Source organism: Castanea sativa, chromosome 6 (genome assembly GCF_040712315.1).
Source record: "Castanea sativa cultivar Marrone di Chiusa Pesio chromosome 6, ASM4071231v1".
Lineage (NCBI taxonomy): Eukaryota > Viridiplantae > Streptophyta > Magnoliopsida > Fagales > Fagaceae > Castanea > Castanea sativa.
In genome coordinates this window covers 30,073,690-30,145,778 of record NC_134018.1, presented here as the reverse complement: position 1 = coordinate 30,145,778, position 72,089 = coordinate 30,073,690, and the positions used below count along the sequence as shown (strand labels likewise).

Below are 72,089 nucleotides of genomic sequence, written 5' to 3'. Positions count from 1 at the left end.
AAGGTCAAATTAGAGAACTATCACAACTCTAGAGTGCCAAAATTAGGGTGAATTATGCATACCTTGGTTTGTGAGGGTTTGGGGGGTTTTTATAGTAGCATAGAGCTGACATTCGTTTCTTGGCGGAAATGGTATTTCCTTGTAGGGAAGATCCTCATTAATACACGTATATTGTGGGATCCTTTCTATGCGGGAATCCTCTTGATTAAGGTTAACCGTGGGGCACAAGTTATTTCCATATATTCACATTCGTGGAGGCCAAGCAAGGCCGCGTTGGACCTGTCATAGGTTTCCTTCTCCCCGTCAGCTTCCTTCCGTAAGCCTCTTATCTCGTCTAGGCGTTCCCGTCATCTCACATAGATGTCGTGGAGTCGTCAGCTCATGATGTCGTCACTTTCATCTCTTATGAATGGACAGTTCAAGGGGAGGATATGTTGATTTGGTCGGGAGCTAATCAGGGGGACTTTGATCTTAAGCATTCTTATGCTTTAGCTATGGGGAGTGATTCGGATGCAGGTTCTTTTAATGGGAAGTGGGTTTGGAAATTGGACACCATTCCTCGAGTCAAAGCCTTTATTTGGCAATGCTTACACAATGCCATTGGTGTGGGAGAATGCCTTGTTAAAAGGTGCATTAGTGAAACTGATACCTGCCATTTGTGTCAAAATAAGCCTGAAACAATTCCCCATAGGCTAAGGGATTGTGGGACCTCAAGACAGACTTGGGAAAGATTGGGAGTCAGCCTAAATAGCAATTTCTATGAGGGAAATCTGGTTGAATGGCTGGAAAACAACTGTAAGAATAACATTTGCAGGTTAGGAGTGCAACCCCCTTGGAGAATCGTTTACCCTTTCACCATTTGGCAGTTGTGGAAGCACAGAAATGCAACTTTCTTTAGGAACCTGTATGCTCAACCATATGTCCACAAGGAGGCTCTTTTCCGTGCTTTCGAATTTTAGCATTGTGGTTTAAACGCCAAGAAGTTGGGCAACAAGAGATTGGTGCAAGCTAGGTGGGAAAGACCTCAAGCCGAGTAGGCATGCTTGAACACTAATGGAGCAGCTATAGGAAATCCAGGCCGGGCTGGGTGTGGCGGCCTTATCAGGAATGAGCACGGGGAATGGCTGGGTGGCTTTTCTAGGAGTATTGGATGCTTTAACAGCTTCATGGCAGAACTTTAGGGGCTTAGAGATGGTCTCAATCTTTGTAATGAAATGTAGTTGAGTGTCGTGGGTGTCCAGCTTGATGCGAAGGCCGTTCAGCTTCTCTCTAATTCTTCTAGTGCTAACATTTGTGCATTGCCAAGGGTAGAGCAAATTTCCAATGGAAAAGAAGTTGTTGGATTAAAAAAAAAAAAAAATACTTGCACGGCTTTACTAGGAAAATAAACTTGCTTCAAAGCTCTAATACCAATGAAGAAAAATTGAAATAGAAATCTTATTTAACTAAAACAATGAATATCTAAAACGTATATTTAAATGGAGAAATAAGAGTGAAATAGTTTTTCACTTTACAGGAATTCTGTATGGTTATCTTATTTGGAGAGCTCAAGTGGATATTTAAAGACCCACAAAAGTGGCCAATGTTCATTTTAGTTCCTACAAATTAGGAAATGAACATTAAAATCCCTAACATTTATTTAAATTTTGAAATCAGGTGTCTTATCCACCTCACTGCCCCCACTCACAACTCATTATTCCTGAGAAATCTGAACTGCATGTTTGACCATGTCAAATTCTACAGAGCCAATCATGGCCAAAACATGCAATTTCATTATTCAAATAATTTTATTAATAATAGTTATTTCATGTACAATATTGTGTAAAGTAATTTCTTTTGAGAATTTCACTCATTCATATTGTGGGTTATTTGACCACACAATTCAACATCCATATTGTGGGCTATTTGGCCACAAACCAACAACTCTCAGCCTCTTACTTATCTCTTATTAGTCAATTTTAAATTTTGTTAGTTGATAGGCCAAAAACGTATTGACCCCTTGTGATAGATTAAGTTGATTAATTAGCCAAGTTTAATTAATTAATCAATTTAACATACAAACGTGTGGTAGCACAATCAAATCACTAATAAACTAAAGTACAACGGAAAATAAATTGACACGGTGATTTGTTTACAAATGGGAAAAACCTCCAAGGCAAAAACCCCATCGGGTGATTTTAAGGTCACCACTCCCGAGAATCCACTATTATTAAAACAAGCGGTTACAAGTAAAGGAATCCCAGTACCTTTTACCAACCTACAGTTGAACCCTTACCCCAATACCTAATTGGACTCGTTTTGTACCGACAATCTCTCCTTTTGATGCATGGCTCCCAGTACGTGACTAACTAATTGCGCGGATCCCAGTACGTGACTTCAATCACCAACTTGAGAAAGATGTTGGCTGCAAAGTTTTTCAGTTCATCCACACGATGAAGATCAAGAAGATGCTCAGTTACAAAACCCTATGGTGCACAAGCACAGTAACTTCTTCACAATAGAGATGAACTAGGGCAAACTTTGTCTCTGGTCACAAATTGCTTGAACAAACTTTGCTTAATGCTTGTGCAACTTGTGTTCTGTTTGACGGCTCTTAAAATAATCATTTTATATGTCTAGGATTATGAGAAAAGAAGGTCCAAAGACATATCCACGGATTGGAAGAAAATAGATCAGAAATTCTGCTTTTCTTAAACCTCGATAGATAGCATCTGTCAAGATGCTGTCGAGCAGCTGTCGAGCCACAGGACTGGAACAGCTTCTTAAGCTCGATAGATGCTAGCTGTCGAGCTTTAATGACAGGCACTTCTTAGCTTGTTTCTTGGATAGACTTGCATGGTTTTAACACTTGATCTTAAAACTTTGTTTCTTGAAGTATTAAAAATATCCTAGATCTATCCAAATACAAGTAAAGTGCGTTTTGTTAAAGGATTAACCAATTACATAAAATAACGACATATGTTCCTAACAAGTAAAACACATATATCCTAACATTAGTAGAACGAAATTTTAAAACTTCATGTATTGCATTTTTTTTTTGGTAATGTCTATATATTCAAGTTTTTCTATTTAATTTTATATAATTTAATGGCATGTTTGGAAGTTTAGAGAGGGATGAAAGTAGAGGGGAGTAGAGAGGAGGAGAGTAATGGGGAGGAGAGTAGAGGGGAATAGTTATCCTTCACCTTGTTTTGATGTTTTTAAAATTAAGTCATGGAGAGGGGAGTAATTAACCTTTCCTCTTGTTTGGATGTTTTAAAAATTAGGATAGAAATAAGAGGAAATGATTAAATATTTTTAAATAGAAAAATTTACCACTATTTGAAAATGGACTTGCAACATTGATCTATGATTAATTTTGTTAATATAGTAAAAGTAAGTTGGGCAATTCATTTGGTCAATAATTTATGTACTTTACTCTCCCTCCAAATCTCTCCAATTTGAGGGAATTAAAAATGAGGGGTTAGAAGTAGTTAAAACCCCTCCTCCTCATTCCTTAAAAAACTTTGAAATAAGGTAATTTAATTACTTTTCCTCCCTCTACTCTACTTCCCTTCTTTTTTTAACATCCAAACGGAACATAAATTTCTTAATAACGACTGATGAGGGATGAAGACACTCAGACCGTCCCTGGACGGTCTTCACCTCGGCAGCCGTCCAGGAGTTAGCATCAAGATGGCTAACGCGCAAGGCCGTCCTTGGGTGATAGCAAAGCTACATCCCTTGTCCAAAGGATGCGCGCAGCCCACCCCGAGAGGACTCGTCCACATAAAGACTCATGGACGAGGCTTTTACACTTGGAACTATTAAGCACATTTTACCATTCCGTAATACACGCATAACCTCCAATGACCGTTGTGTGAGAAAATGCAACGGTCAGGTGGTTATGGGAGTTATCCAAGAACCCTGGACCTCCTGAAGTCCGGGGGAGGTTACAATTTCAATAACTGCCCCCAGGACACTATATAAACAGCCATTCAGACCAATAGAAGGTACATTGAACATTTTCCCAAGAAATTGGAACTCAAAAGATATAGAGAGAAAACTGACTTTACCATCGGAGGGTTCTTAGCCGGCGATCCCGGTCACCTTTGATCGTTTTCCTTTGTTTTTCAGGCCATTAGAGAGCGAGTGGTCCTTTCAAATCCGGAACATCTAGCCTACTGATTTTCCTTGCATCATCAGTTGGCGCCGTCTGTGGGTATTAATATAAAGAAGAAAAAAAAACAAACGAGCACTGTTCACTGTTCTTTTCATTCAACTGTGTTTTCGTTGTCAAGGATTAGTCTTTCCTAGACAAAAGGCTGAATGCATCGAACAATATCAAGGGCTACAAGCCCAGGCCACCAGGAGAGTAGGGATGCTTCTAGCAACCCCCTTCGCGATCGCAGGAGTTGAATAGGGAGATCAACCTCAGGAGGCAGCGCCAAGATGGGCACGTGGATAGACGAGCACCGAGTCAGGAAGGTGGAGGAGAAAACGTCGAGTCCGAAGATCAAACAAGGGGTACCGCTTCAAGAAGGGTGCCACACTTGGAAGAAGAGATGGACCAGATGAGAAAAGCCATGGATGAAATGAGGGAAAACATGAGGCGAGCGAACCCAGTGGATGATATGGTTCATCGAACGGACTCCCCTTTCACGGCTTCCATCAGCAGTCACCCCCTACCTCCAAAATTCAAAATGCCTTCTCTGGACTCGTATAATGGAAATCGAGACCCTTGCGATCATATTGCAACTTTCAAGACGACCATGCACCTACAAGGAGTCCCGGACGAGATTATGTGCAGAGCTTTTCCCACCACACTTAAGGGACCAGCGTGAGTGTGGTTCGGTAAGATACCCCCAAACTTGGTGGGATCATTTGAAGAGGTGAGTAAGTTGTTTGTCAACAATTTCATTGTAGGACAGCGTCACAAGCGTTCCTCCTCTAGTCTACTGACCATTGAGCAAGTTTGCGATCCTTTATCACCCGGTTTAATAGGGAGGCCTTGACGGTGGACGAGATGAATGACAAGTTATTACTGGCCGCTTTCCACAATGGGGTCAATTCTGACTTGTTCATTCATAAGCTTTACGAGCAGGAACCACAAACCATGGCCGATCTCGTCCATTCGGCCCAGAATTTTATGAATGCTGAGGACGCTATCATAGCCAAGAAAAGAAAAAAGGGCAGAACGCTCGGAAGCAGGTCTCCATTGTTATTCGGATCAAGGACCTCGTCCAAAGAAAGCTCAGGCAGACGAGCGGAAAGATAAGGATGGTAAGAAGTCCAGTTCCTCCGCGAGCAATCAGCAATACACATCCCTGACTATGCCACTAGAGCAAGTTCTTATGCAGATCAAGGATGATCCGTCATTGAAGTGGCTGAATAAAATGAAGGGAGACCTCAACAAGCGTAATAGGAGCAAGTACTGCCGCTTTCACAGGGACCATGGGCATGATACGGACGAGTGTTTTGGACTTGAAGCAGCAGATAGAAAATCTCATTAGACAAGGAAAACTGAGGAGTTTCCTTGGACGAGACTAAAGAGATGAGAAAATGAAGGCCAAGGTGGAAGAATCATCACGTCCCCCACTAGGAGAAATAAGGGTAATTATAGGAGGAAACTCGACAGCGCAGTCATCCAAGTCAAGGAAGACGTACCTGAAGGTGGTGCAGAACATCCAACTATCTGGACGACCTCCTAGGACGAGGGAAGTAGACCAGCAAGTTGTTACGTTCACGGTCGAGGAAGCAGGACGACTTCACCACCCACACGATGACGCGATAGTCATCACCCTACTCATCTCTGACTACATGACCAGGAGGGTGTTGATAGACAATGGCAGCTCTGCAGACATTCTCTACTACCTCGCATTCCAGCAAATGAGGCTAGGACGAGATCAGCTTCGACCAGTGAACTCGCCGTTGGTAGGATTCGGAGGAATAAGGGTGCAACCTGTGGGCACCATCACATTACCAGTGGTCGTTGGAACATATGCACAGCAGATAACCAAGGAGGTAAGTTTCCTCGTTGTTGATTGTGCATCGTCATATAATGCAATCATTGGAAGGCCAACTTTGAATAGCTGGAAGGCGGTAACCTCTACCTACCACTTGTCCATCAAATTTCCAACCGAGCACGGCGTAGGCCAAGTACAAGGAGATCATCTGGCCGCTAGAGAATGCTACTTAGCTATGTTGGCCATGGACGAGCACATGCAGGCAATGAGTATAGACGGGAGAAGGATTGCGGCGGAGCCCACTGAAGCATTAGAAGATGTCCCTTTGGACGATAACCAGCCTGTGAAGTCTACTAGAATTGGGGCGAGCATGGAAGAGGGGGCAAAGCACGCTTTGATTCGGTTTCTGAAGAAAAGCCTAGATGACTTTGCATGGAGTCATGAGGACATGCCTGACATTGATCTGAGCGTCATTACCCATAGCCTGAACGTGTGTCCCTACTCAAAACCAGTGCGTCAGAAGAAAAGGATTTTCGCACCTGAGCGAGACAATGCCATTAAGGAAGAAGTACAGAAGTTGGTCGCCGCGGAGTTCATCCGAGAAGTTTATTATCTAGATTGGTTGGCGAACGTGGTCGTGGTCATGGTCAAGAAAGCTAACGGCAAGTGGCAAATGTGCGTGGACTTCACTGATTTAAACAAAGCTTGCCCCAAGGATAGTTACCCATTGCCACGCATTGACCAGTTGGTTGACTCGACGGCAGGTTACAGAGTGCTTAGCTTCATGGACGCTTTCTCAGGGTACAACCAGATACAGATGGATGAAGCGGATCAGGAGAAGACCTCATTCATTACGAGCCAAGGGTTGTATTGTTGCAAGGTAATGCCCTTTGGTTTGAAGAACGCAGGGGCAACTTACCAAAGGCTGGTTAACCATATGTTCCGTCCTTAAATCGGGCGAAATGTGGAGGTTTATGTAGACGACATGCTGGTAAAGAGCCAGGATGAGGGCAAACATCTAGACGACCTTCAAGAGAGTTTTGATACATTACGGCGGTACAACATGAAATTAAATCCAAGCAATTGCGCTTTCGGAGTTTCGTCAGGAAAATTTTTGGGGTTCATGGTGTCGCACAGAGGAATTGAAGCAAATCCGGACAAAATCTAGGCGATACTGAACATGGAACCACAAAAAAATATCAAGGAAGTCCAGTCTCTTACCGGACGGGTCGCTGCCCTTAACAGGTTTGTCTCGAAAGCTACTGATAAGTGCTTGCCTTTCTTTAAAGTCCTAAGGAAGGCATTTGAATGGACGGACAAGTGTCAAAGGGCCTTCAAAGACTTGAAGATGTATCTCATGACAGCGCTGCTATTGAGCCCGTCTGTACCTGGGGAAGTGTTGTATTTGTATTTGGCAGTGTCCCTACATGCAGTAAGTTCATCGTTGGTTAGAGAAGAAGGGAGAATCCAGAAACCGATTTATTATACGAGCCGTGCAATGAGAGGAGTAGAAGGACGATACCCGATGATGGAGAAGCTAGCCTTTGCACTGATCATGGCTTCCAAGAAGCTGAGACATTATTTTCAGGCTCACATCATCAACGTCCTAACAGACCATCCCATAAAGAAGGCAATGAACAAGTTGGAAGCTGCTGGACGGCTAGTACAGTGGGCTGTTGAGCTTAGCGAGTTTGATATCAGATACCTCCCGAGGAGTGCGGTAAAGGCCCAGGCATTGGCAGATTTCATCGCAGAGTTCACCCCCAGCCAGGATGAGCTGGACAAGGACGAAAGTGTTGAGAAATGGGTGATCAATGTCGATAGGTCATCCATATTGTATGCAGGAGGAATTGGGGTTATACTGAAGTCCCCTGAGGATGACAGGCTGGAGTATGCAGCCCGTTTGCAGTATCAAACTACCAATAACGAGGCTGAGTACGAGGCTCTACTCAAGGGATTGGAATTGGCTATGTCCTTAGGGGTGGAGTCGGTAACAATCAGAGGAGATTCTCAGCTGGTCATTAACCAAGTAAATGGAATGTGTGATACTAAGGAAGATCGAATGAAGAAATACCTCAACAAAGTGAAACGACTTGCACGAAAATTTTCGACTGTAAGTTTTGTTCAACTACCCAGGGAGGAAAATACGGAAGCGGACGCCTTGGCAAAAGCAGCTTCGGCAGGGGTTATAGGCGAGTACAACAACATCCAATATATGCCGAGCATAGACATCCCTGACATACAGCAGATAGAAGGAGGAGAAAATTGGATGAGTCCAATAATGATTTATCTCAAAGATGGAAGGCTTCCCGAAGACAAGGATGAAGCGAGAAAGTTAAGGGTCAGGGCAACTAAGTACGTCCTCATAAATGAAGTATTGTACAAGCAAGGTTTTTCCCAACCGTACTTAAGGTGCTTAGCTCCTGACGAGTCAAACTATGTTCTAAGGGAAGTTCATGAAGGAGCATGTGGAAATCATTTAGGAGCAAGGTCGCTGGTCCATAAGATCGTCTGTGCCGGCTACTACTGGCCTACAATGCAGGCAGATGCTAAAGCCTATGTCAAGGTATGTGACCAGTGTTAGCGCTACAGCAATGTACCTAGACAACCGTCAGAGTACTAGACCCCAATGATGGCCCCATGGCCCTTCGCACAGTGGGGACTGGATATCTTAGGCCCTTTCCCCATGGGAACCCGGCAAATGAAGTTTTTGGTGGTAGGAATCGATTACTTTACCAAGTGGGTAGAAGCCGAGCCTCTTGCAGCAATCACTTATCAAAACATGAAAAATTTTGTATGGAAGAATATTCTATGTAGGTTCGGAGTACCCAGGGTATTAGTATCGGACAATGGACGTCAATTCGACAACGCGCCCTTTAGGGACTTTTGCAATCATTTTGGGATCAAGAATCACTATTCCTCACCCTCCCATCCGCAGGCAAATGGACAAGCAGAAGTAGTAAACCGATCCCTGCTGAAAATCATCAAGACTCGGCTCGAGGAGGCAAAAGGGATATGGCCAGATGAGCTACCAGGTGTTCTTTGGGCCTATAGGACGACTGTACGAACTCCGATGGGAGAGACCCCCTTTAAACTAGCCTATGGAAGTGAAGCTGTCATACCGGCGGAAGTTCATATGACTAGTCCCCGAGTGATGGAGTACCAGGAGAAAGAGAATGGGGAACAACTTCGTCTTGACCTCGATCTTATTGACGAGGTAAGAATGGATGCGGAGCAAAGGACAGCAAGGTACAAAAACCTTATGGCCAGACAACATGATGCCATGGTAAAACCCAGACGGTTCAGTGTGGGGGACCTTGTTCTCAAAAGAGTCTCCTTGGCAACTAGGAACCCAGCTCATGGAAAATTGGGACCCAATTGGGAAGGACCCTACATGGTAATCAACTACAAGAGGCAGGGGTCTTACTACCTGGAAGCTCTGGACGGGCGGAAGTTAGAGCATCCCTGGAATGTGGAACATCTGAGGAGGTACTATCAGTGATAAGCAGGGACGAGGGAAGTCAGTTGCAAAGTTACAGCTATGATTTGCGTGTTCGCTTATATTTACTGTTGTGTTCTTACTACTATTATGGTGTGTTGTGAATAAAAAGTGCACTAGTTCTCAAACTTTTGCACCGCTTACAAACCAGCTTATGAAAGACGAGGTTATGTATTTCTCTTAAGTATTTTAATAAGGCACTAGCTTATAAGCATGTGCCACGCTTGTGAACAATGTTCATGTAATAATATGGTATGAATTTCTTATGTATTTGATGCATAGATCTAGTTTCCATAATAATACCCACAAAAGGGGCGGGCAAAAGCCTAAGACGAATAGAAATCTTCGGACGCAGAAACACTCATCCAAGCATTCCTTGAAACAAGGATAAAGCAAAGAGAAAAAGCTAAGGCATACTCGTCCAAGGCTTTCCTTTAAATAAGGATAAAGCAAAGAGAAATAAGCTAAGGCACACTCGTCCAAAGCATTCCTTGAAACAAGGATAAAGCATAGAGAAAAAACTAAGGCATGCTCGTCCAAGATTTTCTTTTATTGAGTATAAAGCAAAAAGAAAAGGCCAAGGCCCACTCGTCTAAGAAAGAAAGTAGGCATTAAGGCATAGCATTCTAAAGATGAGCAGCTAGTCAAGACGAGTAAAACAAACGTTATGAACTCCTTGCGAGAAGACGAGCAATAATGCCTAAAGGACGAGCAAAAGTAATGCAGTCGTCATTATCGTCCCAAGTGGGTCGTCCATAAAGAAATCGTGTAGACGATTATTCAACACTTAGAACATTGTTTAAAAAAAAGAAAAACTAGCATAAATGGTGAAAACAATGTATAATCTCGTCCATGAAACAACGATGACAGATGAAAGCAGATATTAAGAATTAAAAGGGTAGACGACCACCGTCCAAAAACCCTTATAAAATACGCCTTTAAAAGGCAATTGTCAATAAACTCATCCAGAATACTCTGGACGAAGTAATTGTACTCTAATACATTTCAAGAAAAAAAAGAGAGGTCCGAAAACAGCGGACCAAAAGAAAAACAACATGAACTACGAAAACACTAATTTAAAAATTGTCAAGAAGGGGGAGCGTCAACGTTGGGGTCGTCCTGGGCTGGTTTGGTGGAGGCGTCGTCCTCAATATTAACGTCGTCTGAACCTGTTTGGAGAAGGGAACTTGTAGCAGCGCCAAGATTAAGTTTAATGGAGCTAAAGTCAACTCCAGGAAAGTTGTCTATAGCGTCCATCCTAAAATCCTCGAACCCTGCTGCATAGTTAGTGTCCAGCAGGTCAGTGAACTCTTTCGTCGCCTTGAACTCCTCCACTGCCTCGTCCTTAGCTTTCTTGAGAAGGAGACTTAGCTCTTCATTCTTCTTTTCAAGAAAGTCGAGACGGTCGTCCTTCCTGGCAGCGTCGGATTTCAGCCCTCCCACCAAAGCCTTCAACTCCTCAGCCTCATCCTTGGCCTTGCTTGCCACCTCGGCCCAAGTCCTGCAGTTGTTTTTGATCTCTTCTATTCTTTTCTCTAGAAGGATCCTCGTCCTGTCCATCTCTGTGGCCTGCCTGGACGCAGCTATGAACTTCGATATTGCCTACATGGAAGATAAGAGGGTTAAAGAGACAAAAATAATGTTGGATAACATGGCCAAACCAAGACGAGGCAAAAATGGTTACCTTAAAAAGATCGTGGACGCCGGAGTGCTCGAATTCCTTCAAAGACATGTCGTGGCACGCAGCCACGTCCTCGCCTTTTACAGCCTTTTGGAATCGCTCCCAAGCCAAATCCTTGTTCTCTAGCAAATTTGTAGAAATCCTTTGAGGAGGTTGGGACGAATCAGGGGTAGGGGACTTGGACGGAGTAACGCTGACAGGCGTGGACGAGTCGATGTCGATGACTGGGACGGACGGCTGGGAAGGAGGGTTAGGCCTAGCAGTTTCGGGCCTGGACGACCCATGCTTGGCCTTCTTTCCCCGACGACTGGGTAGGCTAGCCAAATCCAAATTTTTGGACAAGCTATTTCTCTTGTCTCCAGAAGCAGGACGAGCTTCATGTCTGGCCACTTCCTCGACCACCTCTTTTCCCTTATTTTCCTTCATGGTTGCCATTCCTAAAAATAAAAACAAACAAATGAATTATATAAAAAAAAAAAATAATAATAAATAAAATAAAATAAAATACACACGTCCTAAAGAATAAAAACACTCACATCTACGGACGGTTAGTTCGTGTGCAAGGGCTTCGACGGAAGGGTCAGGGCCAAGTCCCCACCTATGTAGACGTCGAAGGGTCACCAACAAGTGAAAATCTCTCTCGGGGTGTAGACGAGCCCTGTGGACGCGATCGCGGTGGAGCTTACTCAAAGAAGGACGCCTAGCAGCTGCAAAAAGAAGAGGAAAATTAGGATTAGACCACTGTTTAAAGATAAAACACAACAAAATCAATAAAAAAAGAGTGAAGGAAAAACATGACATACCTTCTTGATGAAGGTTCCCTAATTCTCCAGTATAAGGAGGGAATGTATCTCTACCAACCTCAATAGGACGCCCCGCCCAGAAACCAGAGACGAAGAAAAATTCTGTCTTCCAGTTTCTGTCAGACGAGGGCAAAGACTTAATCAATCTACAGTCATTGCCCCTAGCTGTAAACTGATAGAAGCCTTGAGATTGACCTATCTCGGAGGGCTTATAGCAATACAGGAACTCGTCCACGGTGATAGGACGGTTCCCATCAAACACCTCCCTCTACAAGACTTGCATAGAGACAATAAGTCTCCACGCATTGAGGTTAAACTGGCAAACCCCCAAGCCCAGTCTGGTAAGCAATTCCCTCGTAAAGGCATTTAAAGGAAATCTAAGCCCCCCTAACAGGTAAGCTTCGTAAACACCTATCCCGAAACGGGGTTGACAACACCATTCCTCTCGGATGGCTAACCTAGGGTTCAGATCATCTGGAATCTGGAATCAACTCCTTAGAGCGTTTAACCTCTTCTCGTCCGTCTTTGAAGGAATTCCTATGGCACAACTATATACTGTTTCCTCTTCAGGAGAGGACGATGGGATGCTCGTTGAGGTATCAGCCCCAGAGGCTGTCCTCGTCCTAATACTCTCTTGAAAGGTTTCTACAGGAACTCTAGGAACACCAGATGTGTATTCCTCAGTTGTGTGACCACTACTACTACTGTCATCGTTGGAGGTGCTATAACTAGAGGAGTCGTGATACTCGTCTATGGCCTTGACCACACTGTCGCTAGACGAACAGGAGGCCATTGAGAACGACCTAGCACTTAAAAAGGAAAGCTTGAGTTAGAGTAAAGAGGGAACCTAGCTCTAGAGGAAGGATTCTAAGGACGCTGGGATACTCTTAGACGAAGCGACGGACGAGAGTGTCAAAGCATAAAATTTGAAAAAGTGAAAGGGGCATGAGAGGGAAACCACTATTTATAGGTAGAAAAGTCTCGGTAATCACAATGACGGAACCAATGAAAAAGCGACACGTGCCATATGCCTCGAAGAAGTAAACCTACATGACCAACCCCCTATGAATGTGTGACACATGGAACGCTTCTAAAATTTTTAAAAAAAAAAAAAAAAAAAAAAAGAGGGGGGTGGGGAGGGGAAGAAGAAGTTCGTCCTTAAGCCTATTGATACGCTGCATAACCCCTGGACGAGGGGGCAACTGATGAGGGATGAAGACACTCAGACCGTCCCTGGACGGTCTTCACCTCGGCAGCCGTCCAGGAGTTAGCATCAAGACGGCTAACGCGCAAGGCCGTCCTTGGGTGATAGCAAAGCTACATCCCTCGTCCAAAGGATGTGCACAGCCCACCCCGAGAGGACCCGTCCATGTAAAGACTCATGGACGAGGCTTTTACACTTGGAACTATTAAGCACATTTTACCATTCCGTAATACACGCAGAACCTCCAATGACCGTTGTGTGAGAAAATGCAACGGTCAGGTGGTTATGGGAGTTATCTAAGAACCCCGGACCTCCTGAAGTCTGGGGGAGGTTACAATTTCAATAACTGCCCCCAAGACACTATATAAACAGCCATTCAGACCAATAGAAGGTACGTTGAACATTTTCCCAAGAAATTGGAACTCAAAAGATATAGAGAGAAAACTGACTTTACCATCGGAGGGTTCTTGGCCGGCGATCTCGGTCACCTTTGATCGTTTTCCTTTGTTTTTTAGGCCATTAGAAAGCGAGTGGTCTTTTCAAATCCGAAGCATCCAGCCTACTGATTTTCTTTGCATCATCAACGACTTCAAAAGAAATTCTTAAAGTGGCCACTGAATACATAGATTCATCATTGTTTGGCCAATGTCAAGGTTCTTGTTGGGGTTTGGTCTCTTCTTTTGCACCCACCTATATGCATATAAAATTTTAACCCTAATGGTTGTTCAATTATACCTTTTCACCAGCTTGGTATTGCTAATCTGTGTAGAGAAATGCTTAATTTCTATTTCAAGCATTGGTTATTTGGTTTGATCAGCCTCATCCACGTCTCTCAAATAAAAGCTGCAAATCAATGTTGGTGGCTTCTGACTTTTTTTTTTTTTTGATGAGAGTTGGTGACTTCTGACTTGGTGTAGGCCTACACAGTACACAATGAGAAAATTATGAACGTGCTTGCCACGCTGTTATACATTTTTCCGATTCTGCTGGTAAAGAAAAATTTTGAATATGAAATTCCAAACCCCTTATTCTAAACTCGTAATAAGTCTTATCGATGTAATATTATTATTTACCCAAATTTTAACAAATAATTCTTTTCCATAGTAAGGCCCATTTTGATATAATTTACAGATAATATTATTACACTCATAATTTCAATAACTTAATAAGGGTACCCTTATACATATATATTTTCTTTAAACTGTTTTAAAATTTTAATAGAAAACCTTAACCCATGTGTGTGGTTTTTATTTTTAATTTTTATAAGTAGATAATAAAATATTAAAGCAGAATCTAACTCTTAAAAATGAAATTTCATTGCACCTATCATTTGCAATTTCAAACACCAAGTTAAACGCCGCCCATTACCCATGTGACACCTTTGCGTATTACTCCATATATTTCCCGATCGACAAATTTCATAAAATGGTAATGGAATGGGCACGCAAATCACAAAATTCCACCTTCTCCAACATAGATTAAAAAAACAAAGTAATAGTAGGAGAAACAGGAAAAGAAAGAATGGGTAATTCAGTCATTTCACACCCGCCACAATTTCATACCCTGTCCGAATAAAAGAAAGCCAAATTCACCCCAAGAAATGAATCCCCGGATTTCTCCTTCCGGAGAGATAACATCAAAAAAGAGTGAGAAAACAAAGGGAGGTAAAAGCTCTATCAAAAACCCACCCCACCCCTCCTCTCCTCTTAGAGCAGAAATGAAGAGACGCCTTTGATTACCATTAACATATCTTCTTCAATCTTCGTTCGTAGTAGTGGTGTTTTAATTTATTTGGTGCTATTCTTTTTGTTCATATAATCTCAAAACAGCCATCATTTCAGTTCTACCACTCCACACCAACCCTCCCTTTTTTTATTTTATTATCTTTTTCTCCATGCGGCGAAGAGCACCAACAACCGCAGATCCAACCAAAACAACAACATTCAACCAATTCATTAGAACATCAACCGACAACAACAACAACAACAGCAACAACAACGTTAAATACAGAGGTGTAAGGAAACGACCGTGGGGTCGTTTCGCTGCCGAGATCCGAGATCCATGGAAGAAGACACGTGTGTGGCTGGGCACCTTCGATTCCGCGGAGGATGCTGCTCGTGCCTACGACACCGCAGCGTTGTCGTTGCGTGGTCCGAAAGCCAAGATTAATTTCCCTCTCACCGCTCCTCAGCTAGCAACTCTTCCGGCAATCAGAGACGAACAGCCCAGATTTTCTTCTTCTGCTACTACTAAGTTCCATCCGATTCAACCCAACAGGCCAACGACAAGTAGTATGAGCAGTACCGTCGAGTCGTTTAGTGGCCCCAGGGTCGTCTCCAATCCGGTCACAAGGGTCAAGATCGTGAACCCTGTTGCACCCGATGATTGCCGTAGCGACTGCGACTCGTCGTCTTCGGTGGTTGATGATGACAACGACGACTACTGTGTTCTCACCTCCTCGTTTCGTAAGATCCAGCCGTTCGATCTGAATCTACCTCCTCCGATGGATGAAGATTTCGGCATCGGTGATGATCTTCAAGCCACCGCTTTGTGTCTCTGATTGTGGATCTAATGGTCAATTTTTTTTTTTTTTTTACTTTCTGTTTTTTCTATCTTATTTTCTCGGGAAAATGGTTAAAAAAAAAAAGAAAATTTTCGTTCCAGTGGTTGAAGAGAAATTGTTTTTTTAAATCCTTCTGTGTTAGATTATAGCTCCTATGGTGTAGAATAGTAGAGTATTTGAGTTGTTATGCGATCTTGGAGTTTCTTCAACTCTCATGGGCTATGAATTATTTTGTCTCTGTATTGTTGAAGATAATTAGATCGTATTACAAAGCAGTGAATGAGATCTGACTTTTGAGAGTCTCTTTGTCTGAAATTTTTTTTTTTTTTTTTTTTGTCTGTACAAAATTATCCGATTAAAATTAAGTTAATTTATTCATTTTAATTTATTTAATTTTTGCGTGAAACTGCGAAACTGGTAGTTGATTTTAGAAATTAAAAATTGGAAGAATTGGAATTAGGGGTTGGTGCCTTGGTGGGTTTTCATGTAGAAGGTGTTAATTTATCTTTTATTTTTCCTTCTTTTTTGGATAAGAATAAAGGTGACTTGGAGGATGGGGATAATGAGAAGAAAAAAAAAAAAAAACAACATATTTATGGTATTGGAGGAAGTGGAGAGGTGGAGGATGATGTTTTGTTAAGTAGCAGGGATGGAATGGGAATGGCCTTTACCTATTTGATGTGTTGAGAGATAGATAGGTTTATTTTTTTTGGGTAAGAACCATTTATTACACATGTGATGTGATGCAGATGCAGCTCTTGTATCGTACACTAGTGGTTTTGAGTATAATATGCCCCAGAGTCCAAGGCCTGCACTGCACTGCACTACACATCAGTACACCTTTCTCTACCTTCTCACTCCAACAGAGAGCCAATGTTTCCATGTGCACTTCCCATTGAGAAAGGGAAATTCCATGTGCCCATTTACCTGGCATGTATTGCAATGTATGTTTTCATTTTTTATCACATTCACCCCTTTCCCCTATCCAAAACAAAAGAAGAATTACTTACCTTTTTCTCAAAGAAAAAACAAAAGAAGAATTAGGAATATGTTTTTCCATTATGACTTGATTTGATTTTGCATTAACCTCATTCCTTGGATTCTCCTAAGCATATTCATTATGTGTACTTGCCTCCTCTTTCGTGGGTTATTGTAATTTTTGTGGTAGACAAGAAGCAATTTTGTTAGATTTGCTTTATGATAAAGTAATTGTGGTTGTGTTCAATTCATGACCATTTCTGCCATGCTCTCTCTTCCATTGTACTAAAATCCTTAAATCACGAATGGCTTTGTTTGCCCAACTCATCTTTTGGATAATTTCCCTCATCTAGAGGACAAAAGTTAGTTGCTTTTGTTATCTCACTCAAAGTTTAAGCTCTCGTCCTCAAACTTGTTACAGATTCCTAGGTTTCAATTTTTTGTTTTGTAGAGATAATCTGGACACGTGATGAGTGAAAGACTTGTTAGAAGATATTATGAGCCCCGGTGCTGCTCGTTCTTTACTTAAAGACTAAGCATCCGTGGATGTATGTCAGTCTCTATTTTATAACTTAAAAATTTATTTTTATTTATTTTATCATCTCATTTTATAACTCAATCAACATTTCAATTTCTATTTTTATATATAACACAATAAAAAATTATAAACCAACGCAATAAAATAGTATAACTGCACTAACTCTCTAAACACCAGCAGATATTTATTTGCTAATAAAGATAATTTTTTTTTTTGCATCCCAAGCTACAGTTGGTTCTCATATATATATATATATATGAGAATTAACTGTTCATGGATGGTAAAAGAAAATAAAAACTCACCTCCAGATGTAGCTTCTTTTTACCTTGTTACTTGCTAAAAATAGTAATTGGGGGGGGGGGGGGGGGGGGGGGGGGGGGGGGGGTTTACACCCCTAGTGCTCTAAGAGCATCCACAGCAATGAAGCTAAAAATTTATCAATTTAGCTTTACTAAAAGTTACTTTATCTATTTTATCTACACACATGCTGCAGTAGTGGATCTATTTTAGCTTTCAACACAATAAAATAATATAAACATCACAATAAAATAATATATCTACCACAATAAAATAATACATCTCACTACAATAAAAACACCACAATAAAAAGGTAATGTGAACACAAAATAAAAAATTAATTTTTTTTTAGCTCTCATGAACAGTGCACATCTATAGATAGATGTGCACTGTATGAATGATAATTTAAAAAAATATAGATTTAAATTTCCATTCTTACGCTTCTTTTTGGCGTTTTGGTGGAGTTAAAATAGCTATATAGCTATTTAGCTTCACTGCTGCAAGTGCTCTAACAAGTTCCCAAGTAAGGTTAAACTTTGCAAATTTAAGAAATAATACTAATCATTACCAATTTCGAAGACAGATTGAGCTTTTGCAAAATTTAAGCAATCAAACTAGTTATCATCCTACATGTCTTTTTATATCAGGTGATGCTTCTTTCGAAACTGAAAATTTTGGTTCTTATTTTGTGTTGGTGTAAGGATTGGGTGGTTTAAGATTCTTCTGTCAATTTTTATTTTTTTGGAGAATCGATTCTTCTGTCATTTATTAATAATAGGAACCACAATGAACCCAAAACCAGAACAAAGTAATTTTTTCATTTTCCTTCTTCAAAGTCCAGAACCGGAATAATGTAGCTTCAAGTTATATATATATATATATATATATATATATATATATATATATATTGTTGTCAAAAGTACCAATGTTATTGTTAGCTAAAACTTCGAATATTGCGTATAAAAATGAACTTAATTATTATTGATGGATGCTTTCAAGTTTCATTCACATGTAAAAAAATTTTGCTTAAAGCAGAAGGAAAGTGTGGGTGGTGGTTCGTTCATAAATAATATTTCACCAAATTGGCTTTCTTATATATATATTTTTGCGCTGAATAAGTCATGCTTTCTTATATTTCTTTTGGTATAGCCAAAAGTGCCCATTTCATTAACGCATAGGAATATCCTTTCGCATCTATGTATTCCCACCATTTAATTTTTAAGAATGTGAATACTTTTTTTTTTTTTTTTGTTGAGAAACAATAAGAATGTGAATACATGGTTGTGAAGCCATTTGCCATAATGCCATGTCTTTAAAAAACACCATCAGAAGATGGCGTCACTATAAAATACATTTTTTTTCCTCTTAACATACAACTAAAATGCTTATTTTAAATTTGATAAACTCTAGTACGATCTTGATGCAAAATTGAGTAGATTCCAATTGGAAACTGGCCCGAAGATAATTTGAGTGATTTTTTTATTTTTTAATAATTTAAGACTGGTTAGATCAGGGTCACACGGATTTTCTACTCTTTGGAGGGGAAACAGGATAGGGAAGGATTTTATTTACACCAACCCGCCTTATCTCACCTTCAATATATATAAATATATATATATATATATATATATATATATATATATATATATTTAACTTGTTACTCAATGCTATTATACACATAAAAGTTTGAAAAAAAAAATATTTCTAATATATCTCATTGGTAAAGAGTCTATTGGCTAAAAATTGCAAAAAAGTGAGTTTATTGGTGTTCTAGGTACTAATCAAAGTTATTTAGCAAAATGAGAAGAGAGACTGAATTTTGGCAACGGTGTTGCCAAAATTGCAAGAAAAAAAGTAGAATGTGTCAGGAGAGAGAGAAAATTGAATTTCGGTAATGAGATTACCGAAATTCTTGTCTTGCCCGTACTACCAAGCCTTTCCAATTGGAATCTACTCAATTTTGCAAATTGGTTGCCACAATTCTTTTTTTTTCCTCTCATTTTCGGCAATGCCATTGCCACAATTGGTTTTCCATTTTAGTATTTTGGGCACTTCACGGGCAGGCTAGGCAATATGGGCAGGACAAGAATTTCGGTAATCTCATTACCGAAATTCAATTTTCTCTCTCCCCTGACACATTCTACTTTTTTTTGCAATTTCGGCAACACCATTGCCGAAATTCAGTCTCTCTCCTCATTTTGCCAAATAACTTTGAATAGTACCTATAATAATAATAAACTCCGTTTTTTTTGCAATTTTTAGCCAAAAGACTCCATTGGTAAGAGTTAATAAATAAATAACAGTTACTCTGGATCAAGCACGCTTCCTTCGTATTCGTATTGAAATCCCACAAGATAAACCCCTTCGTAGAGGTGGCCTAGTTGTGAACCCTGAAGGAGAGAGAGCCTTTGTGTATTTCAAATATGAACGATTGGATGGTCTATGTTTTAACTGTGGACACTTTGGTCATAAGGCACGGGACTACATGCTCCCTTGAACGACGTGGATGGTGAGAACCCTTACGGTGAGTGGATGAGAGCAAATACCAGATGGAAGAGTGAGCTCGTGAGGAAGAAGTCCCAAGCCACTCCACAGTCGCACAGGACGATGGGGATGCCAACGTTAGTATGGACCCGCCGTGAACAAACAATAATCCGATTGGGAATGGCAAAAACGAAGAAGGCAACCCCGTGAATCCAGAGATGCCTACTAGTTCCGCTTTGGTAGTGTTCGACCAAGACTTTCAGAAGTTGAATTCAATGTTAGGGAACTAACCTTGAATGCTAGTGAAATAGATATTGAACACTCGTTAGTCTTTGTTCCCATATCTTATGACTTAGGCAATTCCCTTGTTTCTGAGGACGGACCCACATACTCACCACTGGTTTTGGGATTATCAGAAGATCAGGAGAAACCTTTGTTTTAGAGCAACCAGAACAGGAGAGTTGGTAAAATTGTGAATTGGAAAAGGATAGAACGGGCCATGGTGATGGATATGCATAGGGATCCAGCTATTGGACTGATTCGGGTCGGGCAGAAAAGGGGAGCTTCTAATCATAGAATGGAGGATGGAGTAGTAGATATGAAGTGTAAACAAAGACTTTGGCCATTCCAGCAAAATCATCTCTCTCAATGATGGAGGCTGTGGATCATCCCGCCAATCAGCCATAAATTGGAATTGCTGAGGGCTTGGGAACCTCTATGCAGAAAAGGCTACCTCTCATCTTGTGAGGGAACAAGTGTTAAGGTTTTGTTTCTCATGGAAACAAAGCAATCTGTACACGAGATGAAAAATTACAAGATGACCTTAGGTATCAATCCATGCTAGCTGTTCCTAGCATTTGAAGAAGTGGGGGTTTGGAAATGTTGTGGAAAAAAGATGTGAATTTACACATCCAGGCTTATGATCAGAATTATATTGATGCTATCATTCTCACCGATCCTAACTCATTGTGGAGACTAATAGGATTCTATGGGCGACTTGAGGAACAGAGACGAAGGGAGTCATGGAGTCTCTTGAAACATTTGCATTCTTGGCTAGACTTACCATGGATTTGTTTTAGTGATTTTAATGAAATTTTGGTCTCTGAAGAGAAGCAAGGCCGCTTTTCGAAACCGTCGGGATTTGATGTTAGATTTTCATGGAGCCCTTTTGCATTGTGGATTAATTGACCGTAGCTTCCATGGGAACATATTCACATGGAATAATGGTAGAGGGGGAGATGCTTTTGTCCAAGCTAGGCTAGACTATGCTTGTATCAGTTTGAGATGAAGAGAAATATTCCCACACGGTAGGGTAACGCATGTCCAATCTTCTTATTTAGACCATGTACCCTTGGTGATTACCACTCATAACCAGAATCAGCCTAGCCAAAGGAAGAAAATACCAAGAATGTTTTAAGAGAAGTGTTTATCCCACCCTGAATGTGAGGACATTATACATAATTCATGGGCTAACTGCTTAGCGATGGGCAGTCCAATGTTTAGCCTCTTTGAGAAAATTAAGACGTGTAGGATGGCTCTTGTGGGATGGGGTCGTACCACATTTGGTAATACAAAGACTAGGTTGGAGGAAAAATAAAAAATAAAACCTTGGAGAATCTGGTTATCCAAAATGACCCTAACAATCTTGAGGATATTCGAAAGCTGAAAAATGAGATTAATTTATTAATTTTCCAAGATGAGCTCTTTTGGAGGCAACGATCTAGATTTATCTAGTTACTAGCGAGAGACAAGAATATAAGGTTTTTCCATCATAGAACAAGTCAGAGACATCGCAAGAACCACATAGCTGGGATTTTTGACGAGCATGAAGTTTGGCAAAACTTGGAAGATGAAATATCAAATGTGATGGAGAACTATTTCCAAAAGTTGTTCTTAGCCACTAATGGTATTAATATGGACACAATGCTTGATAAGGTAGATAGATTGGTGACCCCAGACATGAATTACACCCTTATCTAGGACTACACAGCAAATGAGGTCAAGTGTGCTGTATTCTAAATGCATCCTGCCAAATCCCTTGGCCTTGATGGTGTGTCCCCCTTTTTCTCTCAAAAGTATTAGCATATAGTAGGGCCAAATGTCACTAATGTTGTTCTATTTGTCTTACACCATGGCCACTTGCTACGCAAAATGAACTTTACACATATTGTTTTCGGCCTATAAGTTTGGGCAATGTATTTTTTTTGGATTTTCTCCAAGGTTATTGCAAATAGGCTTAAGCTTATTCTGCCTAAGGTTATTTCAAATGTCCAAAGTGCTTTTGTTCTTGAATGTTTAATCACTGACAATACTACTTTAGCTTTTGAAATTTTACATAGGATGCATAATCGACGTAAGGGCAAAGTAGGGTAGATGGTAATGAAACTTGATATCAACAAGCCCTATAATAGAGTGGAATGGGGTTTTTTGAGAGGTATTATGCATAAGTTTGGTTTTGATTAGAACTGGGAACAATTGGCTATGGAAACTGTTTGCATGGCCTTCTATTCAATGCTTAATAATGGGGATCCAAAGGGTTTCGTCTCTCCTTCTAGGGGGATTAAACAAAGGACCTATTGTCGCCATACTTATTCTTGTTATGTGCAGAAAGTCTATTGGCTCTACTTTGTAAGGCGGAGGAAAACCATTCTCTACATGGTATTTTGTCTAGCTCAGGTGGGGTAAGGATTTCTCGTTTACTTTTTGCTGATGATAGCCTTCTTTTTTGTCAAGCCTCTATGGCGGAATGCATCAATTTAATGAACTTGTTGCGGCAATATGAACAGGCATCAGGCCAAGCTATAAAACGACAAAAGACCTCTTTTTTCTTTAGCAAAAATATGCATCCATAGGTGAAGATGGAAATCCAAAGCATACGGAATGCATTAATTTACTGTATTGTTTTTCTTTTTCCTCTTTATTCTAGGGGGACTTTCCTCTGGCCTTTTAGTCTTTTTCTGGTATATGTTTTTTCTTTTTTGGTTTCATATTAATAAAGTTTCTATCTTTTTTCTAAAAAAATAAAATAAAAATTCAAATTAGATAATTTATAGAAGAAAAACTTGTTGAATTTAATTAGAAAAATAATACTAGGAATACTATAAATTTTACTTTTACATCTAACAAACTAATATATCATCAACTAAAAAGGTAAGAACAATACTAAAACTAATACAAATTTGATAGAAAAAGGCTTTAAATTGATATGATAGTGAATGTGATGTGTGTCACTTTTCTACTTAGATTTTGTTTAGAGAAGATAAAAACTAATTTAATTAGATTCTTTTTACTATTGGGTTGTTTTATAAAAAATACAAGTTCTAATCAATTTAAAATAACATAGTGTGCGCTTACTTAAAAGAGTTTTTTTTTTTTTTTTTTTTGCTTTGTTTTTTCTCAACTGTTTTTTGCTGGTAAGTAATTGAACTTTAAGCCTTTTTTGAAATAAAATAATTTTTTTATAACATATTTAAGATAAAAGTTATCAAAAACTAGATATTTTGATAATACTTTGCAAATAAGCTACTTGAAATAAGTAAAAATCATACACACTCATAGTTTAGCATTATTGTAACTTTATTAACGAAATAAAAATTTTATATAATAATGACAAGGTTAAATAAATATGAGCTTTCAAACACTTATGTGGTAGCATTAGAAGAAGTTCACTAAAAACTAAATGACTTTCATTTTATCATAGATTTATGTATATTTGAATTATTCATATATGTTTATTTTTTATACTTACCCTAACACCATCCTTAAAATGCTTACACTCATATTGTTCTTCTCCCTCGCTTCTAATTTCAATCTCATTGTTGATACCCTTTTTTGACAAAGGGCCCAGTGGTAGAAAAGCCCAGCAACGAAGAAAGATGAAAGAGGAAGGGAATGAAAGAAACATGATGAAAGCAAATGGGCCATGGAAGCCCAAGAAAAGAGGTAAAAGGCTCAATGGGCTAACACGACAAGGATAACAATGAGCAGGCCCATAAGCACAATAAGAGGTAAAAGTAAAGTAAATGGGTCATGGAAGCCAAAGAAAAGAGGTAAAAAATCCAATAGACCAGTATGGCAGGACTAATAGCCAACAGGCCCATGGGCACAACAAGATGTAAAGGTAAAGTAAATGAGCCATGGAAGCTCAAGAATAGAGGTAAAAATCCAATGGGCTAGAGTAACAAGAATAATAGCAAACAAGCCCACGGGCGCAACAAGAGGTAAAAGTAAAACAAACAGGTCATGAAAGCCCAAGAAAAGAGGTAAAAGAACCCCATAGCCCTACATGGCAGAAATGACAGCTAGCAGGCCCATGGACATAGCAAGAAAAGAAGCAATGAGGGCAAAAGCCCAACGGACTGGATGGTCATGAACTTTTGCCAAGCCAATGTCCAAGTCCATGAAGAAATAATGTAAGCCTAAAAGTCCACGACCTTCATGCCGTGGAGGATAAACATGAGCACAAGAGACACAAAGTAGAATAAAACATGGTAGAAATGGTAGAAATGATGTGGGAGAAAAAGGAGACAAATGCAGAGGGTGGTGTAACAAACACACAAGGGCTGAAGTATCACCCATTTGTACCCAGCCAATATAGGAGAGATGAGCCCACAGTCAAAGGACTCAGAGGGTGTGGTTTGGTGGTGGGAGGAAAAAGGGTTTATTTTGGGGTTTCTGCCAAGGTTTCTTTTGAAAAAAATGCCTTGCTGGGATGACATTTTGTCCAAAAGAAGTAAGCAAAGGGTTGGGACCACCTGATGTGTGCCATAGAGGTAGATAGAGAGAGGGACTTAAACCTTATCTATTTAGGTAAGGCGAGAAAGGTAAAGGGAGAAAAAAAACAAAGAGGGGTTTTGTCCTAGAATGGGGAGTGGTGTAGCAAGCACACTTTGAGCAAAGGTAATGGCCAGGCAGCCAATGGCTTGGTGAGTAGTCCTCAAGGAATGCTCACAAGAAACCAAAAGTAGTTGGTGAAGCGTTAGGGGCAAAAGAGAGAAATGCTATTGAATCAGTTCACTGTAAAATGAAGAGGTATCCATAGATGAAGGGAGGAGGAACCCATGGCAAGATAGCAGTAAGAAACTTAAAAGTAAGTGTAGACACTCGAATTTGCATCCATGATTTAACTAAGGAATATGGCTAGAATGACCATTCATGTACCTAGAATTCATGATTGCATTACATGCATTATTTTGTTTATTGCATATCATGAAAATGATCTTGAGATTCTAATGGTCACAGCAGTATGCCCGGTTTCCAAATTGGACCGTCGAATTGAAAGATATTGCATGATCAAGTTGCATGGTCAGCATGCATTGTGTTTAGGTAGAATCAACTACACATGATTAATTTAAATTAATTCTGATTGGTTAGACAATTAAAATTAATTAAATAATTTTGTGATTGGTTGTTAGTAAGTGTCAAGAATAGGCTTGCTTGCATGGGAATAAAGAGGATAATTGGATAATAATGAAATTGTGAATAGTCTAGAGTTTTTGGAGTATTTATCCACAAGATAATTATTACTGAAAAGACCTGAATTATCCTGAAAAGAGTTTAATTTTTAAAATAGGGATTGAAAACGCGACTAAGTATAAGTCTCGGCTCAAAAAACCTCAAAAAAGGAGTTTAAAATAGACCAAAACTCAAAAGCGGGTTTCGACACTTTCCAAGTGTCGATTGGCACAATCTTGGGTCCTGGCTCGGGGGCATTTGGATTAGGTTAAAACGCATCATTTTCAATTTTTTAGAGATAAGGACGCGTTCTAATTCATATTTTGATCATCTAGCTAAATTTTCAAACACCCCAGCCTCTATAAATAGAGGCTGGATCTCAGAATTCAGCACACTTTTTCACGCTCTCAGATTTCCCCTCTTTCTGACTCTCCTTTCTATTATTCTCTCTCGTATGTTAAAAACGTTCTAGAGGTTCTAGCCTTAAGAATTTCTTTTTTGTAAGTAAGGTATCGTAGATTTCAAAGATAATTGAACAAATTTCTTTGAACCCTAAAATATTCCATTGAGAAGAAGAGTACGCTCATGCAAGAGGTGATTTTTCTTTACCCTTTTTCTTCTGTTTTCTTTTTATTTTGATGACGCATGATGTAGATAGTCCTTTAGTTTTAATTTCTAATACTTGTAACATGTGTTGTCAATATTTGTTTTGTTGAAATAAGTTCTTGATGTTTTTGTTATCATGATCTATCTTTTTGGGTTTCAAAAGTCTGCTTATTATCACATCTTTTTTCAAAACCAAAAACGGATTTGCATCTTCCTTAGATGCAAATCTGAATTTTTACAAAAAAGGGATTTGTATCTTCCTTAGATGCAAATCTAAATTTTTTATCAAAAATGGGTTTGTATCTTTCTTAGATGCAAATTTGAATTTTTACAAAAAAAGGGATTTGTATCTTCCTTAGATGCAAATTTAGAATTTTTATAAAAAAACAGATTTGTATCTTCCTTAGGTGCAGATCTGAATTTTTTTCAAAACTAAAAACTAATTTGCATCTTCCTTAGATACAGATCTAAATTTTTACATAAAAACTGATTTGTGTTTTTCTTAGATGCAAATCTGAATTTAAAAAAAAAAAAAACAGATTTATATCTTCTTTAGAAGTAGATCTAAATTTTTTTTAATAAAGCAGATTTTGAAATTAAAAAGAAGGTCATGAATAGTGTTGTTTTGTTTGTCTTGTTTGATGCAAGTAGCGTAGGTTTATTTTATTAGTATGGTTCTCTTCTAAAAAAGAAATCTTCTTATATTTTATTACACACAAAAAACAGATATAATTTTTTTTATATATACAAATCAAAAACCATATTTTTTACTTTACTTCAAAGTAGATTTGACATTTTTTGTAACCAAAAACCATTTTTTACCTTACTTCAAAACAGATCTGACATAGTTTGTAGCAAAAGCTATTTTTTTTTACTTAACAAAACATACCTGATTTTTTCTTCACAAAAACTAATTTTTTTACTCAACAAAACAGATTTGATTTTTTTTTTTTTAAATTTTATCATAACAACAGATCTGAATTTTTAACAAAGAAGATGACACATTCATAAATAGACTTATGTGACTTAGTTTAGTTAAGTGTTTTATATATGCAACATGTCATTCATATCATGCATAAATGGGTACATTAGTCATGAGAGTCTAGAAGACTAGACTCTTTCTGGGCGGAATAGGTGCCTAACACCTTCCCATTCCGTACCCTAGCCTCCGAATTTAGTGTCTTTGGATAAGTAGACCTAGGCTTTATCTTTGTTTTTATTTTGGGTAGATTGTAACTAGGATAAAAAGTCATGTATTTTTGGTAGTTTGTAATTAGGACCCAAAGCCATGTAATACTCAATATATTAAGTCGATATTTTTTATTCAATCAATAAGAATCGAACAATTCAATCATGCAAAGTTGTATTTATTTTTTTTGTATAAAAAATAAGTGGCGACTCCACACCACTTAACCAAAAAGAGAGATGTCTTGAAAAAGCACCAAAATCTATTTTTTAAGAGCACTGAAATTTCCCCAGTCTCTTACAGTAAGAAGTAAAGAAAAACGAAAAGAAAGAAAGAAGAGAGGAGAATGGAGAAAATACGGCAAAAATAGGGGCATGCATCAATAGACCATCTTTTCTCTCCCTTTTGACAAGCTACTCTTTGAAACTCTATAATTGCTCCTTTTAACTTGTTTATCATCCGTATTGATATTTGTTTTGCCATAGCACCTTTTATGTTAGCTATTCTGCTGTGGTATCCTTTATTATATTTTCTGCAGTACCTTCTGTTATATTTGCCATGGTACCTTTTATTATATTTGTTGTATTAGTTGTTTTGTCTTGGCATTTTTTATTATATTTGCTGTATCAGTTGTTTTTCCGTGGCATCTTTTATTATATTTGCTATATTAGTTGTTCTACCGTGGCACTACCTGTTGTACTCGTTAAGATACCTAGTTTGCCGTAGCACTCCCTACCTTGTTTGCATATTGGGAATGTTTGGCTTGCGCACAAGCTGGCTGTGTCATAATCTCATTGGGATAATAGGCCAGTTCCAAATCCCTAAACCACTACTCCATGGGCCTGAGCATAGCAGAGTGGGCCTTGGCCCATTAACGAAAAGAGGGCCCCCACACTCATCAAGGTTGGCACCTTTCCATTAGGAATAACAAAATACCTTTTCTTATTTACCTTTACTTGATTTGTCTCCATTTGCTTTTACACAACTTTTTTCACTTCATGAAAAGATGGAAAAAGATTGTGAGAGTATCCGCATTAGGAAATGCTACCCGTCCCATTTTATCATCCCAAAAAACTACTTTATCAATTATAACACACCATTTTACAACACACCCAATATCCCAAAATTCTATTTTTTCCCATTTTATTTAAATATTCTATTTTATTCCCTTTTTTACTATTTCTCTTTTTCTATTCCTTTTCCTCTCTTTCTCCCTTAACCTCTAGCACCGGTTTCAACACACACACACACACACACACCCATGATACACTGATCCACCTATCCAAACCCATCACCACACACACACACAAACACAAACCATCAATTGAGCCACACGCACACAAACCATCAAACCAATCAGAGCCAGCAACAACCACCACTCCTCCAAAGAAACCCACCACCAATGCCTTGTCGGAATCCACGCCGGTGGAGTTGAAGAGGTGGAGCTTTTGGAGTGCGGACTCGGAGTAGAGCTGGACGATCTTGGAATCGTCGCAGATGAGAGTGACCGGACCACCGAATGGGACGTAGGAGACTTTGTTGCGGCTAAGATCGATGTGCCTCTACTGCATCGGGTGGTAGAGTTCCGATTTTCGGAAATAACAGTCGTTGAGAAGTTGCCACTTGGAGAGGTTTGGTTCATGAGAGTTTCGTTTTGATCGGAGAGGTTTGGTTAATGAGATTGGGCGTTTGATCGGAGAGGTTTGGTTCATGAGAATTTCGTTTTGTTGGTACTATTTTGTTCTTTTGATTTGTTGCCTTTTATCTGATAAAAGAAGAAGGCAGCAATGAGCTGATATTTTCTATTAAAATATTATTATAATTTTACAATCTTGTTCCAATACCGTCCTAGAAATAGAATGGTACTGTAGCAACATTGTAAATTTTTTTACAATTGGCAGAACTTGGTAGTTCGGATGGAGCATCATTTTAAGGGTTTGATGGTAAAATATATCAAGATATATGATATGTAAGGCTGGTTGTGGATGCTTTGATACACATGATTCGATTTCATCTCTTCCCAATACTACGTTTTAAAGTGACTTAGGTAGAAAGAGGAATATTTGACATATGATCTGGTCTCATGCTTATCTCATTCCAATTAGGGCTATTCACGGGTCGGATTAAATCGAGTATAACATCACCCATCACTCAACCTAATCAAACCAGTGAATGGGTCACAGGCTCGTTGTTGATTGAATGGGATTTCCAATAGGCCAATACCATCAATATAATTTAGAGCCTTGCGCAACTTGAAATCTTTAAACTCTTTTCAATATCATCGAAAAGTTTGAGCCCAATCTTACTGTCAGGGCTGACTTTATATTGAGGGGGAAAAAAGCCCAAACTATTTCTTTATTACTAACATTATTATTAATTTTTTTGAGAAATGCTATATTTATAATATTTTTACAACAAATCTTACGTGGTAAGTTGTTATTAGCTTTTGCTAATAGAAAAAATAATAATTTCAGTAGTGAATTTTAATTTGAAGTAATAATAACTTACTATCTATAATTTGTTGCAAAAATATCTTCTAATTTTTTTTTTCCCAAGTCAAACCATTTCAAACTCTGGAAAATTGAGATGGGCGATCCAAAACTGTTCACATATTTTACCTATTTAACAAATATGTAAAGTAAAGCCTTAATAATCGCATCCATGTTTGGCCTAAAGATTTGTTTGTTCAGCTTTTAGTTATTCTTTTTATATACAGTTTTTAAGATTTTATTTAATTTTTTTTCTCATTTTGTTTTTACTTAAAAAAAACTAAATAAATAAGCTCTTTTTTTTTTTTGAAATAAATAAATAAGCTGATGCTGAAGGTACATCGCGAGTGACAGTCTGGGCAGAGGGGAAAAAAGGAAAGAAAACACAAAGAAGCGTTTATTTTAGGTTGGGGCCCCCCAGAAGCTTCGTGTTTGGTTGGTCACCTGGAATATTTTGCTTGTACCCGGAAACTCCCAAGTATGTCTTGATTAGAATCCACCATGCAGCGATTGAGGAGCTCAGGGAGCTCAATATGGGGCAATCTAGTTTCAACGCCCCGGTTGAAAAGGAAGGCTTCGAATTCATGGGCTGCTGTGCAAGACGCGTTTTTTTCAACAAAGGTCTGTTTTTTCTTTTTCCCTTCTGGGTCCTACTTTGAGTCTGAGTTAATGGGTATCGATTATTTTTTATGGGTTTTGTTTAATTGTGATTTTTTGGTTTTCATCGGTATCTTCAAGGGGTTTTGTGAGGGTTTTTATTTTTTATTTTTTAAATCTCATTATTGTTGTTGGATTTTGGTGTTTTAGGATACATTTGAGAGGAACAAGGTGGTATTTACAGTTGGAACTTCCATAGCATCAGTTGCTACAGCATGGATTGGTGAGTTATGCTTAAATTCATGTTTATTCCTCTTCAATTATTATTATTAATTTTTTTTTTCTTTTCCTTTCAAGATCCATCTTGCTTTATGATCAAGAAACTGATATAGGGTGTTTGTTAGTGGTTCGTTAAACTTTAGTAACAAAACAAATAAAGTGCCACTGATATGTATTTTGCAAACCATAATAGCGTGGCTGGCTTTTCTGTACATGGATTTAGTCGTAATTGAAAAATTGGTATACTATTCTACTGATTATTGGAAAAGCCAATCCCTTAATTCAGTCAACTTAGGCAAATTGGAGCAAAATCAAATGCTTATGAAGTTACATATTCTTCAATGCATCCTGGTGCCATTGTGAGCGAAATCCATGATAATAGTTGAAGTTCAACACTTAATTGATTATTGTTGGGGAGGACTGATGACATAAATAAGATGCTTATATCTCACCTTTTGAACTCAGCATGTATATTTTGCCCAATTTGATAACTTTTGGATGTCTTATACTCTTATATCAATTCGGTGGGTGGCTGCTATAGCATGGGAAAGAGAGAATCATTAACTGAAAAGAAGGAGGAAAAATTGATACATTCTAATTCGAGTATCATGAAAACATATAAAATTGTGAGTACAATTGTCAGCGTTAGTTGCAAATGTTATCATTCAGCTTCATTAATTGTGTTTCCTTCCATAAAGTCTTTAGAAGGATGTCTAATCAATAGCACTATCTGATGGTGCAGGATATTCTTTACGTTACTATCATGAAACAAGAATTGATCAAAGGCTTGAAACAATTGAAAAAGCTGTGAGTAAATGTTGCATAATGGTAGATAGTATAGACTCATATTTGTTCTTTGCTTATAGAAGAACTTTCTACTAGTTTAATCTGATCTCGCTATGCTTGCACAAGCAAACTGGCCATTGTATTACCATTATGTGTGGTTTTATTCTTATTCCTTTCCTTTATTAAGAAACTAAAATAATTTAATGGTATCAATTGTCATATGCCTTAATGTGAACATATTCTTTTCCCCTCATCTGGACTGTCTTTATTGCATGTTGGAATTCTTTGATATCAGGGGTTAGGAAAACTGTTCATACTAGTATCTCTGCCCCTCCCCTCCTTTTTATTTGTGTTTTATGTTACATCTGAATGTATTTTTCTGTTACTTTATGGCAGATGAGAAACAGTAATAATCTCGAACATTCAGAACTTAGAGAGATTGCTGGCTCGGGAAGTATCAGTGCTCCTGCTTGTTTTGCCACTGCTGGAACCACTTTAATTATTGGGTTTGTTCCCAAATGTTAACTCCAAAAATAAAGACTATCACTTGATTTTCTTGAATTATAAAATCTATAGTTATTCATGGTTTTATTTATTATTATTAGTTTTTCTTTAGTAGAATTATTATGCTAGAACAAAGGGGTAAATTATTTTTATGGTCAAAATAAATTTCGGAAGTTACATAAATCCATAAAGGGGTCAAGGGGGTGGTGTAGGAATTTTCAGGATGCAAGACTACAATAGATTTCTTGATGAGTTCTTGAAGGGTTCTTGAATAAGGATTGATGTTTAAGTTAGAAAAGATTGAATCTTGATGGCTGTTTGGGGCTGAAACAGGGATAAAACTGAAAACAAGATAAATAAAATACTAGGCAATCACACCTAGGTCTTCCTAAGCAATTGCACTCAGGTAAGAGAAGGCCATCACACCCTCAAAGCTTGAAATAAGCTGCTGGAATTTGATTAGAACCACTCTCACTATGAATATTATTGAGTACAATAAAGCCTTTATATAGGTTATTGTTAAATAATTTCCTATAAGGACTAGGACTCCCAATAACCTATTCCTAGAATGACTAGAATTACTAATAACAAACATAAAGGATTTAGTAACTTCTAAACCAAATAGGAAAAGGTCTCAAAACATAAAATTAGACTCATGGGGCTTTGGTACAGCCAAGGACCCATTTTAGATTTCTGGAAATAACCAGATTTCCCTTATTATAGTAGAATTTAATTAAAACTGATCCAGCCGAAAATAAACAATAAAATAAGACTTGATTCAACTTTAGAACGACTAAATTAATGCAAGGTCCCAATAGTGCTCTCCATCATCTGAAACATCCCAAATTAATGCTTGAGCCCTAGAACCAGCTTTTCCTAGAATCTTACAGGTCTTTAAAGTGGGCTGTTACTTATGTGGTATCAGGGGTTGTACAGTTCTCATTTCAGATGGTACATTATGTTTTTAATAAGTTTTGACACCAAGGGGAGGGGGGAATGGGAGATTTGAACTACTGACCTGCGCTATTTTGGCACCTAGTGCAATTTGTAGGTGCTTTTTAGATGCATTGGTATGGTGAATCACAAAAATCACCAAAAGGGATTGATTCCAGTAGATAATGAGAGCATAAAACTGGTTGCTTCGTTGTTTGGTGGTCTAGTTTGTTGGACTGATATGTTGTTCTTTTTTCAAGGCGAGATTTATACGCAGGGATATGAATGTGGGCTAAAATGGTTTTTTTATCAAATTAATTGTTATGTGTAGTCGAAGTCACTTATAGATGACTTATAAAAAAGGAAAAGAAAAAGAAGTCACTTATTGGATGTGTTTACTTGACTTAATGCACAGTTCAAAGATTGAGCATGTTAAAGAGACTTGGAGTTTGCCATATGGATTTTGTTAGTACAGACTATACAGTCCTAAAGACTGTAGCCACAAACTACTATCCTTTATTTGTTGTTGGAAAGGTTCCTTGGTTTTGCTTAACAGTAGGATGAAGTTGAAATGACTTATCTCTGTGGAGGAGTTGATAATGAGAATCAACTTGTAAGACCAGCAAAGGCAGGCACAGGACATGCAAGGGGCGATGTTGGTTCAAGAGGAACTCCTTTTCTGAACACAACTGATAGAATGTTGTTGTTTGGATAACATGTTGACATAATGAGCATGTAATAAAGATATAAGATGAGCAGGTGACAAATGCAAAGAAGGAATTGAAATTATTTGTCAGTTTTGAGTCAATGCCATCATTCGTTGAAGACAGGATGAGAGAAAGTCATGTGACAGATTTTCTTTTTGGAATGACTACAAATGTACTTAGTACAAGCAGAAAAAAGTTATCTGATGGGTGGAAACACGTAAGTAGAAGGGATGAGGTGAGAAGAATGGACATGTTAGGAAAGCTTCAGTTAAGGATGTGACTTTAGATAGAGATTACTGGCCCAAAAGGATAATATCTAGTTGACACCAACTAGTAACAATTATTGCATGTATTGCATCATGCTTCTTTGCCTCGCCCCTTAATGTGGGATTGCCAAGTAGAATTATTGGATTCATGTTCTATTTCTGGAAATTCAATCTGTGAAACGCTAATTGAGTTGAATGTACTTTTGTAAAAGTACTAGATTAAGAGAAAAGAATGGAAAAGCTCAGAGGTCGTTAAAACAGATCATGAGAACAGCACTATATGCTTGTGACATTCTTTTTAAGTCATAGGTAATTTGTTGTTTTCATGATTTTTATTTTTGTTATTTTCTTCCTCACTCTTAAGCTGAAATAGAACTCTACTTTAACAGTTTGAAGGACTCTATTAGTTTATCATGTGTCCACCTTTTTCCTGAACTGCAGGTATGGCTTGGGCTGGAGAAGTGGAAAGTGGTATGCAAATAGGAATTTCAGAAAGGAGCAAATGAAGTTGCTAGGACAGGTAAATCCTAGAGCTTGGCAGATAAATCCTAGAGGTTGGCAATTGCTTGGGCCAATAAAACCCAGAGGGTGGAAATTCCAATTCCTTAGAAGACGAATAACAAGATCCAGAGTGCCAGAAAATGCTGCCAGAACTTCTGAAAAGATGCTTAAGGATGCTCCTAACCCTTAATTTTGGAGTAACTATCATTTGTAGTAGTTTTCAATATAAAAGGAGTGACTTTAGTTTTTGATGGTAACTCCCATCAGGAAAAAGATTTAATCAATATGCTTTGATACCCATTAAGGGTTATTTTTTGTACTGGAATATATTTGTGGGAATATAATTTATTAGTTTCTTTGACTTCTTTTCCTCTCATATGCTAACAATACAAGGTTATGTTATCATTTTTTTTGGTCTGCTCGTGAGTTGGGATCTTTTGTTGGTTTTCTGGAAACCTTTGCTCTCTGAATGTGGTTGAAATACACTTTCATTTCTATGGCTTTTTGGGTTGATTTATTCAACCTTTTCAGTCTGCAACGAGAGAGATGAGGAATATATGGTCTTAAATTCTCTTAATTTGATTAATGAAAGTGAACGCAATACTGGGACCCCTTGTTACATTTATAGCATAGGTTGCTTGGACAAAAATGGCTGGTACAGTATAAACACAAGAAAGTAGAAACGAAGAAGTTCTGTGAGCCTCACAGTGTGAGCTGTGAAGAACAATTGATACAGCTAATGATAATATTGCATGCAGCATATTGTGGACTTAGTTGCAAGAAGAAAATTTGAGACCATTTTTAACATAGAATTTGATTATTCCTTCATGATAAATGACGTTGGATCAGGCTTGTGGTTAAAAATTTCATATGAACTTTATTTATTTATTTATTCATTTCATAACTATGGCGTATTTCAAAAACTCTTCTTTGTCACGTATGAAAAGAAGTTGGAAGTATGTTTCATGTCTCACTCATGAGACGAAAGGCAACTGGAAAAAAGAATACAATTTTCTGAAATGCACACGTCTTTGCCTACTTATTTGCTACGTTGGTCTGATCGCTACAAGAAGAAGCTAGCTGTAGGTTCTTCATGTTAAAACTTAAAATATAGAATCGTGGCGGCGCCGAAATCTAAAGTTTGTTTATAGTTTAATGGGATGCCTTGTTGAAACCACATGCGCAATCTGTTGACAAAAGAGGTATAATAGCTCTTCATGTGAATACTGAGTTTTGTTTTTTTCTGGTTCTATGCAACTATAAAAATTGCCAGGACCATGAAGGTGGTTGTACTATGAAACATTCGAACGTTACATATGAAGATGGGCAATGCTATGACTTCAATAATTTTAGTTATCCTGTTTTGTAGGTCGGCAGTTGGTAGTAGAACAACGTTGATTTCAGTCAAAGGTCAGGATGACACGTCTGCATTGGCACCAGTGCCTAATGATGGTATTTGTACATCAATGGTAGAGACAAAAGGCTATGTTTGCGAAGAACATAAGGTGATATGATATGGCTGCATACATTACTGTTTGCTCTTCCAAGTGTTGAAATTTATAGCCGCCATTTATTGACAGTGTAATTTGAATTTTAAATTGTTTCAGGTAACAACACAAGATGGTTATATACTTAGTATGCAGAGAATTCCAGAGGGGAGGTCAGGAAAGACTCCGGGAAAGAGGCCGCCGGTTTTGTTACAGCATGGCCTCATGATGGTTGGTTCTTGTTCCATGAATGATTGGCTTTCTCGTGATTCATAGAATATATTCTTGTCTATTACAACAAGTTGTGTTATGGTGGCAGGATGGGATAACATGGCTGCTATTACCTCCAGACCAATCTTTGACTTTCCTCTTGGCTGATAATGGATTCGATGTGTGGCTTGCTAACACAGGTGGAAGCAAATATAGCCGTGGCCACACGTCACTCAGTCCCAATGAGCCAGTTAGTTCTCTTTTTCCTACATGTTATTCTTTATTGCCATTTTCACATTCACTATATAAGAATTGATATGTTATTCAGGCTTATTGGGATTGGTCATGGGATGAATTGGTAGCTTATGATCTTCCAGCCACATTCCAGTATGTGCATGATAAAGCAGGACAGAAACTGCACTATGTTGGGCATTCACTGGTGAGTTGCATACATCCTAGGACTCCATTTTGTTCTAGGAATCCACCGACCTACAGGAAAAATTTTGAAGTTATACTTTGCAGGGAACTTTGATTGCTCTAGCTGCATTTTCGAAACACCAGCTGTTGAACGTGCTGAGATCAACTGCCTTACTTTGCCCCATTGCTTATATGGGTCAGATTGTCTCACCACTTGCAAAAATTTCTGCTGACAATTTTCTTGCGGAGGTAATGCTAAATTTACCTTATTTTACACAATCCAATTGACTGGAACTCTATGAAAATATATTTGTTTCTTATAACAGGTAATATACTGGTTGGGGATCAATGAATTTAATCCAAGAGGGTAATCAGGCAACCCTTGTTTCCGTCCTTTTCTTCACCACTATTACGACAAGGATAGGAACTTTATTTTTATTGCTGTTGTTACATATGTACTTAAGAAGCTTTTTATTATGTTTTAGCATATCATTCCTGTTTACATTCAATTCACTAATCCCCGCCTGGAAGATAAAATATGACTTCTCCAACTTTGTTGCTTGTAATGTTTCCCAGAAGGAGACCATGATTCGAATCACTTATGGTTTTTTATAAGGGTCATATTATCGGGTACCCTTAGGACAATAGTTAACAATTTATTTTATGATAGTTTTGACACTACTTTTATGGAAAATGAAAAAAGCTGTCAAAACATTAGTTTTTTTTTTCTTTACCATAAAAACTTTCTTTAAATAGATTATTAACTATTGTCCTAAGAGCATCCGTTAGCATTTCCTTTTTGTAATTCACAAACTAGCCTGAATGCTTCTAAATTATCAAGATTCAATTATTTCTTTCCCATTTGGTGTAAACAATTCCAACATTCCCAAGTAACCACATAATAAAATACAATATTTCAAATGGCTCCAATCAATTATGATGAAGAAGTACTTGTGACAATTTATTTCTTTCCCACGTTGAACAGTGCGGCTGTGATTAAACTTCTTAAGGATATTTGCAACAAGCCAGGAGTTGACTGCACCAACTTGTTAACTGCTTTCACTGGTAGTACATGTGCACATAAGTTGTTAATTAGTACTGGTAGTACATGTGCACATAAGTTGTTAATTAGTACTTACACCTTGAAAGGGTATCTTCTATTAGTGACTTAAAGAAGTTATTACTTGTTACTATATAGGCCACAACTGCTGCTTGAACTCTTCCACAGTAGATGTTTTTCTAGACCACGAGCCTCAGTCAACAGCTACAAAGAGCATGATCCATCTGGCTCAGAGTAAGCGCTTCTATATTTAGCATGGGTGTCTTGACAGGCCAAGTTATACTGCACTAAAATTAGAACTCTCATAAATGATTAAGTATAGACTGGCCGCATCTATATTAAGTATATGTAATATTCCTTCCAACAATGGAACTTAGCAGTCCAATATGTAGCTGCATATTTCTAGGCAACACTTTTCTTATCATATTGTTTCTGAATCAAGTTGGGCTTTTTGGACAGTGATTAGGGAAGGAAGTATAGCAATGTATGATTATAATGATGAGGTTGAGAACATAAAACACTATGGGCAGCCCACTCCTCCTGTGTACAACATGACAAGCATTCCAAATGACCTTCCTTTCTTCCTCAGCTACGGAGGGGCTGATGCTCTAGCTGATGTCAAAGATGTGAAGCTCTTGTTGGACAATCTTAAAGATCATGATGGAGATAAGCTTGTTGTTCAGTATAGAGATGATTATGCTCATGCAGACTATGTTATGGGACAAAATGCTAAACAAGTTGTCTATGATCCTCTCATGGCTTTCTTTAGGCTTCAATGAGGATATTACTTTGGGGGAAAAAATTGGTGTCGATATGCTTGTTTCATATAGTTAGTGGCAAGCAATAGTACATATATCCACAGTATAGCCTAATCAAAATTGGTTTGTTCACTGCAAAGTTGTATTCTAGTTATCTGGACCGCTTTAATGTTAATGTTTATACAATTGATTTTTGTAGTCCTCTACATTGTTAATCAGGCATTTCCTGAAGATCTTTGACTGTTTAACATTGTGCGTGATTATAAAAGGGCGGAGCTACCCTGGCCCTAAAAATTAGAATGGTAAATTTAAAGTTCTACCTCTGTGATATACCCCTAAAATATGAAACTACCTTGTGGTTTATTTTGTAACACATACCTTCTTTGTGGTTTGCTTTATGAGACATTTTCACAAACCTTAATAGAAGTTGATGACGTGGCAAGTGCAACAACACAATACAGTGAAAGAAATGGAGAAAAAGATCCTTCTACCCTCACATTTTTTGATCTCTCTCTAACTCTCTCCTTCAATCCTAATTTGGGTTTGTATATGTTTACAAGGGGTAAACTTTAAGGTAGAACAATATTTTTCTTTAATTATTTCCCAAGTACTGTTGTTGGCACTTGCCACATCATCAAATTTAGTTGAAATTAGCAAAAAAAATACTCCATCTCATAAACCAAATTACAGGAAAGCCAAGTGTCACAATGTAAAATATAAGACAACTCCATGTTTTAAAGGTATACCATAGGGCAGAATATGTAATTTGCACAAATTAAGAGCTTAGTAGTTAGCTTATAACTTTCCCTCTCCCAAATTATTTATTTGATATTTTTCTTATTTTTTTGAAGTTATTTTATTTAATTTTGTTGATATATTAATTTATTTTATCATACTTATAATAAATTCAAGATTATCTCTTTTAAATTTCAAAATGCTTTCTTAAAAAAGAAAATATTTCCTATTTTATCAATTCTTTTTAGGGTTTAAAACCTATAAAAAGAAAATAAATGTGGGTAAAAAGAAAAGAAGAGGAGAAATATCTAAGGAAGAGTTTTAACATGATGAAAAAGCAAAAAAAATAAAAAATTGTTATCTTTCAAATGGAAGGAGAGGATGATAAGTGGTGTAACATACTTGATAGAACTTTGTGTTGTGGGCTGCTTCGACATTTCGCCCAAGCTAGTTTGATGGTATAAAACATGAATATGAGTAGTGGTATATCTTGTTGTGCGCTAGTGGTACCTTTGGATTTACCTAAATTGTATCTTGGGGCGTGAGGCAATAATTACACATGCAAGCCCCCCCCCCCCCCCCCCCCCTTTTTTTATTTTTTCATTCCTCATTAAAAAAAAAAAAAATTTGATAGTGGCCCAGGCTCAGCCTACCCAAAAGTGCTTCCCATATAGAAATTCATGGTTGTAAACAACCCATAAGGTTTTGAATGGCTACTAAAACCTTAAATTCATTATATAATATTTTTTGCCCTTCATTAAAAATTGTGTAATAAACAATAAAATTTTCGAATAATTACGTAATAACATAAATTTATGTATGTTGTACTTGGTGTCTAACTTTTAAAAATCTTTAAATCATACTTAGAATTTTGACTTTGAAAAACAACTTTCTTTAAAAGATAAACAAAAATATCATGATATTGCTATCATTTTGTGAGTTTTTTTCACATTAAAATATCACTTAATATAAATGAATAAATTTTTATATTTTATGTTGGTAAAGTACTACGTATATGTATATACGTTTGAGTGCACAAGTGAACCAACTTTTTATATTTCATATTGGTATTAAAGTTTTATTTATTTATTTTTTGAGAATGAAGTTTTTTTTTTTTTTTGATAACCATATATATGTATATGTATATGTATATGTATATATTCAGATGCATGCATAAATTTGTGTATTTGAATTTTATCTCTTTCGAAGTCAAATCTTGCCTTTGTACTCATGCATAATCATAAATAATCAATACCATATATTAAGAGAAATGCTAACGGATGCTCTTAGGGAAATGGTTAAGAGCATCTGCATCATTGGATGTACAATTTCTGTCCATTTTGTAAAAAAAAAAAAAAAAAAACCATATTTTTTTTTTCTATTTTACATACCCACTTTTACAAAATACTCTTATCAGTATGTCTATTCTACCGTATATTTTATTTAAATAATATTTTCCCTACTTTTTATATTATTATTTATTAACTATCCATTTTTAATCCATTTGAAACTCTCTCTCTCTCCATTCACACCCCATGCCTTTATGATGAAACTCGCCTCTCCTTCTCCCCCTCTTGGTTGAAATCCCCTCTCCCTCTCTCCCTCCCAGTCACAAGCAACGATCCATAAGCACAACAATCACCGATCCACGATCCACAAGCAATGCTCCAGTCGACCCAAGCACCAATCCACATCCACAAGTTCACAAAACTTCTCTCTGTCTCTATTGGTTTGTCCGTGTGTGGGTGTATTTGATTTTTGGTTGATTTTGAGGTGTGTCCGTGTGTGGGTTATTTTTTTGATTTTGGTTGATCTTGTGGTGTGTCCGTGTTGTGGTGATGGTGGTATGTGATGCTGGGTTATGGTGGTGGTAGTTAGTGGTGCTGGGTTGTGATGGTGGGTTTGTGAGTGGTTGGCACTGTTGAGTTACGATGGTTGGTCTGCGTGGTTGGCAGTTCTGGGTTATCAGTTGCAAAGATTATGGGTTGAAGAGAGAGAGAGTTAGGGGAATAGAGAGAATGTGAGGGGAGAGAAATAATATTAAAATAATATATAGAAAGCTACACACTTTTGCAAGCGTGATGTGGGTGATTTTTAATTAAAATGTGTAAAAATAACCTTTTTTTTTTATTTTAAATTTTGCAAGCTCTGATGCGGTTGCTCTTAATAATCCATTTTAAAAAAGGTTTTATGGGAAAAGAAAAAAAAAATATTTTGACAACTTTTTTCATCTATATATATATATATAACTAAAAGCTAAAGCGTAACATTTAATGTTGTTACACTTACGTTGAGCCACATCAGCAGCCACACCATCATTTTTTGCTTCCAATTTTTCTTATATATATTTTAAAAACATTTTCTCATTTAAAGTGACTTAGAAACTCCATTATGTAAAAATTAAAATATCTTTTAACCATTAATTTTATTATTAATTTTCCAAAACTCTCCCTCCCTTTTACCTCTTCTTCTTCCCACTACTTTTTACCTTAATATCATTCTTTCTCTACCTTTTTATCTTCCTTTATTTTGATTCTTCTTATTCTCAACATTTTATAATAAATTTGACGTTTTCTTTTTCATTCAATGCATAGTTTTCTCACACAGAAAAGTTACTTCTCTCTCTCTGTTTCTCTGTCTCTCTATTTGTTTTTCATTTTTTGTTTGATTTTTTATTTTTATTTTTATTGCATCAATTCTTTAGGTTGATGAATTTTTGTGTTAATTAGAATTCTACTTTGGGTTGATGCAATTTAGTTTTGTGCTTTAAGTTGTTATCTTTTATATATTTTTTTATTAAATATTATCCTACTACATTATACATACAGTAAATAATAATATAGCGTTCTTATATTACATAGAATGATTTGGATAATTTGATGTTTATTGCTATATATTTTATTTTTACTCTTTTTTCCTCTCATCTTATGTTATTCAACATTTAAATCCAATCACATCCTCCATACAATTAAATTATGTAGCACAAATCAAGAAAATGGCTAAACACAAACTTGTCTTCCTTTACCATAAATTGGGGAAATCAATATATTTGTGTGATAAAGGGTCATATAATTTATAATTTGAATGTGTCTAGGCCCATAGATTGAGCAATTTGTAGACTTAAAAGGCTATTGAGAATGAACTTTTTAGATCAAGTCTAAAAAACTATGAACTATTGTATATCATTTAAATAAAAACTTTTATCATAGATACATTAATATTTTTTTGCCACAAGTTTAAATCACGCAAATTTAATAATTTTATATTATGTGTTAGATTCGTCTCTGCTTTTTCTTCTTCTTCTCAAAAGTATTATGTATCATCTTTAAAGGATGCCAACTATAGTAACGATAAATCAAATATTACATGTGTATGTGCTCATTTGGCTAGAGACCCAATTCGAGGATATTAAATGGTCCGAGGATGGAGAAATATCGACCCAAGAGGCTTTGTTGGTGAGTAAAGAGGTAAAGTCTGATCAAGATTATCCCGGAAGGTGGTCCAAGGAGGAATCCTTCCTCGGCCAAATAAAGCTGAGGTAGGAAAGTGTTGCCCGACATCCAAAAGCAATGTTCTGGGAGATCCTGTAAGTAAGTGCATGCATGGTGGACGTATAGGATAGGTAGAAGGATATGAAATGTCCAAGATAAAATTTCTACCACCGCATTAAATATTCTGCAGCTAACTTACTAGCCGCATTAATGAGAAAGTGATGCCTGAGCATCAAAGCTCAGCCTTACAGCTACTTCCAAAAACTTTAGGGAAGGGCTGATGGGACAAGTATCCAAACCAGTAATCTGATTTATACGTGGAGGATGTAGAGAGGAAGAAGGATGATATAAAAGGAGGGGGAGACATTCAGGAAAGGGGATTGGAAAGAAATAGAGAAAACACTGTAGACTGGATATTTTTGTAATCTTCCCTTAAAAAGAAAGAAGTATAAGAACTAGCTTCTCGGCTTGAGTCCAAGGACAATTTTGCATCATATAAACTTGTCCATCAATATTGTTTTGTGATCTTGAGCTATTACCATTGTCAATTAAGCCCATAAGCAACTAAATTTAGAACACACTCTCTACAAATTTATTGTATTGGGCTTTTTGGGCCTATACCCTTTCTACTATTGGGCTTAGGTACAAATTGCGACCTTACACCAACAATATTGATCTTATGGAAAAAGTTACATAAAATATTGAGAAAAAAATGTTTTATATTACAATCTATTAAAAATGTTTTTTAAATATTTAAAATTTTCTATTTTTCATATCACTAACGTGTTTTATAACTACCACATGTGTTAACTTAAGTCTTAATATTCTTAAGTTGTTTTGGCATAAAGAAAAAAAAAATTGACACAAAAAGGAGTTAATGTAAAGTTTTTTGCAAAATGAAATATCTGTTTTGTAAGGCCACCAAATTTGATAATTTCAAATGATGGAACCACTCGCAAAAATATTTGCATAGTTCTATAGTTCCAGCTAAAGCAATCGTGTATACTTTTAGTATTCAAAAAACACACATTTACAAGTGGTTAAACGTTCATTTTGGGTAGTTTTAACTTTTCATATAATTTAACCTTTACATATTCATCTATTTTGATGTAGATTTTTTTTTCAAAAAAAAAAAAAAAAATAACTTACATATTTATAAGTAAACAATGAAATAATGATTCATGAAAAAAAAAAAAAATTATCTATACATATTTATCTTGTGCGGCTGTAACTTTACATATAATTTTGCATTTATATATTCATCTACTTCAATTTAGATGTTTATAACTTAATAATGAAATGATAAACAAGGTAATTAAAACAATCATATTCCTATAATTCAAAAAGTTATAAGTTCTTTTTTCAAAAAAAGGCCTTTTACATTTCCTTGGAATTATTTTTAAAATTTATTTTAATAAAACCTTTGACATACCACTAACCTAACCACTTCATAAATTAAAAAAATTTAAGGCTCATTATTACTTTCGTTAATATATTATAGATATCTTAATTGATCGAGACCAAACAAGAGAAATGCCTTTCATATTTCCTTGAAAATTCAGAAGGAAAAAAAAAAAAAACCCTTTTATGTACCACTAATGTAACTACATCTATAACTATTTGAGCCATCCATGATATCTATTTCTTATTGATATAAGCATAAAATTTACATCGAGCAAGGGAACATATAAAGTAATAAGTGATAAATGAAGGAAGAAAAAAAGAAATGAAATTAAATGCCAATTAATTACTGTTATTTGGAAAATGTTAAGGACATATTTTATGTAGTTGGTTAATCCTTTGACAAAACACACTTTACTTGTATTTGGGTAAATCTAGGATGTGTTTAATACTTCAAAGAACATGTTGTTCAAGTCTAGTATTAAAGTCATGAAAATTAGACCAAGAAACAAGTGAAGAAAATGTGTTTATTAAAGCTGGACACCTGCTGGACAGCTGCTCGATAGCTGCTCGACACCTCTATCTATCGAGGTTTAATGAAGCTCGATAGCTTCTCAATCGATCGAGGTATCTATTGAGGTTATGGGAATTCAGATTTCCGGATCTAATTTTTGGCCCAAGTTTATGTATTTGTGTAGGGTTTCTTTTCTCACAACCCTAGACATATATAAGGCATATTTTAGAGGCCGTTACATAAGAGAATACAAGGAGAACATCTGCAAAAGGTGATCGAAGTCTTATTCTCTTTAAAAGAAGCTACTGCGTCTTTGTGCCTTAGGGTTTTGTAACTAAGTGCTTCTTGATCTTCATTGTTGATGAAGTGAAGAACTTTGCAGCCAACATTCTTCTTTCTCAAGTTGGTGAGTGAGTCATGTATTGAGATTTGTGCAAAGGAGTGAGTCACATACTGAGATCCGTGCATTAAAGGGTGGCGTTCATATATTGAAGAGTTTAGAGGTTCTGAAACGGTAGAAGGTTTTTGCTGTAAGTTCATCTACGGGGATTGTAGAGTCCAGAGAAAAAGATTTTGTACTAGATCTGAAACTTCTCTTTACTATAGTGAATTACTTTTCGAGAAGGTTTCCCTCTAGGTTTTTTACTATGAAACTAGTTGACTTTATTGGTTTTCCTGGGCCATCATATCTTATCTTATTTATTTTTTCGCTGCACTTATTTGTGACATGATATTGATGTTTGTTTGTTTTAACAAGTTTTATGCATAATAAATCTAATTAACAACTTGGGTCTAAAACTTGTTAATTCTATCAACTGGAGTTTAAATTTCCTAACAAGTGGTATCAGAGCGGGTACACTCTGATTGGATTAATTTCCTGAGTGTGATCCTTGACCCCCGTTGTCATGGATCGTGGACAATCTCTTTTGATTCCTCCTTTATTTGATGGCACTAATTATGCTTACTGAAAAGTTCTTATGAAAGTTTTTTTGCAGGCTCTAGGTGAACAGGTATGGCAAGCTGTTAAAGTTGGCTGGATTAAGCTAAAGAAAGCACCAGTGGATTGGGATGATGCAACAATCACAGCGGCAATTTTCAACAGTAGAGCCTTGAGTGCCTTGTTTTATGGGGTGACCAATGAGGAATTCAAGAAAATATCATCCACAGAAGTTGCCAAGGAAGCATGGACCATTCTTGAGACCACCTATGAAGGTACCAAGGCAGTGAAGACTGTGAAGCTTCAAAGACTTACTAGTAGCTTTGAAGAAATAAGGATGGAAGATGATGAGACCTTTGATGAGTTCTATGCTAAACTAAAGGATATTGTGAATTCTGCTTTCAACCTTGGAGAGTCTATAGCAGAATCCAAAATTGTTAGGAAAATCCTTAGGTCCTTACTTGAAAGATTCCATGCCAAGATCACTGCCATTGAAGAAGCAAAGGACATTGATCATACTCCCTTGACTGAGCTTGTAGGAAACCTTCAAACCTATGAGATGGGATTAGACTCAATGGGAAAAGGTGGAAAGAGTAAAAATTTGGCTCTTAAGGGTATAGAGGAAGAGATTGAGGACTTTGAAGATGAAGATGATGAAAATGATGATGAGGGTGAGGATGGAACCTTCATAACTGATGAGATTATTAAGCTTCTTCAGTTTAGGAAAAAGGATAAGGGCAAACCTCCTAGGAAATCTAACTCCTCTAGGAAGGGTAAGAATGAGAAACCCCTCATCCAATGCCATGAGTGCAAGAGTTTTGGTCATATGAGGATAGAGTACCCAAACTACCTTATGAGGAAAAAAGCCAAGAAGTCAGAAGATAAAGGGTTGGTTGCTACTTGGAGTGACACTGAGAATGACTCTTCTGATGAGTATGTGCATGAATGTAGTCACGTTATGGTTTTTGCTGCCTCAATCGATAAGGTGATTGTGGAGAGTGCTAGTAACAGTGAGGATTTTTTTGATGATGAAGTATTTAAGAAGATGACCCTTCAGGAAGCCTATGATAAGCTATGCACTGAATTCATAAAATCTGAAAAGACTTCTCATTTTTGTAGAAAAGAGCTTAATGAGGTAAAAACTGAAAAAATTGAATTGTTAGTCAAACTAGATGAGACTACAAGGTTAGTTGAGACTCTCATTGTGGAGAACAGCTCATTAGAAGAGAAGGTCAAGAATCTTGAGGTTGAGCTTAGTCAAGCTAGAACTCAAATAGAGAGGATGTTTAGTGTAAAGCTTGAAGAAGTCTTGAGTGCTCAAAAGCCTAGTTTTGATAAGATTGGCTTAGGATATGCTGTTTCCTCCAGCCCCTCCTCTTCTATGGCTTCTAGATCAAGGACCTTCATTGTGCCTCAATTCGAGAAAGGTAAAAAATGTATGAAATCCAAAACTATTTTAGCTAATTCTAAATCCTTTGTTAGACCTCATGTTTGTCACCATTATGGTGTTTCTGGACACATTTGTTCTAATTGTTTTAAGTTGTATCTTCAAAAGTAAGTGTCCAAAAGGTCATAGGTTTCCTCTTAAGGACCTACACCTTTGTTTGGAGAGTTATTAAAAGTCTTGAACTTTTTAACTCAATTTCAAGAGAATCTTAATTCTTCGATGTCTTTTAGTAGACATACTAGGACACATGTCTTTTTATCTTCATGGCCAAAGGCTCGTGCTATGTGGGTGAGAAAGAAGTCTAAGACTTAGGGTCCGTTTGGATAGAATTTATTGCTGAAAACTAAAAACTGAAAATGAAAATACTGTAGCAAAATAATTTTTAAATGTGTGAATAGTGATGCGAGACCCATTTTTAATAAAAAATTGATGAAAAAGTACGTGAACAGTGCACGCACTGCGCATATGTCCCCCTGTAGCTGCAGCAGAAACGAAAAAAAGAAAAGAAGCAAAACGTGAAAATGCAGCAAATTTTAATCTGTATCCAAACGCCACCTTAATTGTCTTTTCTGTTTGTCCTCTGCTTTAATTCTTTCTATCTAAAGTAGGACTCTCTTTGCTTGATTTCTTATCTACTTTTGAAATCATGCTTTCATGTATCTGCATTTTTCTATCATGCTTTCATGCATATGCATCTTTCTTTCATGTTTTCATGTTGTTTGTCTGTTTTGTTTGGTTGTTTAGTTTTTATTTTGTTTTGTTTTCAAAATTAAAAAAAAAATCAGAAAATACAAAAACAATGTGTGTTTGTGTACATCGGTTCTTGTGAACCTTAAAATGACCATTGAAACAGAGTTTTCTAAACTTTGTATATCTGGTAACTTAGATGAGCATTCTTATGCACAATTAAACAAGTGAGCTTTGTGGCTCTTTGTTTGTGATGAGTAAGGTTAAGTGATCTCTTGTACTTAACACTGGTATCACTATTTTTGACGAGGACTAGAAAATCTTAAGAGAAAGGCATAAATAACCATCTCACCACTGTTACCCGCCAATCATAATATGACATCTGTATACTTCGGCATAGTAAAAGTGCAATGTCAATGACATTTGTATGCTTCGGCATAGCAAAAGTGCAGTGTCAAAAAGCCTAACATAATTGGATATTTCTTTTCTCTCCTTTGTATATCCATGCATGGTTTGCTTAATAAAAAGAAAATATGCAAAGAAAAATAAAAGCAAAAAGAACAAAATGATTTTTAAATATGATTGCAAGCGTGTTTTTTAGGAGATGTGGGAGTTATAGGATGTACCTCGAAGGTGATAGTTCTCATCAAACAGTTATGATTGTGTGTGAGTTAAAGTGATTTTCTCATATCTCAAATTGTCATAATAGAGAGACACTTACGCAATCTTGTAATGTTTTCACACACAACACGTAATATTCTTTACTACTTTTGATACATGTGCAGGTACAATGTGATTTGGCCATCACAAGGTTTACATGTGTTGATGTATACTCATTAAACTGTCTTGACTTATTTTTGAAATATAAAATCGGTTAGACTTGTTTAGCGTGTGTGTGTGTGTTTTGGGATCCATGTGCTTAAAATTGTAGTTGAGAGATGATTTTGAGAGTCTAATATGTTGATTGGATCATTGGTTGAGTTGCATGAGTGATTGCATTCATGTTTGTGTTTTTCCCTTCTTGAAAAACTGCTTTTAAAAGTTGGCTCGACACCTTCTCGATACCTGACTATCTGTTGAGCTTCTTAACTTTTTCTTATCGCAATCTCGACATCTTCTTGACACCTGGTGGATCGATCAAGAAAACTTCTGTCCTCTTGGTAGCTTCTCGACACTTGGTGGATCGATCGAGCTTCTATTCTCGTGTCTTTGCTTTGTTCCTCGACACCTTCTCGATAGCTCTATCTATCGACGTTGCTTTTCTCAACACATTCCTCGACAGATGACTCGACACCTCTCGATCCATCGAGATTCTCTTGCATGCATTGTTTTTCACATGTTTTGCATGTTTCTCTTATCTTGTCATCCATAGCATCTTGTTTCATTACATTCATGCATTTATATGGATTCTTTGTACTCCCTTGATCATTTTTGATCATCTTTATGTTTCTCGAGTGAAACTTTATAGCTTCCTGTACCCTCTGTCAATTGTGACAAAAAGAGGGAGAAATTGGTGAACTTGGGTTTCTTTTTAGGATTCTACAAGTTAGGGGGAGAAATACATGACCTTGTAAGGGGGAGATGTGTTTCATCTTGTTAGGGGGAGTGCTTACCTCCTTGTTGTTGCAGGAGCTACTTTTAGCTTCTTCTTCTTGTACCTAGGTCTTGTGACCATGTATGACATACATTGGACTTATTCTCTTTATATGTTGATGTATGTTTCTTTCACCTATCTCTACATGTGTTGTTTCTTTTCTATATTTATACACGTTTCTTTATTTGTATACAATCTATTATTTCTGCTTCACACAAAGATGCCTTGATGAGTTTTGTTTAAAGTGTTTCAAAAATACAGGTTGTCAAAGTCTTCCATGCCATGAACTCTCTTCTTGCAAAGTTTTTCAAGAGTTTGTGTTAGGGTAGATTTTATTGTATTCAACAAGTGAGTATGAGTTGAGTGATTTATGACTTCTCTCATATGTTCATTTGTTTGTTGTGGTTTTGTCACGGATTGCAAAATGGGGAGATTGTTAAGGACATATTTTATGTAGTTGGCTAATCCTTTGACAAAACGCACTTTATTTGTATTTGGGTAGATCTAGGATGTGTTTAATACTTCAAAGAACATGTTGTTCAATCTAGTATTAAAGCCATGAAGATTGGACCAAGAAACAAGTGAAGAAAATGTGTTTACTAAAGCTGGATACCAGCTAGACACCTCTTGGACACCTGCGGATAGCTGCTCGACACCTCTATCTATTGAGGTTTAATGAAGCTCAACAGCTTCTCGATCGATTGAGGTATCTATTGAGGTTACAGGAATTCAGATTTCTAGATCTGATTTTTGGCCCAAGTTTATGTATTTGTGTAGGGTTTCTTTTCTCACAACCCTAGACATATATAAGGCATATTTTAGAGGCCGTCACATAAGAGAATACAAGGAGAACATATGCAAAAGGTGACCGAAACCTTATTCTTTCTAAAAGAAGCTACTGCGTCTTTGCACCTTAGGGTTTTGTAACCAAGTGCTTCTTGATCTTCATTGTTAATGAAGTGAAGAACTTTGGAGCCAACATTCTTCTTTCTCAAGTTGGTGAGTGAGTCACGTACTGGGATTCGTGCAAAGGAGTGAGTCATGTATTAGGATCCGTGTATCAAAGAGTGGCGTTCATATATTGAAGAGTTTGGAGGTTCTGAAGCGGTAGAAGGTTTCTGCTGTAAGTTCATCTACGGGGATTGTAGAGTCTAGGGACAAATGTTTTGTACTAGATCTGAAACTTCTCTTTACTATAGTGAATTGCTTTTCGGGAAGGTTTCCTGCCATGTTTTTTACTGTGAAACTGGTTGGTTTCATTGGTTTTCCTAAGTCATCATATCTTGTCTTATTTATTTTTCCACTGCACTTATTTGTGACATGATATTGATGTTTGTTTGTTTTAACAAGTTTTATGCATAATAAATCTAATTAACAACTTGGGTTTAAAACTTGTTAATTCTATCAATCGGGGTCTAAATTTCCCAATAGAAAATAAAAAGGTGGTCAAGAGGAGTAAAAAATAAAATTGATAAAACTATATGATAATGGTAAAAACTGTTATAAACAAGATTATGAAAAATATGATAAAACTATTAAAAAAAAAAAATCTTTATAAAGTCCAGGGGCGAAAATTATATTTTATCTAAAAAATTATCACGCGCAATATGCGGGTCTGCAACTAGTCTATAATCTATAATATATCTAAAAGCTGAGACGTAAAATTTATTGTTACTATACTCCTATTGAGTCACCTCATCAGTCACGTCATACATAAAATAATCAAATATAGTTTATGGACAAACTTATTAATGCATTCCACTATTATTCAACATGTTACTATTCATTTGTTTTAAATGCAAATATTCGACTATTTAGCTACTCAAATTGATTTCAAATTTTCATTTTCTTCTTTCTAATTCCAAGTAATAGTTAAAATTGAATAATTTATTATCTTTTTAGTGGATATATGCACATGTTTAACTATTCATTACAAATGTTACTATTCATTAGATGCAAATGTTTGATTATATTCAAATACCCAAATTGATTTCAAATTTTCGTTTTCTTCTTTCTAATTTCAAGTAATTGTTAAAATTGAATATTTAAACTTTTCATCTTCCTATTTTGAAAAAAAGAAAAAAAATTCTTCTTCTCTTCCTCCAACTTTTCCCCTCCCTCTTTGCCTCTTTATCTCACTACTACTCCTTACTTTACCGTTAAACTTCCTTCATTTTTTCCTCTTTCTTATATTTTGACTCGTATTCTCCTCATCTTATTTTGTATAAATTTGATATCACTTATTTCATTCAATCCATATTTTTTCTACACAAAAATTGTGAGTACTCTCTCTCTCTCTCTCTCTCTCTCTCGATTTTCGTTCTTTCTTATAACTCTAATTTAGGTTGATGGTTTATTTATTTGTTCTTTGTGTTGTATTTTTCAAATTTCCCATAAAAAATAACTGTTATAGCTTTGGTATAATTTTGGTTTGGGTTAATATGTAGTTTTTTTTTTTAAATAGAAATTTGAGTTTATACATAACTACGAATTTGAATGCGCCTAACAATGGACTTTCACTAAACAGAGATGTATTCGCATTATTTTTAGCTTCATATACTCCTTTGGTAATGTGAATTTGAGAAAGAGAAAAGGGTAGACAAATGATGTATGGTCTTTTATAATCCCGTATGTCTTGAAGAAAGTGGAGGGCCTATTAGTCTCCCTTGTATAGAAAACATTTTGCTATAAGTTCCTTGACTTTTTTATTTTTATTTTGGTCATTTTATTACAAAAAATTAGCATCTCCACCATCAAATTTTTAGTGAATTTGAACTTTCTTGGTAAGCTTTTACTTTGCTTAGTTGATCATCTTTACTGAAAATGCCAAAAAGAGAATAAGATAAAATATAATTTACTATAGAGCATCATTAAGCTATTAATGTTTTTATGTATAGATACTTAAGTAATTTTTTCTTTTTGCATTTTATTTTATTTTATATTTCCACTTTATGATATATGATTTATTGATAATGATCTATTGTATAGCTATCTTTATTTACTTTTTCACTTAGTTTCAATTGTGAGGAAAAAAAAGATATGGATCTATGTTTTGACAAAAAATATACCTATAAGAGTTGAATTGCATACATTTGTATAGTCATAAACAAAGTATACTTAGTTACAATTTTTTTTTGAGAAACTACTTAGTTACAACTTGGTCTAATAGTTCTCACACTATCAATTAAAAAAAAAAAATTTATTGCATTGGGTTTTCATACATATCTCACTATATATAATATCTGACTACAAAAAACTTCTAATTTAAACCATAATTTCAAATAACACATATTGAACTTTTAAAAATATGCAATCTAATATATTAATTCAATAATTATCTAATAAAATATAATCATATCAAAATTTCCCGTGCATTGCACGAGTCTGTGACTAGTTTCTTATAAAAGTGGTGTCAAAACTTTCCTAAAATGGATTGTTAATCACTTTTCTAAGGACACTCGCTAGCATGACCCTATTATTAATTGTATTTTATCATTTATATTTTATATTGTGTTTGGTTGGGATGAAAAGGTAGATGGAAAATTTGGTTAGAAAAAGTACAGTTTGTTAAACAAGAGAAAAAATGAGGGGGAAAAATGGAGAGGTCAAGATGTTTTTTACCCGACCCACCAAATCCAGTCCTCTCAAATTGAAGAGAAAAGTGGGATGAAAATAGGGACACCAAAAGACATTTACGATTTTTCCATCTACCCATTTCAAACGCATTTCTCAATCTCAACATCAATGGCTCAATAGCCTCACAAAACCAATCCAGAAAACCTCAATAGCCACACAAATCCAATCCAAAAAGCCTCAATAGCCTCACAAATCCAATCCAGATAAAAATAGTGTGAAGCAAAATTCTTGACCATGATGGTTCAAGAGAATCAAGACATCAAGTAGTGGAAAACTGACTTGAATTGTCTTCATGGGTCGTTAAAATATATATCAAGTCTGTACTTAAAGTCCTTATGGGATCAATTATCATCTAAATAATGTACTTTTATCCAGCCTTAAATTTGAACGTTTGTTAGTCCCCCTTCAATCCTTGCCATTCGCATTTACTTTTTTCCTATTCTCCAATATATTAATGTTTTCTAGAAAAAAAAAAAACATTGTAGGTGGGGACTTGGATAACCCATGTTTGTACTGCTAAATGGTTATAAAAAACTGTTTGCTACACCTACAGGAAGGAAAAGCAAATATAGTAAATTAATTTCATTACATAAAAGAAATGGCAATAAAAGAAATCAACTTTTGAATAAACCTCAATTATTAAATATTTAATACGTTTACCTAAAAAGGAAAAAAAACCGCAACCTTTTTATTTTTATTTTTTTATTTTTTATACAAGATAGAATTTCCACTCTAGCATAATCTAAGTGTATATATGTGTGAAACTCCCTCTTGGAGACTTGAACTCCGGCCCTTACTCCTTACACTCCACAAACACTTATACCTGTGGAGTGACCATCGCACTAAGGGTGTGCGGTGGTAAAAAACCATGACCTTTTACTCTGTGTACAAGTGTGGTAAGTAACTGATCTAGTGTGTTTAAGCATTAATCATTGTTCCCCACCATAAAAAAAGGTCTAAATTAAATTCTTAAAAGAAATATTATGTCCACAATAATTTTATAATATTTTCACAACAAATTTTATGTGACAGGTTGTTATTTGCTGTTATTAGTGGGTAAGAAAATAATTTCAGTGTTGAATTTAAATTTAAAACTTGTAACAACCGGTCAACTAAGATTTGTTGTGGACGTAGTAGTTCTCAATGCTTAATGGTCTATATGGACTTTTTATTTGTGCAATACAAACATATTAACAAACAAGATCAGCTGCATTCGAGGCTCAAACACTAGCCCATTCAAGGATTTTCTCATTATTATTATATTATCAATGTGAAACCAAACTGTAGAAGGAAGTTGCACATTCTTATCACATAAGTGAGTTCGGGTTAGTTCAACTAGTAAAATTTCTTATTATGAAATAAGAGATTTGGAGTTTGATGCCCGTCTACACCAAAATACCAATTGATATCTTGATCTGATGATAAAGAGTAATTATTAAGAGTGAACCCCATTGGTCGAAATTATCTCTAAAAAAAAAAACATTATACTTATAATGTTTTAAACTTATTTTGATATTAAAATACACTATCATGGACAAAAAGAATGGAATAGTTTAGCTAAAGGATATAATACTACTTCCTTATTTCAGGAAAAAAAAAAAAGCACTATCATGAAATTCAAGTCACCAAAGAACATACTCTTCCATATGCATTTGGATACTTTCAAGCAGGGACGGAACTAGGATTCGAAGTTCAGGGGGCAAATATAATTTTCTTGAGGGGGCAAATGTAATTTTTCTTGGGCTTATTTTCTAAAATCTTAAATATATACCTACTATTTAATATTTTAAAAAAATTTGGGGGGCATAGCCTCCCTTAGCCTGTATGTGGTTCCGTCCCTGCTTTCAAGCATAAATAGCTGGAGGTGTGAAAACTGTAACAGTTAGCTAAATAATTGAAATGAGAATGGAATACACTTCAAATTCCATACTTCTACTCTCAGCGTTTCTGCTATTTGCATCAGCAGTTGCTGACAATAGTCCTGATAGTCTATGCAAATCTTTGGTGGACGCTACGTTTGTGAAGAACATAAAGTATCTACCAAGATTGCGTGGTTTTAAGTTTTTAAAGCTTTTTCACTATGTGACTTGTACTAGTATCTAATGTGATTAAGATTTTATGCTGCAGGTAACAACAAAAGATGGTTATATTCTTGGCATGCAGAGGATTCCGGTGGGGAGGACTAATAAGACGACAGCAAATAGGCCACCAATTTTGTTACAACATTGGCTTTTGGGGGTTAGGACCCTCTACACCATGTATTTGAACTATGTTTATGTGTGGTTCTGAGGTATTTCTATGTATGGAGGAATAGACTGACAACACCAACAAATTTTCACAAGTTATGGCTGGTGACAGGATGCTGCAACATGGCTGCTCAATTCTCCAAATAAATCTTTGGCATTCATCTTAGCGGATAATGGGTTTGATGTGTGGCTTGGCAACAATCGAGGGACAATATCTAGCCGTGAACACACTTCACTTAGTACTAATGATCCGGTTCTCTTTGTTTTACCAAAATGCCGACTGAATTATATAAAACATTAAACACAATGATTTTTTTAATTTTTTTTTAAAACTTTCTCACTCTATAGGCTTATTGGGATTGGACGTGGGAGCAATTAGCCAGTGATGATCTTCCTGCTATGTATGACTATATACATATTCAGACAGGGCAGAAACTGTACTATGTTGGGCATTCCTTGGTATATATCTGTAATTGTTGTTTCCATTCTAGTAATGGACATTATTTTCCTTTTAGGATTTTGCTGGGCATGTAGGTGGAACTAAGACCATTTTTTTTCTTTCTAAATTGTAGGGAACTTTGCTTGCTTTAGCTGCCTTTTCCCAAGAGAAACTGGTGAACATGACAAAATCAGCTGCTTTGCTTGGCCCAATTGCTTATTTGGGTCAGTTGTCCTCGGTGTTTGCAAGAACTATTGTCACTACATTTCTAGCTGAAGTAAGACAAATTAAGAAAAATTACTGTTCAATTGTGAAATCCATATGTCAAATTCAATGTCATAACTTTGTTTCTTATATTTAACAGAAAGCGTACTGGTTGGGTGTCAGTGAATTCATTCCAGAAGGGTGAGGAAGCATTTAACCATCTTAGTTCAGTAACATCTTGCACATGCTTGAAACACAAAAAATCTCAATGACTTAAGTTTGTTTGTTTTTAATCTGGTAAAAATCTAATGAGACGCGTGATTTCTATGTATCAATGATATTTCTGAAATTTGTTTAAAGATTTTCTGAGAATTTCCAGGTGAAGAAGTTACCAAAATTGTGAATCAAACTAAGACTTTGGTTTCATATATTAGTATCTCAAAATTCTTATGAACCCAAATTGAGAAGAACTACATCGCTAACAATTTTAATTTTCTAGCAAACAGTCTGGTTGTTGGCAAAATTCTGGAAGGTGTCTGCGTCTTATCACTCATTGATTGCAACAACGTGATATCCGCTCTAGGAGGTTAACTTTCGCTTCCTTAACTTGATACTATAGTCTCCTTTTTCTCCTCTCTCTCCGTTTTATCTTCCAATTCTTTTACATGTGTGTGTCATGTCTATTGATAGGCCCGAATTGCTGCATAATGCCTTCAACAATTGATGTACTTTTTGATCATACATTTCAGTCAACGTCGACAAAGAACATTGTCCATTTGTCTCAGAGTAAGCCTATGACGTATTGGGTACACTCTTCTAAGCTCATTTGCATTCTATGGCTAAGAACAAAAAAAAAAAACCTTTTTATGTGCGAATCTCATAGTCATTTAGAAGTTCAAGTCCAAGGCTTACAAAGTTACAATACCAATAGTCAAAATTGCTTTATCTAATTGAGTTCCATTTCAATAGATCACATGGATTTTATGAATATGTTAACTCTTGGGTTTTTAAAACTTTGGATAGTGGTCAGAGCTGGAAACATAGCAGAGTATGACTACGGTGATGAAAGTGAGAATAAGGCGCACTACGGGCAGCCCACTCCTCCTATGTACTATATGACACGCATTCCAAAAGACATTCCTCTTTTCCTCTCATATGGAGGGAAGGACACGCTTTCTGACGTAAATGACGTGCAACTTTTGCTGGAAAACCTTGAAGATCATGAGAAGGACAAGCTTGTGGTACAGTACAGAGATTACTATGCTCATTTTGATTTCATTATGGCTGAGAATGCCAACAGAGTAGTATATGATCCTTTGCTGGCTTTCTTTATGACCCCTTAATTGTCAGAAATCTTTTAGAGATCCACCGCAGATAATTTTTTTTGGGTATGGCCAAAAGTTTCTCATTTTAGTTGAAGTGGATCTAACATTTTATTTCAGAAGTCTGTGCTTGTTAGGAGCAGTTTTTTTGGCCAAAGGTTGAAGATCGGCTGACTAAACGATAGTAGTTCAGCCCCTGTATATTTGCTCCGACATGCCGGTCTTACTATTCAGACTTATTGTTTTGTCTCACGTACTAAGCTTGTGTATTAGCAATAAAGGTGTCATTCGTTGATAAGTCAGACTAGCCAATGGAGGTTTCATGTTTAGTAGTGTTTATTCACAACACTATTGCACACAAATTACACCCTCACTTTTTTGAACTAAACTTGTGACTTGAAGTCACGATTTCGATTATAGAGATTTGAGTACACGTGGAGAAAGTGTTAGGTATTCAACGACATTTGTGTAATCAATACCTAAATTTGATTATCCTTTAAAAATGTATATAACAAAAAATAAACAACATACTTGCTTAGTCTTTGGGGCACATGTCTCAAGATCTCATCATTCTTTGTTAAATGGTTTGTTCTATCAGTTGATGGGGCTTGAATTAAGCAATTACATAAAAGGAGACCTCTTTCATGATTTCATTAACCAATGGGGGTTTTTTTTGAAAAAGGGAAAACCTCAAAACTAGCTTCAAAACAACATTTTAAAGGAAGTATTTTGGGCTAACTCTCTTATCACTCCAATGTATGATTTAGGGGAATGCATGCTAGTATCTTGCCCTTAAAAAGGAATTTTTAGGAATTAAGATTTTTGGTGGAAAGCAAGGTGTGGGGGTCCTTTTTGACAAAATGTCTAGGCCCAAAATAGAAGCAAGGACCCTGGGCCTTGTAGTTATAGTGTTAAGGGACTGAGATTGGTTCACTGCAACTAAATGGGCTGATTACAAACCAAGTGGTGCACAGAGCAAGAATCCTACAATACACACATACTAGCAAACAGGAAACATGTATGTATTGAATAGCAAGAAACAACAAAGGAGCAGTGTAATAAAGCAAGAAAGCAAAATAAACAATGGGGATCCTTAAAAAATAATGTAAAATGCCTCGTTATCTTTTCTTAATTGTGAATTACAACATGCTCACTAAGACGTGTTACGAAGTCCAAATGAACTAAAAAATTATAGACTTAGATGGCTCTCTAAGCCTCTAAGACTTGCAAAGTCCAAATCCCTTCGAATCCAAGTATGTTCTATAGTGGCTGTTTTAGGATACCGGGCAATATTCCTCTTTCTTTTAAGGTTTTCTCAATGATTCTGTTTCGATTCACTCTTGTTTGAATGCCCCTTCACTGTTGACTGCTTCCCCCTTTTATAGTGTCATTCTAGGGTTCCGAGGTACCACTGGTTCTCCTCTTTTGCGCCCCTGGGTACCAGAGCCCATGTTGTACCAGCCGCTTTGGTGGCTGATCCTTTCCTCGTTTTCTCATAGTTTTCTTCTTTTGGTGCATTTTCCTCAAAAGTTTCTTGCTGTCTTTCCATTTTGGGATATCCTTAAAGAGTTGACCTTCAATCCTTCCTCTTTCGAGGCTTCTAAACCTTATCTTTTCAGACTTGGCTTTTTAGGCTGTTCTTTCTTTTTGTCATTTTTCAAAATGGGTCAATTTCATCCCTGCTAGGTTGAAAGATTTCCTAGCTACTTCCCTTCGTGATTCTTCTTCTTGGGTTCCTTGAGGTACCAGCCCCTTGTTTATGAATTGTCACTCTCCAAGCCTTCTGGTTCCTTTCTGCATGATTGGGTTGTTGAGAAGGACGTTTCTGTTCTTCGTTCCTTGTGTTTCTTGGCACTCTTTTTGAGCTGTCTAAATCTTACTTGCACGTTCGAGGATCCCGAGCCCCTAGCAGTCTTTGGGTATCCTGGCCCAGTTCTTACCATTGGACTCCCTTTTGATTTTCTGATCTTGGCAGGCTGGACCTTTCCTTTCTTCCGTTCATTTCATGGGCCCTAAGGCCTATCCCTTCATGGGTTTTGGACTTTAAATTCTTTTAATGGACTTAGACCTACCATCCCCTTTTTGTGGTGAGCTTTAACTTTTGTATTTTTATTTTCTATGGAGTGCACTCATTATGCTATTTTGGGCCTTGGTGTTATAACTTTTTTAGACCTCAACATTTAGCCCCCAGAGCTCGTGGGTTGCCTACAACCCACGCGTGAGTAGATCAGAGCCTTAATTTCTGTAGGAATTCCTTCTTTACTATTTTAATTAGCCTCAGGTCTCCCCCCTTTCTTCGGGGTCCTGTATTTCTTGCTACTTTCGGTTATCCTGGCTTTTTCTTTGTGTGTTGCACTCCTTTCTCTCTCTCTCTCTCTCTCTCTCTCTCTCTCTCTCTTTCTTGTAACTTCCCCCTGCGCAGGATGTGGCAGTTTGAATGTTGGAGTGAAAAACTTCCTCTTCCCACTTTTCACATTCCCCATAACTCCCATTAATAACTACCGGTAACTCCCTTCTTTAAAATTAAATTTTGGCAATTGGCGCGTCTTTCCATAGATCATCTTCTTCAACTGCTCACTGCACCATTATTGCAGTCACTTCACATTTATTTTTCACTTTCCAAAGTCCTTTATTCCAAACCTTCTCTTCTTTTTCATAATTAGTTTGCTTCTCTATTTTCTTCTCTTGTTCCTCATTCCTTTGACTTCCCTTCTCCTCGGCACATTTGTTGTTTCATGGCTTCTTCTTCATGAAAAAGGAGGGAGCGTACTCCCAGTCCTTCTGAGGGTGAGAGTTCTTCTGGGTTTGCTCAGGGCGAATAACAAGGGGTCACAGAGCGCCTATCTTTTCCTTTACAGGACCCCTGGTAGACCCCCAGCTTGTTTTTTCCTCTAGTGTCTCACGGTGAGGTCCCTCCTTCCCCTCACACCTGGGTGTTCTCTGGTCAGTCTGGTTTTGCTAGTTCCGTCCAAATTCCAAATCCAAGAGAGATTTTGGATCTCCAAATAAGGTGAGGATCGCAAGAGGCGGTCCTTATTTTCTTTGACTTCATTCTTAGGAAGATCGCTGGGTGGCCCATTTGGGTGGACAAAGAACTCTCTGATAGGGAATTCATTGGTTGTTTGGAGTGTGTAGGGATCTTGAAAGTAGTGGCGATTTCTAGGAACCTTGAAGGTTTTAGAGACGCCAAGTGCCTCAGACATTTGGTACACCGTTGGTGCCCTTCTCTTCATACCTTTTTTTTTTTTGGTGAACCTACCATCACCTTGGAGGATGTGGTTAATAACTTCCTCCTTTGGTGTTTGGAGATGAGAATCCTTTCGACATCAATCTTTCCAGTGAGGATCTCGAAGTGGAAGACAAATTATTCGGTCATTTTGGTGAGTGTATTGCTTCTCTTGGTGGGAAACCAGCTAGAATGGGCAAGTGGGTCATGAACCTTTTGTGAGAGAAGGACAAAGCAGTCAAGCGAGCTAGGTTCCTAGCGTTCTGGCTAAGTAAGTTCTTATTTAGCGAGTTCCCCAAGTACGGGGTTAAGTTTGTTTTCTTCCCTTTGGCAATTAGACTGGCTCAGGGTGCTCAGTACCCCTTAGCCCCCATGTTCTTGGGTCATGTTTACTCCCAATTAGATTTGCTCCATGGAGATGAAGTCGAAGGTGATCTGCTCCAGGTATTCATATGGGATCATTCTTCTGTTACTCTGGCAAAGTGTAGAAATTTGAAATTCTTAAAAGATAAGTTCCAAGGATCTACTGATGTGATTAAGGGTCTGTGTGGTAATTCTACAGACAGCCACCCCATCATTTTTCGTTGGGCCAACTTGAAAGGTGGTAGCCTTAATTTGATTGAGTTATTTGATCAAGCAAGGCACTTGAGGTGGCGTTCACCCCGAGAGTTCAGTCCTAGATTCGCCTGTGATTTTGTATTGGCTTCTTTTATCAACTTTCCAGGGAATACCTTTGACCTACGTCCTGGTGATGAAGGCAACTTGGCCTACTTAGCTTGTATCAGTCCCTCATGGCTTCTAGTGCCCTCCTCAAGTAGTCCCAAGTACACCCATTACTCAGCACACCGGGTACTTCGGTAATTTGGCTTTGATAAAAAACATCCCACCAGTGTTTAAAGATATAGTATCTTATCTTCCTTCTCTTGATCCTTTCCTGAGGGTTCAAGCCTTTTCCTATTGGTCGCGGAGGAGTTCCCAATTCATTGTGCCCAACTTCCAGAGGGGAGTCTTTGCTTCTGGTGGCTTTACTGGTTACTTGAGAAGAGTCCAAAATTCCTTCTTTGACTACATTGGTTCTGGCAAGATTGGAAGGGTTCCTAATCTTGATATTCTCTCTGCTCCTTCCTCCAACAGACGCCTATCCCTCCCTACTATTGGTATTGTATCTGCTGCTATATGCAGCAAAACAGGATTTACGGAGTGGCATGCTTCTAGGGGTGGCTGGGTGTGTTATGCACAAGATTTTCTGGAGACTTGGTCAGGGTGTGACCTTATTGTTGGTACCTCCTCCGGTGTGCCTATTAAGAGAGGGTCAGTAGAGGTAATTGGTGTTGCCACTCCCACAGGCAAAGGTACAGAGAAGAAGATCAAACAAGAAAAGGTTAAAAGAGCCAAGCTTGAAGAGAGCGCTGAGGGTACTGAGACTAAGAAAAGGAAGACTGCAAAGTCCCAAAAGCAGTTAGCAATTTCTGAGGAACCCAAGAGAGTGAGCCCCCTCACAGTTGGGAAGGAAGGCGGCCATCCCTCAATTCCAAGGGCTCGAGTAAAGACTAAGGTAGAGTTTTCTCTCTCTTAGGTTCTTGTGAGTTCCTTTGCCCATGGTTCTTCGGGGTCCTTCGATTTTATACCCCAGTCTCCCTTAGCGCCCTCTGGGCGTACCCGTAGTAGACAAAAGACCATTGGAGAATCTGTAGAGAGAGAGAGAGAGAGAGAGAGAAGGGCAAGGCCTCTTTCTTTCTTCTCTCTTTTATTATTATTTTTTTGCAATAGTTCATTGTTGTTGCTATGTTTCTCCCTTTCTCCTTTAATTGATGAATGGTTATTTATTCTTTGCAGTCCAAACACAAGTCAGACCCCAAGATAGGCAGGAGTCAGTCATCTGGTGACGATGTGGTATGACCTCCTTCTGTTTATGCCTTCTTTTGTGTATTTCTACTCTTTTTTGATGCCGTGTACTTGTGTATTTTGTAATGTCCTGCCACTTGCTTTTCTTTTCCTTTTGCAGGTGGAGGTACCTCCTCCAACGACTGGTGGGACTCTGACGAAAGAAGTGACTACAGCTCCTTCTGCCGTTCCTATTGGTGGTGTGATCGAGAAGGTTTGGCAACCAACACAGGATGTCTAGCCCATTCTGTCTTCTATTTCCCTGGTTGTTCAGGACCCTGAGGCTTCTCAGTCTCATGTTTCCCAAGGTCCCCAGCACGTGCAAAGTCTCAGTTCCACCAAAACTGTGTTGCATGAGCCAATGATTGAGCTTGTGTTAAGTAAAAAGCCCTTGGGGGGCGCATCTTCATCCATACAAGCTGGTGAGTTTTCATCCACCCCTTATAAATATGCTTAACCTTATTCCTTTTATCTCCTTTTTTTGGAAGTTCTCGTTTTTCTCTTCCCTTTTAGGTTAAACCAGTGTTCAACTTGCCCTTGAGGCCACCTCTTCCTTGGAGTTAGAGGGCTCTGAAGGTGTGTGTAGTTCACCCTTACTGTATTTCTCCTTTATTTTCCTTCTTTGGCAGAGCCCCCAATATCCCTTCCTTCCTTTAGTCATTTTGCTAAGGTTTCCTCACCCTTCCTTCAACGTGCTGCGTGTTCTTTCACAGAGTCTTCCAGGAAATCAGAGGGGCGGGAGGAGCAGGCTCAGCCACAAGAAGCTGATACCAGTTTCCTTCTTCAGCTTTCTTTTACTTTCCCGCTTTGAATTTCTTCCTTTGCTCTTTTCCTTTTTTGAATTTGGTCTGCTTTTACAGGTGCGGATATAGGTGTTAAGGATCCTGGGCTTGTAGTTCCTGAGGTGGCTGTGGGACCTGCTCCTGACATCTTGGTTGCTGAATCTTAAGCGGGGATCCCTCAAACCATCCAGAGTTGAAGGCTTTCTAACCCCGACGAGTGGAGATGTGACAATGGGGGAGGCTCTAGAGGTGACTGTTTCAGATTCTGGCTTCGGGCTCCCTGGTTTCTTGGCCCGCTTTGATCTCTTAGAGTTCAATAGTCTCTTTGCAAGCCATTTTCATCACTTTGGGCCTCCCTTTGGTACCTTCCTATGCTTCTCTGTGCTTGTGGAAGGGTTGTTCAAGGACCACAGAGACTTTACCAGTGGGTTTAGGAGAGGTGTATTTCTAGGCAACATTTTGACGGAGTTGTTATGTGCTGTGCTGGTATCTTTGAGGGATTCCTCTCTTGACTCTTTATTTAAAGAGAAACTTTTGGAATGGAGGGGAGTGGTGCAGGATCTCATAGAGGCAAATTCAACCTGTCCTTCTTGCAGGAGCATTTGCCTTCACTATCCCATATGCTATTCCAGAGGCAAGCTTCCAAGAGTCTAGATGTTGCAATTGTTGCTGCTGAGGAGGCTTTGGCTCGCACTCACAAAGTTTTGCATGACTTGAAGGTCAAAAGGTAGTGAGTTCTCTCTTCCCTAGTTGTTCCTGCTATTTCCCTAGAAACTTCTTTGCTAGTTGGCCTTATTCCTTAGCTTTCCCTTTTTTTTTTAATTTTTTTTTTAACTAGTTCAGATGTATTTTTTTTTTTGGACAATTTGGGTTGTATAAGTTTCATCTCTTCCTGTTGAACATTATTTCTTACTTTCCCTCCCCATTTTCTGTGACATGGATCTGTTTTTTTATTTTTATTTTTAAGACTGTTTCTAAGTTTTAGTAGCATGTGGATCCTTTTTTATTTTTTTTATTTTTTTTTTGCACTAAGTCCTAGACCATAGTCCCTACAAGTTCTGCTGTAGGTCCTAGATCAAGTACCCTTCTGGTTGTTTTGCTGTATAGGTACTGAACTAGGTACATTGAGCATTTTTTTTTAAGTCCCAGGTCATGAACCAGGCAGATCCTTTTTGTCAAGTACTGGGCTAGGTATCTTGGGCACTTGCTTTTGCCTGTGATCCCAAGTCATGTACTTTGAACCTATTGTGGTATGAGTCCTGGGTCAAATGTCAAGGTTTTTTTTTTTTTTTTTTTTTTTTTTTTTTTTTTTTGCATTGGCCCAGGTACCCCTCCTAAATCTGCTCATATTTGGTTTTTTTTTTTAAAATTTTTTTTTTATAATATTTGACTTAGTCGTAGCTTAAAAGTAAATTTTATTGAATCAAAGCTAAAGAACACATAAAAGAAAAAAAGGATTGTCAAAATAGTAAAGATCATCGAGTGTCCTTTTACCATGGGTTCCTAAACAAAAAGTACTTGAACAAAATTCATAACAAAAGTAAAGAACGATGAAACACTTAGCAGGTTGGAGAGTTTGGCAAAAAGGTCTTCGTGTACTGAGGTCTCTCATTTTTCAAGTGTATTACTGTTTTAGTCACTTCCCATTTATGGGATCCTCCAGGGCCGTCTCATCTTCTTTTGTGAGGTAGTAGTACCCACTATCATGGGCTTTTCTGATGATGTAGTGCCCTTCCCATTTTGGGGCAAATTTGGAGGGTCTTGAGAGATTTTTCCTTACAGTTTTGCGATTCTCAACACCAGCTGCCCCTCAGTGAAGGCCCTTAGGTGTACCATCTGTGCGTAGGCCTTAGCCATCCTCTGCTGGTACCTCTGGCTCCTCCTTTTTGCCTCATCTCTTTCTTCCTCTAACCCCTCCAGATCTGCCACCCTTCTTTCATTATTTGCATCCTTGTTGTCTTCTTGGTTTTCTTCAAGCACTACTCTTGGCGTAGGGACAACTAACTCCACGGGGCTAACTGCTTCCGTCCCATAAACTAAGGAGAATGGTGAGAATCCTGTGCCCAGAGTACATCTACCAAGTGGTCACTCCATTTCCCCCATACTTGTGTTTCATTTTTTTTAAGGATCTTTAGTACCACCTTGTTAGTAGCTTTAGCCTGACCATTCCCTTGCGGGTAGTATGGTGTGGACCTTCCATGCTTAATGTAATACGCCTCAGTTAGGTTCTTCATGTCTTTGTTTATGAACGGGGTCCGATTGTCACTGATCAGCCTTCTGGGGATCCCGAACCTCGTAATGATGTGCCCTCGAATGAAGTTTACCACGACTGCTCTGGTGACCTTTTTCAAAGGGATAGCTTCTACCCACTTTGTAAAGTACTCGGTGGCTGCTAAGATCCATATGTAACCATTGGCAAGTGGGTTTATAGGCCCTATGAGATCAAGCCCCCAAGTGTGGTAAGGCCATGGTGTTGTCATATCTTGTAGTGCGTTTGGATGAGTGTGGCTGCATCTCCAAGTACCTGGCATGCGTGACACGTTTTAACCAGCTCCTTGGAGTCTTTTTTTCATTGTTGGCCAATAGTACCCCAGTAGTAACAACTGCTTGTAGAGTCTACTTTTCCTTGGGTGACTTCCATAATCTCCGGAATGGACTTCCCTAACTACTTCTCTGGCTTCCCTTGGCCCCAGGCATCTTAGAGGATCTTCGCTGTATTCCCTTTTAAATAGGATCCCATTCTGTAAGAAGTACCTGACTACAAGTTTCTTGAGCTGGTGAGCTAATACCCTGTTAGTTGGTAGGATTCCTTAAGCTAAGTATTCCATGAATGGGGTCCTCTAATCTTCCGTGAGAATTGACATCCTTGACACTTCCCTTGTATAGTTGCAACCTCTTTGTTCATATTTGGCCAGTAACACCCCATGCGCTGCATCCTTCTGTATAGGCTGATTCTTTCTGTGACCCCACAGACCTGGCTATGTAGTTCTTCTAATCTCAGTTTTCCTTCTTTCTCATTGATATATCTGAACAGGATCCCTCTGGGCAGCCTCCTGTACAGCTCTCCCTATATCAGAGTGTAATCCTTTAGTTCCTTGATACTTTCTCCATATCCAGGCCCTTTTATCTTTACCTTGACCTCATTTCTCCAATCTTGTTGCTCTGGTTCTTCAGGGAACATCCCTCTGAGGATTTCTATGATGGAGTGTTCCTGCTTGCTCACCCTTATTAGAGTGGTTCTTTTGACTGGCATTTGGGATCCCAAGGTAGTTAGTGCATCAGCGAACCTGTTCTCACTTCTTTTAGCAAACTCCACGCTGAAGGTCTGAAATTCCCACTCCAGCCTCTGCGCCTAAGTTTTGTTGACTGCCAAACTCTGCTCTCTTAATGCAAAGTCACCCTTCACCTGAGAGACTACAAGATTGGAGTCTCCTAAAACTCTCATGTGCTTTACTCCCATGCTGAGTGCTACGGTCAGCCCAGTCAAGCATACCTCGAACTCAGCAGTGTTATTCGAACAGGAAAATCCAAGATTGAAAGATAAGGGTATAGTGTCCCCATCTTCACAAATTAGTACAACTCCCAGTCCATTTGAGGTTGTCGTTGCTGACCCCATCAAACCTCATTGTCCACTTCTTTCTCTGGAGCTCTACCATTGCCACCTCCCCAAGGATCTCCTCACTTAGTGAACATTCCTCATTCCCTGGGAACTGGGCTAGTAGATTTGCTATGACTTGGATTTTGACAGCCTTGGGGGTCCTGATGCCTATGTTATATTGAGAGAGCAAGACTAGCCATTATACTATTCTTCCTGTCAAGAGAGGCTGATGAAGGAGTGCTTTTATGGGACGTGACTTAGTTACCAAGAGGATCTCATGGGCTAAGAAGTATCATTTTAACCTCTAGGATGCGTAGATAACCACTAGACATGCTCTTTCTATCCTAGGGTACTTGGTTTTTATATCCTTAAGTGTCTTGCTCATGTAATAAATGGGTTGCTCATTTCCATCATTGTCTTCCTGTGCTAGCAGGGCTCTTATACCCTGGGACTTTGATGCTAAATATAGCAATAGGGGTTGCCCTCATACTGGTGCTTGTAAGGTGGGAAGATGACTCATGATCTGCTGGATCCTTTGAAAGGCTTCCTGCTGCTCAGTTTTTCAAGTGAATTCAGCCCACTTTTTCAACAGTTTGGATAAACCACTCATGGCTGAAGCCAGTCCTGGCACAAACCTCTTGATGTAGGAGACCCTCCCCAAGAAACTTTTGAGCTCTCTTACGGTTGTAGGCCTTTTCATTGTTGCAATGGTTGTGGCTTTGGCTAGATCCACACTTATGCCTTTGTGATGTACTAGGAACTCGAGAAACTTTCCAGCAGATACCCCAAAGGCACACTTCATGGGGTTCATGTGTTTTTTGTACTTCTTGCACCTTTCAAAAACTTGTTCAAGTATCTGAAAGTGTCTTGCCCTGGTTTTTGATTTTACCACAATAACATCCATTTAGTCTTCCATTTCTTTGTGCATCATATCATGGAAGATAGCTGTCATGGTTCGCTAGTATGTGGCCCCCGCATTCTTGAGGCTAAAGGGCATCACAATATAATAAAAATTCTCAATTGGAGTCTTGAATGCTGTCTTTTCATCATCTTTGGTAGCCATACGGATTTGGTTGTACCTACTATACCTATCCATAAATGAGAACATAAAGCTTCCTGCAGTTGAATCTACTAGGAGGTTAACATTAGGCAAGGGGAACTTATCTTTTGGACATGCCTTGTTCAGATCGCGAAAGTCCACATAGCACTGGATTTGGCCATTCTTTTTCTTCACGGGTACTATATTGGAAAGCCATCTGGGGTGCTGGATGGGCTCGATAAAACCTGCTGCTAGTAGCTTCTTGACTTCTTGAGTTATTTGAGCTTCTACATCAGTGTGGAAGACCCTGGTTGACCGAACTACTGGTTTAGCTCCTGGGTCTACATTGAGAGAATGGACCACCAATCTTAGATCTAGACCAGGCATCTCATCATAGGTCCATGCGAACACATCCACGTATTTCTTGAGTAAGGCCACTAATTGCTCCTCCTCTTTTGCTATCAACTGACTACCAATAAAAATAGGCTTCTGGGATCCCAATTTAGCCCCCAAGTTTATCTCTCTCAATTCTTCCTCGGGCTGAATTGATGCTTCCCTGACTGGGTCCTCTAGGATCTCTTTTTGCACCATTTACAATCTGGTGGTTCGGGACCCTGCTGTATGATGAATTCAGGCCCCGCACATCTTCATAAACGATAGATTAACCTTCCTTCAAGTTCTTGTACCACCACGCATTCCCAGGATCCTGAGGAGTTGGATTCCTTCCATTCAATTTCTCTTTAACACATTGATAGTACGTGGAAGGAATAAGGCGGTGCTTATAGAGCCACGGGCGCCCCAACAGCACATGGTAAGAAACTTTTGAATTGATCACATGAAACTTGTTCAGGGCTACTATTGGGCCTACCCTTAAGGCCAACTGCACATACCCCTCAGTTGATTCTGCTGATCCCCCAAATCTTGTTATCTCTATGGGCGCCCCCAGGATCCTCTTGCCAGTCAGGCCTACAACCTCCAGGATACTCAGGGCTATAAGGTTAAGTGATGCCCCTGTATCTAGTAGTGTTCTCTTGACTTGGACATCGTTTATGGTGGCCATCAGATAAAGAGGTCTACGATGGTCTGGATGCTCAACCTTCATATCCTCATCTGTGAAAGTTATTGCATTAGTTGTCTTCATGTAGGCTCGACTAGCATGGGATTCTACTGTGAAACATTCCATTCCTGAATCTACTGTTATACTCATGAGGGACTTTATGGCCACCCTTCTTGCCTTTGGCCCAAATCCCAACTAGTTGAACAACGATCTAAACTTGGGTTTCTTCTGAAAGGTTCTAACTGTGCTTGGATGGAATGATCCTTCAAATCCTTCTGCTTCCGTTGGGTTCCCATGGATTACTACAACCACCACTCCTTTTCCCTTGTGGTTAGGCAAATCGTTCCTTTGCACTCCGGGTTCCTTTTGAGTGAGCTCCAAGGTCCCTTCCCTAAGCTTCTTGTGAAAAATTCTACGGAGGGTCCAAAAATTCTTGGTAGAGGGCTTAACATAGTTATGAATCTTGCAAAACAGGGGGTTTTTTCTTTCTTTCTCAGTTGGTGGCCTAGACACAGTGAATAGCTTGACAATTCCATCTCCAATCCATTAGTCCAAGACATGATTCAATTCCTCTGCAGCACATGGGATCACAAGTGGCTCCTCGACCATTTTCCCTTCAGGCCTCTTCCTTTTTTCTTTAACTGACGCTGTCATGGCCTGGGGTACTGACACCCTCTTTGTTCTCATAGTCTGTGCTATCCTTCTAGTTCTTTGTAGCAGGTCAGTAGACTGGGTTATACATAAATTTTCGGGGTTGAGCCTGTAATCAAAGAGCATATTGGATATGCAGGTCTCCACGAGCTCTTTTTCTTCATGGTCTCCATAGCAGTCCAGAGAAACATCTTCAAATCTTTTAATGAATTGGACAAGATCCTCCCTAGTCCTTTGTCTCACTGTCTGAAGGCTTTGGAAGGTGACCTTGTCCTCACCTGGGTAATATTTTGCTCAGAACGTCTCCATCATCTCATCCCAAGTCTTAATGGACCCAGGCTTCAAGGTGTTGTACCATGTATATGCTCTATCTACTAGGGACTTAGCAAACTCCCTTAGGCACAGCTCTCTGTCTTTTGCGTAAGGGCCCATAGTGTGAATAAACCCACTCACATGTTCCACGACACTTCCATTTCTTCTATCAAAAGGATAGAACTTTGGGGGTTCGTATCCTTTGGGATATGGCTTGTCGAGGAGTTCTAGTGGGAATGGGGGATACTGGGAAAATTGCTTGGGGATCCTCAAGAGTTTTTCCCTTTCTTACTTTAATAGAGCATTAACATCTGCTAGTGTTAGATATTGGGGGTTGGCTCCCCCTCCTATTGCTGACCCTTCCTTTGGTTGGGCTCTATCCTAGTTAGCCACAAGGGGGACGTTATCCCTGATTTCTTGGGTCTTGCCTTCCTTGAGGAGGCGAATCTCTTGCTACAAATCTTTCAGCATTTCTACCATTTGAACCATAGGGTCTGGCTCCTGTCCTGTGTGCCTCTGTCTTGATATGACCTCTTGTTCTACCAGAGGTACCTCATTCCTCTGTCTGGAGGCCACTTCATTTTCTCCTATGGGCTTAGAGGCCGCATGTGGCGCATTAGTACCTTTACTATTCCTTGGTCTTGGAGCCATGCTCTGCGAAGGGACTACTTCTTCTCTCCTCTTTACCCAGTCCCTAGTGGAGTCGCCAAATTGGCTGGTACCACATCGGTACTTCTATAAGGTTTTCTTTTTATTGGTGTTGCGTAGGTTACCAAGGGCACGTGAGGACTATTCGGCTCACTGACAATTTTCAGCATCATCATTAACATAATCTGGCCTCTAACTGATGCGAAAGACTCATTAAGACCCATTAAGAAATTCATTGTGCATTCCTCTTCTAAGTAATCAACATGTACAGCCATAGAACCACAGGTGCTAACACCACATGAACAAGATAGAATAGACTTGCAATTGACTAATTCATCCTAGATAATCTTGAACTTTGTATAGTACCTACTTACAATGAGATTTTCTTGAGAAAGATTGCTCACCATTCTCCTTAGCTCAAAAACCCTTGGACCATTGCCCTAAGAGAACCTATTCTTTAGGTCAATCCAAACTTCTCGAGCTGTGTTCAAGTACATGACACTTGAAAGCAAATCTTTGGACATGGAATTGAGAATCCATGACTCGACCATTCTGTTGTAGCGTTTCCAAATTGGGAAAAAAGGATCTGAAGTACTGGCAGGTGCTGTAATGGTGCCATCATTGAACTCTATTTTGTCCTTGGAATCAAGGGCATAAAGAACAAAATGGCTCCAAATGGCATAGTTGTCCTCAATGAGAGGCTGAGTCACCAAGATTGAGCCAAGATTATCTCTATTGTGCAGAAAGTAAGGGCTTGAAGGCCTTTTCCCAATGAGGCATAGAAGCTTAAGTGGAAGCCTTTGTTGAACTAGGAATTGCAGAAATAGAAGCCGTGGAAGAACTGGGTTTTCTAGGAAACAGAATGAAACCCAAAAACAAGAACAAGATCTCGAAGAAAAGTAAAAAGGGGAAAACTTAATCAAAGATGGAAATCAAGGATTCATTAATGGATACATTGATGTGGAAAACGAGTCAGGAAAATAGGGGAACTATGCTAAGTCGGGCTCTGATACCATATTGAATTTAGAAACTAGCAAGACTGATGAAATGCTTGACTGATTCTCATTAATGGTGAGAAGCATGCTTATATAGCAGCTTGAAATAGTATTGACAGAGTAATAGAAAATTAACTAACATAACAAACTAATCCAGTAACTACGACACATGTACACTGCACGTATCACTTATTAGAGCATCAGCATTGGTGTGCCAAAAATTTAGCAATTTGACACCATAAAAAGCTACTTTATATATTTTACTATCTCATTTTACAAAACACCCAATATCAGTAGTTTTATTTTAGTATTCAACACAATAAAATAATATATCTACTACAATAAACAACAACCACCACCACTAATACAATAAAATAATATAACTTTTAATAATATATATATATATACACACACACACACACCATCTTAGTTACAATGCACAACCATCTTTGGCTGTGCACTATAGCTCAACAGTAAAAGTTTTTGGCTTTCCCTTCACCATTGTAGCATGCTTTTTAGTATTGGTGGTGCTAAAAATAGCAATATGGGTTTTTAGCACCACTAATGCTAATGCTCTTACATGTTATGCTAAACTACTTGTAGGCTATTAGCAGAATAGTGAAAACGACTTGTAGTTTTAGCTTGTACTGTAGATTCTCTTCTCAACAGTCCCCATTTCTTGCATTTTCTCGAAACCAAAATATTCATTGAATAAATTACAGTAATGTTTCCCCAAAAGGGTAGGAAAATATACCGGTGTCATACAAGTTATTTCATGTTAAAATTTTTCAAAAATTGCTTGTGTCACTAAGTCGTGATTCTTAGGTTCCACTCACCATGAAATTTGTTTTTTAGTTAAACACTTCGAAAAGAATAAACTCACATGTGCATATATAATAAACTTTTGATTTTCTCTTAATTTCCTACATTTTCTCACCAACCAAACAAAAAACTATTCAGAATACAACATTTGGTTTTGAGAGAGTGAAAACAACAGCCTATGAAAATTGAG

The 72,089-nt window shown here is 37.8% G+C and overlaps 3 protein-coding genes and 1 pseudogene across 3 annotated transcripts; 3 read left to right on the top strand and 1 right to left on the bottom strand.

Annotated features, from left to right (window-relative positions):
- The first annotated feature begins 14,590 nt into the window (after positions 1 to 14,590).
- LOC142641083 (ethylene-responsive transcription factor 3-like) lies at positions 14,591 to 15,997 on the top strand. Its single transcript, XM_075815457.1, has one exon. The coding sequence runs from the start codon at positions 15,027 to 15,029 to the stop codon at positions 15,690 to 15,692; it is 666 nt and encodes a 221-aa protein (XP_075671572.1). The 5' UTR covers positions 14,591 to 15,026; the 3' UTR covers positions 15,693 to 15,997.
- Positions 15,998 to 29,960: 13,963 nt separating this feature from the next.
- LOC142640496 (triacylglycerol lipase 2-like) lies at positions 29,961 to 38,549 on the top strand. The gene is made up of 13 exons (XM_075814621.1): positions 29,961 to 30,348; positions 30,535 to 30,607; positions 31,346 to 31,410; positions 31,786 to 31,895; positions 34,241 to 34,342; positions 35,898 to 36,018; positions 36,107 to 36,247; positions 36,326 to 36,436; positions 36,520 to 36,663; positions 36,741 to 36,781; positions 37,400 to 37,479; positions 37,613 to 37,708; positions 37,934 to 38,549. Exons 1-13 carry the CDS (start codon positions 30,229 to 30,231, stop codon positions 38,251 to 38,253), a joined length of 1,524 nt encoding a protein of 507 aa, XP_075670736.1. The 5' UTR covers positions 29,961 to 30,228; the 3' UTR covers positions 38,254 to 38,549.
- Positions 38,550 to 54,579: 16,030 nt separating this feature from the next.
- On the top strand, positions 54,580 to 57,357 carry LOC142639769 (triacylglycerol lipase 2-like; annotated as a pseudogene).
- A 7,196-nt stretch (positions 57,358 to 64,553) lies between these two features.
- On the bottom strand, positions 64,554 to 65,257 carry LOC142639768 (uncharacterized). Its single transcript, XM_075813907.1, has 2 exons — positions 64,942 to 65,257; positions 64,554 to 64,834 (listed from the first exon to the last, which is right to left on the bottom strand). The coding sequence occupies exons 1-2, from the start codon at positions 65,255 to 65,257 to the stop codon at positions 64,554 to 64,556; spliced, it is 597 nt and encodes a 198-aa protein (XP_075670022.1).
- Between the last annotated feature and the right edge of the window lie 6,832 nt (positions 65,258 to 72,089).

Bases quoted from the DNA above. Each gene is read 5' to 3' on its own strand.
- LOC142640496 (XM_075814621.1), top strand. From the start codon at position 30,229: ATGCAGCGATTGAGGAGCTCAGGGAGCTCAATATGGGGCAATCTAGTT. The intron at 30,608-31,345 runs GTGAGTTATGCT...CTGATGGTGCAG, and splicing joins AGTTGCTACAGCATGGATTG to GATATTCTTTACGTTACTAT. The intron at 36,248-36,325 runs GTTAGTTCTCTT...TATGTTATTCAG, and splicing joins CACTCAGTCCCAATGAGCCA to GCTTATTGGGATTGGTCATG.
- LOC142639768 (XM_075813907.1), bottom strand. From the start codon at position 65,257: ATGACAACACCATGGCCTTACCACACTTGGGGGCTTGATCTCATAGGG. The intron at 64,835-64,941 runs GTCAGGCTAAAG...CTCTGGGCACAG, and splicing joins ATACTACCCGCAAGGGAATG to GATTCTCACCATTCTCCTTA.
- LOC142641083 (XM_075815457.1), top strand. From the start codon at position 15,027: ATGCGGCGAAGAGCACCAACAACCGCAGATCCAACCAAAACAACAACA.